The sequence below is a fragment of the Vanessa atalanta genome, chromosome Z (assembly GCF_905147765.1).
Source record: "Vanessa atalanta chromosome Z, ilVanAtal1.2, whole genome shotgun sequence".
Taxonomy (NCBI): Eukaryota; Metazoa; Arthropoda; class Insecta; order Lepidoptera; family Nymphalidae; genus Vanessa; species Vanessa atalanta.
This window is the reverse complement of record NC_061902.1, coordinates 1276780-1334338: the sequence shown is the minus strand read 5'-3', so window position 1 is coordinate 1334338 and position 57559 is coordinate 1276780. Positions and strand designations below refer to the sequence as shown.

General features: G+C 32.9%; 2 protein-coding genes across 3 annotated transcripts; both read right to left on the bottom strand.

Annotated features, from left to right (window-relative positions):
• Window positions 1-946: 946 nt before the first annotated feature.
• On the bottom strand, window positions 947-14232 carry LOC125076092 (ankyrin repeat domain-containing protein SOWAHC-like). 2 transcript variants are annotated; one of them, XM_047688042.1, is made up of 9 exons: window positions 14017-14232; window positions 8609-8698; window positions 7665-7670; window positions 6961-7033; window positions 5469-5561; window positions 4477-4566; window positions 3204-3403; window positions 2920-3033; window positions 947-2057 (listed from the first exon to the last, which is right to left on the bottom strand). In XM_047688042.1, the coding sequence occupies exons 1-9, from the start codon at window positions 14047-14049 to the stop codon at window positions 1956-1958; spliced, it is 801 nt and encodes a 266-aa protein (XP_047543998.1). In that variant the 5' UTR covers window positions 14050-14232; the 3' UTR covers window positions 947-1955. The 2 variants fall into 2 exon arrangements, with proteins under 2 accessions (XP_047543998.1, XP_047543999.1); XM_047688043.1 differs by lacking the exon at window positions 4477-4566 and having other exon boundaries at window positions 948-2057; window positions 14017-14230.
• Window positions 14233-20143: 5911 nt separating this feature from the next.
• LOC125076090 lies at window positions 20144-57023 on the bottom strand. Its single transcript, XM_047688041.1, has 6 exons — window positions 56863-57023; window positions 56058-56689; window positions 46228-46254; window positions 44816-44941; window positions 21392-21403; window positions 20144-20211 (listed from the first exon to the last, which is right to left on the bottom strand). Exons 1-6 carry the CDS (start codon window positions 56987-56989, stop codon window positions 20179-20181), a joined length of 957 nt encoding a protein of 318 aa, XP_047543997.1. The 5' UTR covers window positions 56990-57023; the 3' UTR covers window positions 20144-20178.
• Window positions 57024-57559: the final 536 nt, after the last annotated feature.

The window sequence follows — 57559 nt, the reverse complement described above, 5'->3', positions numbered from 1 at the left end:
GCCTATGACAAGCAGTGATTATGATGACGATTATTTTAGTTTTTATTACCTGGCTGCGTCACAATTAGGTTATTTGTTTGAGTTTCCAAATTATATCTTCACTTACTGGAGTGGAGATAGATAGAGGTCCAAAATTCTCTTAAAAAAAGAGGGGAGGTTTGGTCTAGCAGTGTGATATTCACAGACTTTTCTACTATGATTATACCAGATTTACTCAGAACTTTATGTAAACTTCTATCCGATAGATTTAGATTTAATTCGATCTAGTTACAACAGCAAACAGAAAGTGGTTCTTAAAGGGTATTTAAAAAATGTTACAAATTATATCTCGTTATTTACTGTCGGGTTATCAGATGTCATTAATTTAAAGTCCGAATGGAATCGATGCAATCTCTATGTTAATAAATTGCTCACCTCTTTAATTTTTTTTTTATGTAAAACTTCTATAGTCATGTCGTGGGGTAAGACAGATTTGTATGTGGTGAAGGCAAACCGCATGCTCTCTTCTCTCTTTCTGCCCTCTATCGTCGCTCTCTCTTTCCTTGTAGGTGCGTGGTTCTTCAGTTTTGCAAGACAAACAGCCGTCTGGGTAGGTTTCACCCACTCATCATATAGTCTACCGCCAACCAGTAATACTTCGTATAGTTGTTTAGGTTAGGTTAGGTTAGCTACACACATGTAGGACATATAACATCTCAGTTATTTGGGTTAGTGCCGCATTGGTTTTGTAAGAAACGGTTAAAATTGCATACGGCGCCAATGTATCCACTGACTTATCATCAGGTGGCAGAGTGGCCTGATCGTGACCTGATCTTTTAATGCCATTTATGTTTGGATAAACTCTTAGGAAATATGGTTTTAACTAGAATATAAGGATGTATGAAAATAAAACGCGTCATCACATATAACAAAAATTTTAATTTCATTAATCTAAGTCGCTAGTTAAATACAAATATAAAATTGGTCCATTGTGGAATGTATTTAACATTGTTATTATTATTTGTAAATGTAAATAGTTTACATAAGTGAATAATAAACGAGTATGTAATTAATTTCTAACCATAAACAAACACATAATAGATTTAAAATAAAAAAAAGCGCATGTAAATCAGTACAGATAGAAGTGAAACATTTGTGTTAGAAAAGTCAAAGCTTCAGTCAAACGTGACGTATAAAATTTTTGTGCAATAATATTAAATTAATTTCACTTCATCCAAAGTTAAAACTTTTGTTCAATTAAAATTGTAATAACAATATTTGAGTATCGATTAAATGGAATGTTTAATATTTTTGTTGCTAACCGTACACAGCGTAAATAGTCGAACAGGATTTTGTACTGTTTACAAACTAATAAAATAAAACAAACAGAAAATATTAATACAAGTTATCACACTTCGAGTGATTATATTCTTAACACATAAATACATTTATACGAGCAAATATATTTTTTACAGCAAATATTAAAATACATTATCATTTCAAACGTTTGAACGCACGTATTGGTACAGTTCCTTAACTTCTATAATACATCTTAACAAACAGAACTAACCATTATAACTAATATGATTTAGAGCAAAAATGCTTTGACATTCAGTAACGACATTCTTAATAAAAAACTTAACACAGGACAAAAATGGCTTTATGGCCTTCATTATAAAAAATGTAAATTCATTGTAAATCAAGTTGATTGTAAAATAGAGGAACGCATTTCATTCTTTGCTTCTTTTTATATATAAATAAACACTAATGAAAAGCTTTAATGGGAATTCAAAGAATCGTACAATATAATTGTAAAAGTGCGAAAATAATCTCTATTATAATTGTGATAAAGTCTAATATTATTTATATGCATAATATAAAAAAAATGGTATGTTCTTATAATTGGTTTAAAAACGAGACCAATATTTTTTTTATTGTAATTGTGATAAAGACTAAGAATCTTTTACAATTATAAACTAACTTTGTGATCCTCTTGGTTGCCTCCAGGCTGAATGAAAGCCAGCCGCAGAATCGGAATCTGAATCGCCTTCTTCACTAACGCCCATTTGTGCTCGTGGCTGAAAAATAAAAATATAATACTTTTACAATCGAAACAAAACAGTTACAGTAAAAGAATATGATAATAGGACCAAAGGTTTGGGGCGCATTGACGATGTAAGGGTTCATATTTCTTACAATGACAATGCTTAGGTGGTAACCAATTGACTTTAAAATTCCTAGTTTCCAGTTTGCTTACTAATTTTTTATAAAAAAAAAGCAAGAGGTGTAGCCAGATACCCGGTTGGAACAAAGTTACTTTATTTTTCCATCTCTCTCGTATTATTTCGTAAATATACCATAATAAACCTGTCACATTTTTCATAACGAAAGGCAGTAGTTTAATCGCGATGCGTCTGCAACGATGAATTTTAAGGTGGTATATTATCTTGTATAAACGTAACCTCAAATCAGAGCAGAGCAATACAAAGTATAGGAAATCAAACTCATTCCTTATTCGCTCTTTAAGCCGCAGATCTTGAAAACGAAGCACCCGATTTTAAGTGATCACCAGTGCCCAAAAATGGAAACCATTCATTACCTTTTCCAGTGCGCTACCAATAATAGGAACTAAGATGTTGTTTCCTTTGTGCCTGTTACACTGGCTCACTCACCCTCGCTCACTACTGATTGCTGACAAAATATAGAGGTAACCCATCCTGCTCAAAGTTCTACCACCATTATAATAAACTTCGGTAGTTAAAATCAAATTGACAGGCGTACATAAAAGGAGATAGAGTATTAGGTACTCTGCTCCTACAACTATTGAAGTGTATATCAAGGTATCGATACAATTTTGGTTGAGAGATATGGAACGGAGACTATAAAAGAATAAGAAATGTACGAAACTTATAGAAAGATCGTGGGTAGAACAATGATTACCTGATCTGGAGTGGATGGTGTACTTCGGCTGTGAGCTCCAACTCCTCGTCTTCCGCTAGCACCACGTCTTCTGATCTTGCTGCTCATTGGGGGAGGCATCAACTTATCGTCTTTCTGAAATATGCGAAAACACATAAGTAGATCAAATACATTTCTTCAATTTATAATACATAATAATAATCACACTTTTTTAAATTAATACAATTGCGTTGTATTGAAATTCGACCTTGAAATTTTACAATTATTAATAGAGCGTTTTGACTAATTATTCATGATTTCCATACTTGTATATTATCAGCTGATCCCCACGATTTGTGGAGTTGGTCACCATCATCAGACCGTCTATCTAGATCTCTGTCACGGGCTGATTTAGGCACATACGCGGATGACCTTGTAGCTCCAACGCCCAGAAAATTGCTGAACGCTTCCGTTGTCTTCTTTACACGTACGTTTAGAGACCCTATTCTAAGGAAGCCTTCTTTTTCTGAAAAATTAAAATCTTAATTAGTTTAAGTAATAGAAAATCAAACGACCAACGACACAAATTTAGACCCGGCAAGATACCCACTATTACCTATTTGCGTTCGTAATATGTAACATCCAAAATTATAATAATGTATTAAATATGAAAATACATTAACATCGTTTTAGTTAAAATGCTACTTGACTTAAATTAGACTAATTTAATTTTATAATAAATATGGCAGCAAAATTAATTACAAGAGGTTTATAACTAGTCAATTTTGGTTCTCAGTTATTTGGAATATCTTGACCGTCACCCACAAAAGAAAAAAGGGCCAGCGCATACTGACGAAGCGCAACGAGGACCAAAAGAGTCCCTTTATTTATTCCAATTGAACTTTTCTAATTGCTTTGCTGTAAAAAAATTTGCGCTGCGCTTCGCCATGTATGCGTCTGGCAAAATAATTACGAGAGCGAATCAAAAAGTTCTTAACGATGCTTAAATATGCCATATTCTTGATATTAGTTTTAATGAGTGTCGATTAAACTAAAATAACATAAAAACTACATTGAAAACTATAATTGGAGAAATTGTATCTCCACGATCCGCTCATCGATTAGAAGTCGCGCAATACGCAATTCGCAGAACTGGCTTCGATAACCTTGAGCAAAAATATCCTAGAAAAAATTAAAATAAAAAATTCCTAGCCTCTAGTAATTTTTCATCAAATTATGTTTAGCTGTATATAATTAAGTCAAAATAAATGATTTTATTTATTTCATAAAAATATATTAATTTCAAGAACTTTTTGAATCACCCTCGTACACCGAAGAAACACAAGAAAAATGTTACAAATACATCAGACATACAACTGATATTAATGGAATGGACACAAGAACCAAATTCACGAACAAAGAAAATTAAACGTAATAAGCGTACACATAGAGATAATTTTATTAAATCACCATTTTTATTTTGCTGAAATGACACAAACAACGTACACAGAAATGATAGTCAGGTAAAATTAGACACACGGATGAAAATAAGCCCAATTAATAATCCCTTAGGCGTAATTTGACTGAATCTGTGTATACCATTCTTAATCAGCTCAAGTTGGGTTTGTGGGACCCTTACAGTGGGCGCAGACGTAACTGTACGGCGTAAACTATTATTGGTGGTGGGTTCTGTGAAACAGGTTTCATTACATTTTGTAGAAATATCGAGTCAATGAAACGACGATTTAATTTTGATTAACAACTTATTACTTAATTTTAAGCTAAATATATTTTATAAACTTTTTTCAATAACGATATCGATCTGCTTGTATTTAATGACGCGCTGCATGGAAAAGGATTTCTTTGCTATCAATGAGGGATTTTGGAGCACTTTGTCTTTGTCCAGTGTGATTTGGTGGATATACATGAGACAGAAACACGTCGGTTTCCTTATGATGCTTTTCTTCACGATAGAGCATGATGATTCTAATTATAAATGCCAATAACATATACATAAAACATATAATACATACATGTATTATATTTCTTGGGTAATTAAGAACCTTATAAAACAAATTATATAAGAACTAAAAAGTACCTTTTAATTTTTTAACGTAACTGTAATGAGCAATGATAAATACATTAATATTATATTCACAAATATAGTCCAGTTAAAAATGTATAGGAACTAAATTGTAGAGCATAAATGAAGCAACAAAAAGGTATCTTATAATAATTCTCTTATCACGACGCACCGCCGAGTTATCGCAAAAAACAAAATTCAACACTTTTTTCAAGATGGTGCCGAACGCACACATCGGAAATCGAGGTCGACAATTTAATTTAAGCTTTTCTAAGGCCTTTCTACAACTTACACAGCCTTCTCGGTTAATTTGCATCTGGATGGATTTTGATGAATCTCTGCGATATGATATCTTCTTAAAAATATGACGAAATAGAAATATGTTCAGAGTAAAAGATTAAAACTTTACATAAAGTCTAGTCTCGTACGCTTATTTGTATGATCACATACGGGGTTGGGATTACGATATGGGGAGGGGGTCAGTTGGGTGTAATATGTAAAGACTCACTGCGATAAGACCCTGGCGACAGTGATGTGTCCATGTGCACTAAGTATTGTCGAGGTTTCTTGCCAGACCAGTCTCTCACGTTGGGATCGGCATCTGTTAATAATAAGATTCGTTTTAAGTAATTAGTCTAAAAAGTGATTAATAAAACACAAATTATATAATATCTATAAGTCTGAAAAGAACCGTGATATAAGATATCAAATAAAAGAGACCGCTAATGTTAATCATAATATCAATCATAAAAAAATTAAAAATTATAGCCGCTGAATTGGTAGAGCAGTTATTGTAGAGCCATTGGGTCACGTAGTATTATTTTATTTATAATAATTAATTATATATAATAGCCGAGATGGCCACTGGGCCATGCAGATGCACGCGTGCATCTTAACCGATGATTTCGGGTTCAAACCCAGGCAGGCACCACTGAATTTTCTAGTGCTTAATTTGTGTTTATAATTCATCTCGTGCTCGGCGGTGAAGGAAAACATCGTGAGGAAACCTGCATGTGTCTAATTTCAACGAAATTCTACCACATGTGTATTCCGCCAACCCGCATTGGTGCAGCGTGGTGGAATATGCTCCAAACCTTCTTCTCAAAGGGAGAGGAGGCCTTTAGCCCAGCAGTGGGAAAATTTACAGGCTGCTAATGGTAAAAAAAAAATAATTATATATACAGTACATATAACTACTATATTTTTTTTTATTTACATAAAAGTCACGCTTGTCATGTCAATAGTCTCCTAAATTTAAAGCTATGACGTGCAGCTATATGATTACATTATTACTAAGAGTTAACACCTCCACAACGCGTTGCATCTTCTAGTATTATATATTAGTTTATTTCATTTTAAAATTATTTTTTGGTGTAAAAAAAACGGCTCATGCTATTATTTATTGTTCATAACCAATTTGAGCGTCGTCTATCGTTTAAAAAAAGTTTACAGCGCCACCTTGGAAGGAAAGTGGAACTACGTACTTCAAGCGTGTACAACTGATTCGTTTCTGACAGTTTTTACTAGATGGCGCTGTTATAATAGTTTGTCGTAATTATTGCTAGATGTCACTATTTACTTAATATTCTTGTGAAAGAACGACTTTATTATCAACTATGAGAATATGTTGGTTTGAATGGAAGTTTTACAATGAAAATTTAAAAATAAACAATAGTGAAGACACAGCTGATTTCATATTAAAATATTCTTTCAGATAAATTGACTTGTATGAAAAATATAAAGTCATACATTACCAAATTCTATTCAATTTGGATTTTGAAATATAAAACACAAAAAATATATATGCATTATACATTTATACATTAGTCGTATATTAAATAAAATAACATTTCGCTTAAGATTGATATTACGGGCTCATTAAAGGGACTTACAAGTTTTTTTGTCCTCCTTTCGCACCGTATAAGAGAAAAATATGATACTAGTTCTCCCTAATTAGTCTAGGGCTCAGCTACAATTACAATAAAGTTAATTTATCTTACCGTATACTTCTACTAGAAGTCTGTAGACATTTTCGTGACGAAATCTCATTGCAATATGTAATGGCGTGTATCCCTGTAAATCACACAGATTTATTAATTTACATGAAATTTGAACCAATTTGTAAGAATACTTAAATCTTAACCGAATAAAACGAGTTCAATCCGGATAGACGTATGTGCTTAATTTGTGTTTATAATGAATGGCGAACTCAACGACGTAGAAACGTCTGAGGAAATTCTGAATCCTCTTGGATCTATACGTCGTATGAAAATCTGCCACATGTCCACCCTCAACTCGGATTGGAGCCTTTAAACCTTCGAGTCGAATAGGCCTAGGGATACACAAGCTTTTATCTTACGTTTTATTCGATTATCACTTTTACTCTTCAAAATCGAACACTCGCCGGATCTCCCCTAGTTTCGTAACGCTGGATTTTTAATATAATATTATGAAGCAAATATTAAATCAAACTCCCCGAATATTACGACAGCGACAGGTGTACTCGCATGTAAAAAAAAAAGTGAATTCGAAAAACGTAATATCATATCAAACTAAAATGACATAGAAACGATTTGAGCATTCCTGACGTTATTCCCAGCGACACGATTTAGTTAATTTAATAGCACATCAAAATGGCGGACGACGAGTTAAATTTACCGCGCTTTTCAGAGAATCTACACTAACGATAATAAAATCAACTTACCCCATTCTAAGACGTGACGTTGACAGCGCATGAAAAGAAAGTAATGTCTGTTTAACGATACCGTAAAAGTTGTTAAATGGTTTAGCGAGGAGTATTTGATTGAACATTAAGATTCGGGTGAAGTATTATAAATACGTGTTAACAGTGTTCGGCAGTTAGCACATGATGAAATTACGGGTGATTAAGGAGATACCTCGTCGAGATATCGTGTAGCGTCTGTTCATGGTGTTTCATTTTGGTCGGATTGTAATTGAGTATTACATGTGTTTTGATTTTGAATGAACATATTATATTTGAAAAAATAAACGACTTTTTCGTCATGTCTTTGATAAAATTGTCATTTTAGTAATTTTTAGACAATCGTCGCTGCTTCTTTAAATATTTGTTTGAAGAAAAATTGTTATAAGAGATGATACAGATGTCAAAATGAACGTATTTCTTAAAATAGTAATGTACTAATAAACACTTTATTATACATTGATACGAATATATAATCTATATAAATACATATGTAGATTAATTGCGTAATTTGTTAATTTTAAAGCTGGATTTAAATATGTATATAATCGTGTATAAAATAATAATTACTTATTTAATTAGTCGTTCTCAGTGGGTTGTATACATTATGACGACATAAACTTTACGAAAAAAAAAAGTAAATTTTGTTTTCTTTTTTTATTTTGATGGTAAATTAAAAAATATTATGCTTAATGTAAAGGATAAAAAAAAACAAACAAGCAACAATTATTATTAAAGTATTGAATAAAATATTTATATTTTATTTAGATAGAATAAAATATAAGATTAATAAAAACGCTTATATTCAAAAAAAAATTGTAATAAAAAAAGATAATAATGCTGAAAATAACTTTAAATAACCTTTGAAGGATAGAATTTCATAGTTACAAGATAACGACACAGGGAATGACAAATAAGTAACTCACCGAGCGTTCGTTGACGATGTGGCGATGGATACCCGCCAGCAGTTTCACTAAGTTCTCGTCACCGCGTTTGCACGCCCAGTGCATTGCAGTCTGAAATTATGTGATCGAGGATTAACACACACTCACACACACACACTCATCACAATACATAAATTAGTCAAAAATAACGAATCAAACAACTAAATAATAATTCAATCATTATTGACAAATACACAATCAAACTAAACGATACCATTATATTAACAACTTCATTATGGAAATTTAGAAATAATTTATAATATAATTATGAGAAGGAAAAATAAACACATATAGAGAGAATCTCATTATGATGGCGATGACGTCAACGATAAGATGAACGATGTTGGAAGATTATCTGAATACTTTATAGTAAGAATAGAAAAGAACTATACATTTAACTTAACAGCAGAATAAGCAAAATTCCAATGACAAAAGTAAATTGCTCTATTCAAATAGCATAAAAACAGTACTAAAAATCCACTTATAAGAATCACTTTTGTACAATTCGTTCGTCAATAATATATGGTGTAAACAAAATACTGAAATCGCACGGAAGCATTAAAGATTTTTTTTTATTTGCCGTGATTATATCCAAATAACAGCAAATTATCAGGATAAATATCTAAGCCTAACTTCAAAACACGAACGATTTTAGTAGGTTGGGAAACAAATGACTTGATTGCTCGCCTTTTATTTTTATATATGTAAAACACTGACGGACAATATAATGCCGAAATTATAGCTCATGATAATAGGAACGTATTAGGATGATTTGCATCCAGATTAAAGATTATATTTTGTTGAAGGTGGGTGCTATTAGCATAGTTATATGAATTAACTTGGCCATCATCTGTGGTCGTTTTAATTTTAAAATCGTCGGGACTGGGAAATTTCGGAGCGATGCCGATACTTGTTATCTTTAATGCGACCGTTTAGATTGAGACTTTCTTTCCATCGTCAGTTTTTGTTATCTATATGACGAGAGATTTAACATTATTTTAAGTAACGTCTTCTTTTGTTTTTATTACGTTACATCACATACGTCTGGTTTATATATAGACGGACATTCTCCAGCTTTAAGAAATTATTTGAAAACGTTATCGTGTGATCTGTGAAGAAACATTGTGAGAAAACCTATACGCCTCCGAATAAATTCTAAAATGTATATTCATCTGCTACCCGCGGAGAAGCAGCGGGACAGGTTAATTTAATAAAGGCCCACAAATAATTTTAGTATTCAATATAATTATTGAATGAAAGGGCACACGCTAAAGGTTCTTGTATATTACCCCCAAACCTCATGAATATTTACTCTCATTTTTATTATACGATTTTAGTCTTAATAAACCTTTAAACATTAAATGGATAAATGCAATGATGAATTTAAAGGTCCGCTAAAAAAGGTGTGATCGTTCTTTTTTGGTTTAAAAAAAAAAACAAGTTTAAAGATCGATATCTCTAAAATCTTTAAAATCTTTCCGAAGGAACTCGATTCCGTCCGGCCGCATACCGGTTTTCCAAGTAAACAGAGCGTCGCTTTATCGAGGGGTTACCAATCGTAGGTACAAGGTGTAGGCGTGATCGTAGCTGATTCAGTGGAATAGTGGCCTGTACCTAGGTTCGGCGTCGGGAGAAATATGGGACTCGAGGGAGGTGGTGTTAATTTCCAGCGGCCGGTACGATTTCGAAACGTCGACCGAAATTGGCGGTGGCATTTTCGTGTATTAGCTTTCTCTCCGATATTCTGTTGCGGGCAATTTCGGTATTGGTCGTTTTTGGTCGTCTAGTGGCACTATTTAAAATTAGAAAACCTTTCAACCGTAACATCAATGACTGCAGACATTTCATCAGTGACTGGTTCGTCTTCAAAACAACCAATAGCGGAAAATTCAACGCGGAAACTGAATAGATTGTATATGAAGTTACTCATACTTTGGGCATACTTACTTATTTACTTAATATAACTAATGCGAAACTGTGAATCTTGGTTTGTCTTTGCATAGCAATAGAAGAAAAGGATTTTTTTTTATATGGAGATAATATGCATGACGTAGATTACTTTGGAAAAATAAACTTGAGCTGTAAATATTTTTATATAACATTCAATATTGAATTAGGTTAAATTAATTTCTTAACGTTCAAAGCGACAGCAAATAATCCTTGTATTTGTTGAAGAGGGAATTAAACCTGGATCGCTTGGGGGTGTCGCTTCATTTACATTGAAATACAAGGTTACTCAGATGTACATATATATCGATATATATACAAAATATTGTGTGATGTGGAAAGCGTATCTTAGCAACGACGATTGATATCAGTTAGATATCATCTACTTATTCTATAAATGTTTAAAATATATAACGGAATAAGTTCATTGTAATTTAAAAGGAATGATAATTGAAATGCCAATCACTGAAACTGTTTAATGCAGATTTATTAAAGGAAAATTTTGTTCAATTATTTAGAATGTTTTTTTTTTTTTATTATGGACAAATCACATCTGATTGAGATGAAGCAGATTGCGTTTTTTTATATCCATAATAACATCTCATGGCCACTAATAACTTCCATATTTACAAATACAAACAAACAACATGCTTATTACAGCGCCTATGTCTTCGTCGTATGTAAGAAGTGATTAATTTTCAAGATTACATAAAATGAAAATCCAAAATTTATTTTTATTTATTTTTAAAACATTTACGTGTACTAAATAAAAGTTCTATTGTCATTTTATAGTTACGCAATTCATATTCTTATTCATGACAGAAGAGCGAAAATCACCGACGAACACAGGACTTACTGCAGTTATAAATTGGCGGTTAATACCTTTCACAACAGTAGCGATACATAAATGTAAAAGTATCCAAGTGAAATAACAAGATAACTTACAAAACTACACAAATTGCTAATTCCGCGCGGGCGGAACTTCGCAAACAGACAGATGCTTTTTATACGTCTTCAAAATTCATGTTACGTTATAAGTATTTTAATCTCCTGTAGAAATCTCTTTCCAGTCCAGCATGCTCAACTTGTTCGAAATTGAAAAGCAAATTGTTAACAGTTACCGAACCTTCTAAATATCCTTGGGAAAAGTAAGAATTAATTTGGGTAATAGGTACAGATATTTTGAAGCATATAGTTAAGACTATTAATGGCAAATCTTACAAAAAAAACAATTGAAATCAAATGTTTTCACTTAAATAATTATCTTGATTAACTTTGCACATTCATTCAGAGTCGCTTTTTAAAACGAGTTACAGTCAGTTAAAGACTTATTTTGCAATGAGTTTTGGTAAAAACTATAAAATCGAACGATAAAATATCACGAACAAGCGTGAGTACAAACATGCAGAATCGATGTTCACTATCGTGCGTACTGAGCACGGAAGTATATGATAGCCAACTTAATAACTTTATATCTGAAGATCGCTAGTGCGATTTTTTATTAATCTTAAAAAGCCATACCAACGGGGCAGTTACACAACAGATCAAACCAACACTAAACCTTCATACAGTATAATCAATCCTATAAAACGTCGACAGTGATTTTTTTAAATAAATTTCAACTATATAGCATCGCAACCCGATTATGTCAAAGGAATTAACGACATATTAAAAAAAGAAAGACATTAATGAGTTACTTTAAACAAATAAACTTTATAACGGACTATTAAAATCTATTCCGACACCTTCGAGATCACGAATCGAGATAAAATATGAGTTATAATTATTCTGGTTTCGAATTAGTTTTTTTTTTTTACAACGATGACGATGAAATATAGATGACATTCGATTTTGATGTTAATTACATACGAGTTTATGAGATAAAACAGTACCACTTTATTATTTATTCGAAGTGCTAATAAGAAATTGTCAAGGAATTTAATCCGAGACGTCTATGATTGATATTACAGATTATACATAAAATTTTGATTTATAAAAAGCTGTTTGTTTGGTTTCCTTTGATTCATTAAAATAACTTTACTTAAATTTCTTTACATTGTCACATCTTATATATATATATATATATATATATAAATAAAGCGTAAGCCCATTTTTGTCCCCGTGATTTGGGACGATAGTTGCACATACAAATCGGTTATGGACTCGTTTGGAAGACCTCAAGTCACAGATGAAAAATAAAGAGGAATCTTGATTGCAATTTCTTAAATTGTTACGATTTAACGTATTTTAAATAACGCATTTAATTAATTTAAAAAAGTTACTGGCCGGTTCTCTAAGCGGCGCTATGGCTTGCATAAAAAAAGACATGAAAACCTTACGAAGTACTACGTTGTTCTTTGTCTTGTGTTTTAATAAAAAAATATTTAATAACTTTAAACTGCCATAAGTTTCAAAATTCCTAAAGAATCTAATGAATAAACGCTAAGTTTCGCGGGCGACCTACTTATACGTGCTACTCCAGCAATACCAATAAAATTTTAAAATTTATAAATAAAGAATTCTTGGCTAATTAAGAAGCAGTCTCTAAATGGGGACCATGACCAAAAAAAGTTGCATATCGCACTCTGGGACTTGGTAAACTGACGATAAGAGTACTGGGAAACTGCTTGATTCGATGACCGATCGGAGTTGCCCTGATTATCAGACCAATAAATTCATCATTACGACGGACACTTCGGACATTTAGAAAAACGTAAATAGGATTCGTTGAACTAGCGGACACGACACGTTACTAGACGTTCTGTCACGATTTCAGTGTATTTGCGGAACGGCTATTTTTAGTACACTCATCAAATTTAGTATGTGCCAAATTATCTCGGGTGCTTGGTGTATACATTGAAAAATCACCAATAACTATAGGCGGGACCAAGAACGAATTCATAGTCGTAGCATTTGGAAAGATTAAATTAAATTACAAATTTAATTCTTTTCAACGAGTTGTACTTTCAACGACTACCATGTCCAAATAAACTTTTCTTTGAAATCCGCCATTTGTATTCGTATTATTATTAAATGTATTTTATTACATTTTAACACCACTTACCTCTATGTTATATTAGTAATTATCTAAATATATATGCTCAATTGATTTATTTTTTTATGTACGTATGTGCCGAGTGTTGCTCACAATATTATAATTGCGAGACACTTGAAAAGATAGTAAAGACGAGACAGAAACAAGAAACTTGTCTAAGTAAGAAAGAGAAAGCAAATACTTTTGTTACTATTAACACATTAAATAAACTACAAATTTTGAACACATTGTTCAAATGTTCATAAAAAAGGTTAATTTATCACAAATCACAAATGTTCATAAAAAAGGTTAATTTATTCATCTGGACAACAAATTAAATTTTTAAAAATGGAATCTTTTAGCTTTACGGTTTTACTAACTATAAAATTTAAAAAAAATGTATACTTACGTACTGTTGTGTTCGGCAACGGGCGTGCGACATGCAGAAAATAAACACAGTATTAGTTCATTAACACGGTAACTTTCATGTTTATAAAAAATATATCCACAAACGAAACAGCATTCAAAACACACAGCGTTACATGTGTTAACATAATACTATCCATTAAACTGATTTTAATCATTCCTTATCTGTGGTTACAGTGTTTTAAAACACTAGCCGTCAACCGCCACTTCGCGTGGAGTTGCCGCTTTAAATATGATTAATATGTAAACGTACTTAGGTAATTATTTAAACTAAAGTAATTATTACAAAACTTACATCCTATTTTTCTACTACAACTACTAGGGTTAATTTTGAAAGTAAAATCCAAATGAAAAGTTTCGCTTTGTATATAATAAACTATGCATATTTAAATGTATATACGCCTTGAACAGCAATTATTATATTCGCTAAAGAAGGAAGACTATCGCCATATTTAATTTTCAACCAACTTTTAAGCCAATATGGCCCAGCGGTTTGAGCCAAGATTAACAGATCAAAAGGAGATTCAAATATGCATTACCATTGCTGATATATGAGTTTGAAAAGTGAATTTTAAATTCTCTCTCTTGCACAGCGGTAAGGAAACTATCCGATGATACATGGAATTATTTCTATAGTCTATACCTTATTCTTAAGAGAAGAAAATTATTAAGAATTGGGTTTTTAAGGACTAATATTTTATAATAATATAAATATTTTAAATACATGTAATTATATTATATTACAGAGAAGGCAGCTGTTTCGTTGTCACCCATGCAATATATTTTCGGTTATCCAATGGATTTAATTATTACTTAGCATAGCAATGTGATTTGTAAATCAAGTGGTTGATACGCAGAAGAATGACGGAGCGAACCTTAAGATTAAGTCTTATACTCCGTAATTGAACACTTATACTTATAGCATCTTACTGAAACAAAGAAACACGCAACGTGTGTTACAATAAATCCTATATTTAATCAGACGGACCAACATGTGAACCTACAACTATATTTATATTTTAAACATTAGCCTAAATGACGTCAGCCTTAATGTTTATTAAAATAATAACGATAAAACCTTTTCGTATTAGAATGATCGCTTTCTAAACATTCGAAATAAAAAAGAAAACTTATATTTGTGTAACTTTGATCTTCTTTCCGAACACTATTTGGCATCTCGATATATTTATATTATGAAAATAAAATATACACACACATCATGATATAAGAAACTGACTGCTCTACGTATACCACATAGTTATCATGATATGCAAATCTGACTGTTTTGATTCTATAGGCCAATAGGTAAGTGGTCACCACCGCACATAACAATCGACGCTATAAGAAATATTAACCATTTATCACGTTAATGCGCCACCAAGCTTGGGGGCTAAGATATTATATCCCTTGTGCCGGAACAAAACTAAGTATTGCTGTTTGGCGGTAGAATATCTGATTAGTGGATAATACCTACCTGGACACGCTTGCACAAAGCCGACCTATTATATAACAATATATTATAGTAAATCTATACATATATTAAAATTGGAGCGTCTGTTTGTAATATTAAAATAAATATATTCTTTTTTTTCAATTTTTGTCTGTCTGTCTGTTTGTTCCGACTAATCTCTGGAACGGCTGAACCGATTTCGACGGGACTTTCACTGGCAGATAGCGGATGTAATAAGGAGTAACTTAGGCTACTTTTATTTTAGAATTATATATCGAATAAAAATAAAATCACGCTATAATATCTAAATAACTTAAATTCAAACAACGCACACGAAGTCGCGGGCACAGATAATTATAGAATATTAAATAATGATTAACCAATAATTTTGTGTTCTGCTTACAATAAATCTCCTTGCTTAATTCGAATAATGCAATCCAAGAAAACGATATAAAACGGTTTACATTAAAAGTCTCTTAACGTGGAAGCACCATATTAAACTTTACTAAGTTCGCTCTAAATCCTAAACACATTCGCTGTTTATCGTTAGACGTGTCAAGTATCGAACACCTGCCTACAAGTTCACCCCAATAAAGATAGGTATCATTTTCAACCTAAACTTTAACGCCTCGTATTCTAGTTTACGAAGTTTATTATTTATAATGCTTATAACCAAATGTTTGTGACATCTGCTATTAAAATATCTACCAGTTTTTAATTAGTCAAATAAGCCGAGAATAATTAATAGGGCGGATGAAATATTACTTTCACTGAATGACGTAGTTCAATCTATATATATAATCACTGTACAGTCTGTCCCAACTTTTATAATTGTAAAAATAAATTAAAAATAGAATATTTTTATTTAGGTCTATGATGTTAAGATTTCAAATTTATGAATGATGGTTCCTTTCATTGAGTGTGTTTATGCTAAGTAAGTAGTTTGACGAAAACTTGTCAAAGATGATATTAAAAACTATAAATTTAAGACACCCTTAGAAGTTCTAAAAATTCGTGTTACCCGTTTGTAATCCTTAAAATACTTCAAAACGAAAATCTTGGACAACGTTTCCGGGTCAGACGGCAGCCGAATTCACTAATTTATCGCCCGCTAACCTAATAAATTTACTGCGGGATTACTTGGCTTTTGCACAAAGCAAGCTTTATAATTTGTACGATATAAATCTTTACTTTTAAATAAAAACGCTTAGACTAATTTCAAAGAGGCCTACCATGGGATGTTTTTAACGAGATAAGAGACACCTACTCGTACTAAACCGTACCCACTATTAATAAAAATTGACATTGATGTGTGATTAGAATATAAAAATATTAAAGTATGTAAGAAGGCTTGAAGCTTTATCGACGTAGGTACTTGTGCAAGTAATGTATTTGTAGTCATTAATATTACATCTTCAAGGGAAATGATCCTATTATTGAGAGACACTTGAAAAGGTAGTAAAGACAAAACTACAGTACTCCAGATATAAGAAACTTGTCTAAGCAAGAAAGAGAGAAACACATTAAATAAACTACAAATTTTGAATAACAGAAACGGCACAAATGTACGTAAAAAGATTAATATATTTATCTTGACAACGACTACAAATCAAAAATAACATACAAAAAAATATCAAAATAAATTAAAAAAAATGGAATATTATTTACACATTTTTACTAACTATAAAATTAAAAAGATGTGAACAGTGAGCACTTATATCTTTAACGACGATTGCGTGCTCAGTTCCGGGCAAGCACTGAGACACATGTGCTTAAGTAAACCTGCATAAGTTCGATATAATTCTGACACATATGTATTTCCCGCATTGAATTTTTCAATGAAATTCAAAGGACATTAAGACATTTAGATGTGATTCTTTAAATAAATGATTATCTACATTTATTTCAATGCAGACGTAAATATAATCAAATATCTCAAAAGAATCCCTAAAAAACTACATCGAATATTACATCATTATTTTTTAAATTAACATCCAACAATAGTCAAGTGAAAACGCACTAAACTAACAGAATCACTTATATCGAACAAGTTTTTAGAGTCAATAAAACTATCCGACTTCCGTCCCACATATCACATAAAGTGTAAATTTTGTACAGGTTATTTTATTTTAGGTTCTTAAAGAGCAATGTTGTGTTCAGACAGGATGCAAGTTCAATGTTAACTCGAGTCGATGCCGGAGCGTTTTTGGAAATTCGTTAGGAATTCAGTTATGGCGACGAGTTTGCCTTTCGTGGTTCCATTGTTGGGCGGTTAATTGTTTTCGCTTAGATGGTTATTTCTGAAAAGCAATATTTGAAACGAATTTGCTTAACGATATTAGACCTAATCGTAAAACTATTAAAACTGACAGTCACACGCCGTGTCAGTAATATACATGACATTCGGACATATCATCTACATCGAGTTTTGAGTCCAAAAAACTACACATACCATTCGCCTATAATTCTAAAATCCTTATTCAACTAAATTATAAGTTATCGTGGGTAAGTGAAACATTAATAAAGAATGATAAATTACATTCACGACATTATAAAGCTGACATACAGGATATATAAAAATAATTGTATAAATATATATGTCTCTGTGTGTGTTATTTAATAATGATAATTAGTAACCAAATATGTATTTATGTAGAAATGACATTCTGCTTTTGATCTGATTATCTTACCTAAGGAGGTTCTCTTAAGCACATGTGCCTCAGGGCTTTCCCGGATCTGGACAAGTAGCCGTAGTTAAAGATCCAAGTGTTATGTACTTTAGGTAAGGTTGTTAACTGTTGATAATACAGTTTAAATGATTTAACTTATCTAGTTAAATCATTAAAACCCTCGCAACTAGGCCGCATTTTTGCCATCGGATTTGTTATACGTGTATGGATTGTTTTTAATTAGGTTTGTTTTAATTTGTGTTTTTGGTATTATTTGTTTTATTGGATGGATTGTATTAGAGGATGTAGTTAAAGTAATTTAAACAAGCACGCCATACCATACATTCAAGACTTTTTCTGCGCAATTACGCGTCAGTGTGACCAGGTGTCGCGGAGCAATTTGTTCCGGTGTGAACAACTTCCTACCACGGCATATTGATTGCATTTGCTTGTATGTCAATTAGTATAACCGGGACGATGCGTCTTCAGCGCTAATTATCATCTTGTCAGTATATAGTTATGTCAGAGTGACAGGAAATTGATATGCGTATCAGATTTGATCGCGATTAAAATGAGACGACATAAGCCCTGATCTATGAGGATAGATTCGCCGTTTCGCTTAAATGAAACTAATAGATAACTTTCTAGTACTACCTATCTTATTGATTATAATACTACTGTGTTCATTATTCAAACACAGTGACATGTTATGTGTATACAATACAATTTTCAAAAAAAATAATAATAACATATTATATCTACGATATAATTTGTAAGTTAAGTTTTGGTTCGGTTCTTAGTTAATTAATTGATGAGTAAATGATTTTAGTGTTATTTATTTACTGTATTTTTATATAAAAAAGAAGCTAACTGGTAATAAGTCCGTAGGTAATTTTAATATACGTTCCGTATAATATCGTATTATTTTTTAGGTATATAAATAAATACGTCTCATCAAGATAGCATTATCTTGATGAGACGTACTTATTTATATTTATGTATTTATTGTATATATATATCTGCATAGATATAATTTGTCGGGAGAAATTATGTCACGTGTGTAACAACCAAATCGTATTCGAGTTCCTGAAATAAGCTCCAAAGCCTCGTAAAGAAGTGGAGGCCTTTATCTAGAAGTGGTACATAAAAGATTACCATAATGTGCTGACTTTAAAGTCGACTTTAATCATGCTGGTTTGATTAAAAACTCATTGCTTAATTAAAAATATCTCTACTAGTAATTTTTAGAACACATCTATTAGTTTAAGTAATACCACTTAATGATTTTTTTACATTTATAAGCGTATCTTAATTCCAAATTAAATAATTTTACACTTGGACATTTCTTAACGATATAATACCCCGCCTAGTTGCTTCCACTGGTGACAGAAGGGATGATTAATTCTTCGGACAGATAATCGGAATAGTGATTCAACGGGGAAATGGCGCTAGTATTATTATATTATATTAATTAAATAATCAATGTAATCATTCAACGGGGAAATGGCGCTAGTATTATTATATTATATTAATTAAATAATCAATGTAATCATTTATTATAAATTAATAATATGCTAATGTCCTACGGCTGTGTTAAAGACCTTCTTCTTGTGAGGAGAACATTTAGATCTTATTGCACCACGCTGCTCCAAAAAGGGTTGTGCACGTGTGATAATTTTATCGTGCAGATTTCCTTACGAATTCGTCCTCGCGCACAAGACACGAGATGAGAATTCAGTAGTGCTAGCAGGGGTTCGATCCTGCAATCTTCCTAACCGCTGTACTATAAATATATATTATATATGTAAATACTATAAATAACACATGGTCCGTCTGAGTAAATTATTAAACTAAATTCATTGATACTATCGCCGACAAGTTCGTCGCTGTTCCGGTATGAAGGTTGTATGAGCTGGTGTAATTATACGCCCGAGTGACAAAACATCTTCGATCCCACGGCCAATACAGCTAATGCCATTAGGGTCTATGTGTGCAGACGTGACTAACGAACAGGTGATAGTTCTATCTAATTGACACAAAAAATAAAAATACTTACACCCTAGACGCCAGGATTCGACCGCATTCGATGGTGCATGAAAAAGAAAACACACAAATTACTAAGATGGTAATTTTTTATAATTTATATATACACGCACAACTTTTCCATGTATTAAAGTAAAAGTTTACATATAGTAAAAGTTTTGACGGAATACATTAGATTTTTTTGTTAAAGTTCTATGTATAATGGTTTAGAAAAAATTCCGTTTAGGAATAACAAGGAAAAAAATCTTTCCCCGTTTACTAATCCAGATGAAACGTATAACGTATACAGTAGGTATTGTACTAGAAGTAACGATACATATATACATTGAATCAGAATACACTTAAAGTATGTATAAAATATACATATAAATATACATGTCATAAAATTAGTCGCCATCATCTAGCTTATAATCCAATTAGGCTTTATTTAACGCAACTTTCACTACGAACTGTCGGGTAAATATTCCGGTTATACAATCGAGTTAATAGGTTAGAAATCTAAGGCATTAATTATGTTGAGATAAACATTACGGAGAAGCAAAAAAACTATCAGCTCAGGTTAATTTTTTTTACTTATCTACATATATTTATACTACAAATCTTGGCATAACGCAGTCTTACACACGTTGGTCTAGTGGTTAAATAAGCACATGGCCGTCGGTCCCGTGGTTCCTGTGTTCAAATCTAGAGTCAATGAAAGAGCTTGGTCACTAGAATATTTGCTACGCATTTGGCTTTGAGAAAGGTCGCAATTACCAAATTCGCCTAGCAGTACATCATCATCGTCGAACACGCTTATCTTGGCAACCATCAGCCCGATTTGTACTTTTTTGCGTTGAATAGTCCGTCTATTGATGTAGGCTTATAGCCTCGTGACTATAAACTTTACTGCGACCCTAATGAATAGAGCATTAACCGTGAACATCAACTAATATGCTAAGCTAGATTATGTGTTTTGAAGTATATATTATAAGTATATACTTTATACTGTCCACTCAATGTCTATAGTGACTGTTTGTAAAATAAAATTGGCGATTCAAACTCAAGCTCTTAATAAAATTTTAGTAGATTTAAGAATGTGGTCCATTTGTCTCTTTACGAGATACTCCAAGTTTTTATTTTTTAAAGTGATATAATTAAAAAAATAATCATACATTTACCAATCTTCCCATGTGTTTGAGTATCTAAATTCTTACCGTGAAGGGATCCTGAAACGAGAAAAAACATATAAATAAAAAATTGAAGTTTGACAAAGAAGATTTAGTCATCCGATGGATTTTAAAACTAAATATACTGCTCAGACGTACACATTTTACAATATTGATACATTGAGATATGTTTTAATATTTTAGCCTTTAAATTAATTTAGCAATTAATTTGATATTTTATAAATATTCAAAAATGTCTTGTGACGTTGACGACTATGACGTTATGTCATAATATGTAAACGACTTATACGGCTAACGGACGTTCAAGCGGTATAAAGTAACATCTTTCGCATTTTTAATATTAGTACTTGAGTTAGTTATAAATTAGGTTTAATAGTTAGTATTAATATAGGTTTGACTTTCATACACTATGTATATTACTATTTCCAGCCCTCGGATTCGCCCGCGTGTGAGCAGGTGTGAGATACGCGTATTTTTCTATACTTCTGACTAATTATAAAATTTTGCATACACGATCGATAGATACGATGTGAAAGCGTAACAAACTTATTAATTTATAATATCAGTTAGGATTAAATAATCAATATAAAAAAAACGTTACCATTTTTTTGAATCGTCAATATTTCAACATTAACACCGTTTCGGAAAACAGCCTCTAGCTAGAAGAAACGGCAAGAAACTCGCTTAGGTGCTCTTTTCAAATAAATATATTTAAAACTATAAAAAGATATGTTTATCTACGTACTAATCAAACCGATACAATTGAAATTTTAACAATACTTTTTTGATGAGCATACCGAGAGCCCATTGCCATATGAGCCATTTTATCCGAGTAACAGATATAGGAATTCAATCTTCTATCCAATTTATAAAGATGTTAAGTAATGGACATAAAAATCTATACTTTTTGCGTCTTTGTAATTAATTTAAATATTGATTGAAGAAATATCACAATTATAACTTTATGACGTCACAATGATTTATTTTTCATAAATAATTGTGTGCCTGTATAAAATCAGACAATATCGTACATTATAAATGAGGGGACGTAATTCATCCCGCTAATACTTTTATGTTTGAATAATTTAAAACATAAAAAGCTTTTTTAGTAACCAAAGCTATTTAAAACGACCTACTCGACTCGACGCTTCCAACAGAAAAAACGACCAAAGAGAACGGATAGAGAAACGCAAAAAATAATAGGGACATTAGCACTTTACCTTTCCCCTTCGAAATAAAAACAAAACCTCTATGACCATTAAACTCTGAGCATCCCCATAACGTACCGAGCTCTCACTGAATCGCGTACTAAACTGTAAAAAAAATAATTTGACAAAAAGTCAAGACTCATTCCCATGGACAGAACGTTCGACTACGTTTTAATACACCCATAATCTTCGATCGATGGAAATGAAATATGTAATGCGGCTAATAGGCTCCGACGTAGCTTCCTCAGCGGTCGAACCAATTTCGCCGATGGTAATACCTTTAATAATCCTATCATCACCGTGCCGCATGTATGCGATGTAATGACCGCTATTGACGCCAATAATGCCAGTAATGCACCTTAATTCAATAAATCTATTTGAGTTCCGGTCGTGATCGTTTTAATTTAAAAAATTAAAGATGCGAATTATGAACAATTTTCTGGTGCAATTTAAAAATGTATCGAGATTTGTAAATAGGCCGAATAACAGTCAGCATCGGAATCGTCGTCTAATCTCGTTAAGAAATTTAATTCGTACTCGAATAAATAAACGAATAGGAAATCCGAACGATTAATCTCAATCATAAAACCGCGGAACAGTAAATAATTAGTCATCGAATGTCGTTACGAGTAATGCGTGTCGCCCGTGTAAATGATACTTTCGTATGAATATGAGCGTGGTGAATGAGGATTTCTAAAATAAGAGGTAATTTATTATAGAGAGCAGTGCAGGCAGTGACGCAAACACTCGTCGACAGATATTAAGTGTTAGAACACTGCATCAAAATGAAGCGAACTCGATACACTCGGAGATATCGTCTCTTTTGCGTGTGGCGTCCATTCGAAACTAGTTCATACATCAACCCGTTGACAAATAACTTCTCATTATTCTTTCTCTCACTCTAGCTCCGTTAATATTAATACACTCGATTTTTACTGTTCCATCGATGTGTTACAGATCGACAATATATCGATTTTGATAGATCGTTCGTGCGTAAATTACAAAAAAAACGTCGTCACTTCGATGTTTTAATCTCGCATTAAAGGCTCATAATTACGTCGTGTACAGATCGGGTAGATAATTGTTTTTTTCGTGCCACGACTAAACATTGTGAATTTAATTGCGGGCCTGTTAGCGCGCACCCCGAGGACGTGTCGTTAATAGTGCGTTGTCTCTTCATTTTGTTTGAACGTTCACTGACTCTGTTATTTCGGAGCGACTAATAAATTGCGCGATGACAGGTGTCAGCTGCTCAAACGCCTCTGCACTCTTGCGTCCATGTCTCATTCCTCACGTTCTACTCCTAAATTCTCTTATTTTATCAACGCTACGTTCAATTTTCGTTTCGTTCTCTCGCAATTCTATTTGTTTGCGTTAACGTTTTAGTTGCGATCCGGTGATTCTGGTTCGCGAGTTTTCGCCTCACGATTCCTACATTACAGGTCTTCTAAAAAATAAGTCAATGGAACAAAAGTGAAGTTTATTATTTCAATATATTAATGTCGCCGCTGGCATTTTATATGTCTATCGTATGTTTACAATAAATCGATTTTTATTACTTGTTTTACATTTGAAAAATTAATGGTCTATACAATTGATTAGCAGGTGCTCGTTCGGTGTAATTTATATTACAGGCGGACGATTATTATGTTCTGTTACGCAAAGTCATGTTTCGCCAGTAGGCCTATCGTAGATCTGTGTGAAACGGCTTCGAAAAGAATTCGAGTATTTTATTGAAATTGCTGTAACACAGGAGACAAGAAATGCATTGAATAGTTTATGCGGTTATAAATAAAACGTCGGTCCGGCTAGGATCGAAAGAAGATTTATACGGCTCGAAGTCGGAAAGCGCTTGACAATTGGCTCGGCACAAGTGCTCTTTGATTGACGCTCTCGACTCAGTCCTCTGTCATTGAAGTCGTAAATATTTATGCAATTAGGTCCATCTCAAACACAACTAGTTAATTAGATGCGACATATAATTTATGCAATCCTACTTATACAGCTATAGCAAAGTAAACTTGCTCCGACATGTCAATACGTAATATTCTATACATCCAGTTCAACGACCCGTTAGATTACGATCCCAAATATAATCTTAACACGCACAAATATAAATGATATAAGCGTTTAAACATCCGACATACAAACCAATAATGAACGCATTCGATTCGATAAAGCTTAAGATAACCAATATGTTTCCTTAAAAAAGGACAAAGAGGTGCGATATAAATCAGAGATATACTTATTTCTTTTTACTATCGTTAATTACAGAAGGGTATATATAAATAAGGGACGCGCCCATTGACGCGGCTCGAGGCGATCGCTGCGGCGCGCCGTGTCGCTACAAGAAAATGCACTTATGTGCCGCTCTGTGAAAAACTGTTTTCGACCGCTGTCGTCGGTTAGTTGCGCCAAGATCTGAGCTTAGAGTCATCGCCTTGGAGGTTACGAATGTAACCGATGTACCTGATTTAATAAATACAGGTCGGAGGAACATTAACTTTTCCGGCATTAGTTGTTTATACGTCCTGACGTCAAACTGACATTTCTTTTACGTTTGTTTTAGTTTTAAGTATTGCTTTAGACGTCGGGTGACATGTGGTCCGCGGTGGTCTGAGTGAAGATGCGATAGACGACGGTTATATCTTTATTTGTCGATCGACATAAATAAGTAAACCAAAAAGTCCATTCATAAAGAAGTTAGAATGACATCGTTTTACATTGTTAACAATTTTAATAACTCTATTGATACATCTATTATATTTAAAGTCAATTGTCGATATTATTAATATCGATTGTAAACATTTTAAAGTAATAGGTAATTCATAACCCACGCTGGGCTATCACTATACTCTTATGTTTGGAACTTATTCGACCACGCTTTTCAGAAACGGGTTAGCGGATATCCAAAAAGAAATAAATTAAAAACACACAAACAAGGTAAATGATAACTTGATAACTTTGCGTGATCAAAATGGGTTTAAACTACTATTTCTGACCACTGAGCCTAAGCGGCTCACAAACAAACAAAATAAATAGCTTTACTACCAATATTAAAAAAAATATATCATTTTAACACCACTATTGTATAAATAGCTTAAATACGTCGCGTGTGAAATCAATCTTGTAGACATTCGAGATACCGTACAATTATTAAATACAACTAAAATAAAATTAATACAAGAGTTCGTATCTTCCGAATACTACGAAGGACGATCCTCATATATTCGATCAAAAATTCGACCCATAAACCCGTCAGCGGGTGCATAAAAACAAACAGAAGTCAGTTTATTAATACAAATAAATTGTCTGAGCAGGAATGAATATCGATAAATTGAAAAGGTAAAGCATATCATCGATTATAAGCAGCTGGCGGGCATTATGCAAAACGGAACAATTCAATGGCGGTAGCGGTTGTAATTGAAAACTATGCCTCGATACCTCGATTCGTCGATACCACGTCCTTCCGCGCGTTCCGACCCGTTACCCCGTTTTTTTCTCGATCTTGCCCCGTAATTGATTTTATAAATCGTTTATATTTTGGCAGTCTTTGCATTTTTTTTATAATATGTCATTTAAATCTGTAAGTTATAGTATACATCAGATATATTTATTATATCTATATAAAATATTTTTACATCAGAAATGATATATCAACTAATTTTTTATAAACATTGACTGTGAAAATGAAACTAAGAAACTTGTAATCCAAAATACTAAAGATATTAATTATTATTATCATAAACCAACAATAACCTCCTACCTGTTTGTTTAAGCTAATTTTCCATACACAATACACGGCTTGAGCCAAAGTTAGCGACTTGGTCGAAACTTGGCAATTTACATAAATCTAAAACTTCTTGACAAAGGCCTTATTAAAATCTCCGAAAGAACTTTAATTTGACTTGGCAGCATCATCGTTAATCTTCGCGGCACAACTTCTAACTTATAATACTAACAATATCACGAGTTAATATTTCGAAGATAAATCTTAAGATACGTAGAAAGAAAAATTACATGACAATTAAAAGTTAAGAAGCGTATTTCTTCAAATCAAACAATTTTTTTTTTTTTTGTTTTAAAATTACTATTCAATTACACTTAACTTTTATTGCCAGTTAAATATTCTTATTATTTTATGACAGTATACTTCGCTAAATGTGTCTGAATTACTTTGTCATAGTTATCTAATAATCAACACTTAAATTTTACGGGTCAATGGCCAATACGTTGATACAGTTTTTTAAATACCTTTGACCAGTAAATATTTAATCTGGCATCAAAGCAATCCTATTGAACTCGACTGCATTGAAACTCCATCAATGGAGAATTGATTGCGTAATGTGTAGATTGATGGATTGATGGATTGATGAATCTGATCACAAAATATCTAGATATTTCGCCGTGTACTGACGATGCGATTAAGATAATTTAATTAGGTACGTATGACTATTATAATATTTTCTTAATAATAATAGATGTTCCAAATATATTTCTACGTTTAATAAAGAGGAAAATCTATTATAAAAGTTAAAAGTAATTGTCCCAAAACTGAGCTAACGTAGGAGACTCCTTTCCGCAAATACAAGTTTAGCGCTTAAAAAAATCAGAAAATGTAGCTCAGATATGAACTCGTGATCTTCGATTGAAATACGTGTTCTAACAACTGAACCATCCCCGCTCCTTTACCGGTACATATTTATATTTATTTTTGAATTTATTATAAAAACGTTAAAGTAACTTCGTTTGTAATTAATGCAAATTAACCACGTATCGAAATAGATGAGACAATTGTTCGCCTGTTTACCCCATCTGTAGTTAATTTTATGTAATCAATTGATTGTCGCACTTAACCCGTCCCACAGTGGTTGAACGTAAATCTTTCTAAAGGGGCGTGTTCAAGACTAGATAAAACCGCTGCGGTGTTTAATAAGGACGCGTTTTATTTTGAGAAAAGGAAATTGCTATATATTTTTTTGTTATATTGTTTACGAATATATTTGAACGCATATATCATAAATACTCATCTATTTAACCGCGAATTGCACTAAAGTTTATTAAATTATAAATAAAATGTTTTTTCTAAAGCTTATGATACATGATTCATTTCGATGCTGCATTATATAAGTTTCTGAGTAATGGGGTGAAAATAACTTAAGCTAATAGCAGGAAACAAATACATATTTCATTTAATAACAATCTAATTTTGTTATTATAAATGTTAATATTTTTATTTGCCACACAAACAGCGTTTCCGTTGCGGTAATAATTACTTTTGTGTACATAACATAATCTTTTATTGGACGGACGGTCCGTTTCGCAAATAAAAGTCCGATTCGAGTTTTCGTGATAGCGGTTATCTTTCATCTCGCTTGTCTTTGCATTTGCTTAAACAAATAGAGGCCTCGTCGGGTAGGCAGGTCCTAATTAAAAACTATATTCAGCCGTCGTATATTACACAGATGGTGGCCTCGAGCCCTTACTCACTCAGCCCGGCCACCTCCCAGTCGTTTAAGTGTTTATAGCTTCACTGTGCTACAGTTCCTTAGAAGCATTTTACGCGACCGCATAATGAATCAACCGCCTTTTTTATTTTCATAGATTGCCATCCGAATTCGTTATAATTAATATGTAAAACGCGTTACAAAAAAATACGCTATTTTTATTCATCATAGAAGCTAAACTTTCTCCGCACCGAACTTAATATAACACAAGTCATTAAAACACTCGACGTACTAACGAGATAACAGGCCCGTGATATTTCATTCATAATCAGAAGCCAATTAAAGAACAAATTACAAATAGAATCAAACAACACAAAAATAATTACAAACAATATCGAATTGAATGTCCGATCGGTGGGTAATTAGAAACAATTGGAGATGCTGAAATATTGATGGGAGATGGCATCCGACTCTTGTTTATACTGCCCGGCCCACCTCGTACTAAAAATGCGATCATATCTTTTATAATATAATGGGTTTCCGTGGCGGCACCTCCGCCGATAATTGTATAGAATATTGACGTTGGGCCCTGTCTTTGCCTGACAAATTATGAACAATATTATCTATATTAAAAATTGCAAATCAATTTAGTAATTTGGTTTAGTCGATTTGATTATAAATAGTTCGATGTCTCCTTATCATTATTATAAATAACACCTATTATAAAACTAAAAGAATAGAGTGCGAATCAGATTAAGTTTCCATTGCTAAGATATATATCGCGAGCTGAATTTTGAAAATCAAATAAAAGGACAATATTGTATGACAGTCACGAACACGAAGTAAGGACAATTGATTTGTATCAAACTTATAGAGTACGAAAGAGGATAAGTTTATATTTTTTTTCTGTACAAACAAAAACATCGATAACAATTTAATTATTAGTATCTATAGATGTAAGGATAAAACTCATATTGAATCGGGCCGTGGTACCCGCCCGGCTTGATAAAGCTTAAATCAACACTCGAAGGAATTACAGCCGAGACACACTTCATCACGGATGCGACTAGTGATTAACTATCGCCGCCCTCTGGATCCGCTCGACGGGACCAGCTCGACACACCCAGCCATTCTCCGATTGTAACGACACGAAATGTTGGAACCCCGATTTAATTACGCCGTGCGAATTTTCGATTCATGTTTATCAACGTTATTTTATTCGAGAGATTTTATATTTTTTTTAAGTACGTTTGAAATTTAAACAAATATGTTCCGTATTCGCCCATTATAATAATTAAATACTTTATACGATCACTTTTGATAATTATTCATTAAGAGTATGATACAGGTCGTATCGTCGTATAAAATCAACATGGCGGTCAATTGCTATAGTTATATTTTTAAATTTATATTTCTCTACTAGCTGTGCCCGCGACTTCGTGCGCGTTGTTTGAATTTAAGTTATTTGGATATTGTAGCGTGATTTTATTTTTATTCTATATATAATTCTAAAAAAGTAAAAACTAAAAAAGTAGCCAAGTTACTACTTATTACATCCGCTATCTGCCAGTGAAAGTCCCGTCTATTTACCGTGTATACATACATATGCATTTAGTAAAAATGGGTTATTTTAATATTACAAACAGACACTCCAACTTTATTATATGTATAGAAGATAGGCGAACGGGTAAGAGGGATTGATGGTAAGTTTTAATTTTTATATTCGCCAACTAAAAAACCACCAACTTATCTCCTAAGATTTCCGTTATGTCTATACACTGGCTCACTCGCCTTCAATGCGGAACACAACAAAGCTAATCATTGCTCGACGGTATACAGTGAGTGCCTACAATTTAAAAGGGCTTGAACAACCAACCACTATATTTATACCACCATCGAAAGTACCATCAAAAGACATTTAATTTATTTTATTTTTTAATTCAAACAATATAGTAAAGGCAATAAATAATGTTGTTTAAGTACTTACTTATTTCCGTAAATACAAAGAAATAAAAATTAAGACAATTTTTTTGTCTCAATATTGAAGGGTTTTTTTTTTAAAACAATTCTCTTTGCATATACTCATAGCGGCATCGTCGAGAAAATATAGTGTATTGTACTATAATGATATTATTTTCATAGTGATTTAATAATATAACCGAACACTACTGAGTTTGGAGAATCGAACGTACGACTAGTGTGATAATATGTGTAAAAGCGTGACGCCTGAAGAGTCAGAGCAATTGTCTAGTTCATTAAGAGTATCGGTTCAATTACTGACACAATCGACATGATGTATCGGGTCAATTATTTGATAGACAGAGACAAGCACTTGACACATATGACTATTTAGCGTTTTCAAATCAAACTGTCAAAAATTAGTTTTTTTTTTTTTATTATATCGTTAGTCGGTTGAGCGAATGAGCATCCTAGTGACAGTGGACACCAGCGCTAAATATTAATTATTCCTAACATCACAATGCGCCACCAACCTTGAAACGTAAGATGTTATGTTTCTTGTGCCTGTAGTTGGTACACGCACCCTTCAAACCGGAACCCAACAATACTGAGTACTACTGTTTGGCGGTAGAATATCAGATGAGTGGGTGGTACCTAGACAGACGGGCTCGCACAAAGCCCTACCACCAAGAGAAAGTCCGTATTCCTAACATATAATAGTTAACAAAAATAACAGCCTGTTAAAGTATCTTCTTTTGACGAGGTTTGGGGGTTGTTCCACCACGCTATCCCGATGCGGCTTGATGGCTACACATATAAACAATTTTCATCCTACACACGGCTTCCCACGATGTTTTCCTTCACCTCTAAATAAATTAAAATACAAATTAAACACATGATGATGATGATGGAAATGTAAGCTCGGATTTGAATCTGCGATCTTCGGTTGAGGACGACGGTATTCTAGCCTTGGTCGTCTCGATATTAACAAAATATTATATAAAAATAAGAAAGAAAACATGTACAATAAAAATTAGACATTGTTTTCAACTCATCCTCCGATCGAAAACTTCGATACTGGAACACCTCGAAGATCCGATCCATTGTTACTGATGAATTGACGAGACGACATTTGAATTGATATTTGTCAAGAATTGACAGACGCGTGTCAAATAATATGACAAAGAATATAACATATGTAGAAGTACCGTTTAACGGTTGAAATTATTAAACATTAATGCCTAATTTAATTCAATATTTATTTGTTAGATGTTCAGTTTTCGAATAAGTAATGAATGTGTCAGGTAAGAATATTAATTAATTGTTTTATTTATTTTTGAATTATTTCAATTTATTATATAAGAACATTGGTCGTGGTAATGTGTTAACATGGCTACACTCTCTTATACAAAACGGTAATAACCAATATATTTGTAGCGATAATTTTTATATAATTTATAAACTATGGATAATAAATTAGTATGGACATTGGCGCCGTAAGAAAAATTAACAATTCCTCGCATCGCCAATGCGCCACCAACATTGGGAACTAAGATTGTATTCCCCTTGTGCCTGTTATATTGACTCAAGAACCCTTCAAACAGGAACACAATAATACTAAGTATTCCTGTTGGACGGTATAACATCTGATGACTTTGTGATACCTACCCATACAATTTTACACAAAATCCTACCATAGTTTGGACATCAGTATGGACAGAATAAATTACTTCGACATAGAGAAAAAAATATTTTATATCGAAAATGATAAAACTTAGAGGATTCTACATTAAAGAGATCCTGATTTTAAAACCGTAATACAATTCGACGAAGACATGCCTATTGGTATTCTGACAAACTTTCGGACAAGACAATTCGTTTTAAAATTTGATTAATTAAAAGTTCCTGCAAAAATAAAGATCTTAAAGCAAGGGTTGCGGATTTCTTTTGTATCTTATAAAGCGAAGTTTTTCACTGAAACAATGCTCCAAATCCGCGGTGAAGTTTCGCGATAACGTACACGCCGCAGGCGCGGAGATCATCAACGATACCTCTTATAAACTTTAATCTTTTCAGTAAATAGATGAAGGGGTATAACCCTGAAACACTGGAAAAGTATTCGAAAATAACCGCGATGATTTACTCTTAGAAGATCTGATTTCTTTTCAATGTACAAACGATTCAAAGGGTACGAAGTTATAACAGTATCATTGGTTTGAGTTTATTTTGAAATGGTAAAAATTTTATTTTCTTAATTATTGGAATATGTTCTTGTGTGGATGATAATTATTATAACGTCATATGATATCTCATTGAATCGAAATTTATGACGAATTTTCGTTAAAAAATGAGACATACTGTTAGGAGCTGTGTATGCCGAGTGTGCAATATATAAAAACTATATTGTTATAATAACTGTATAGAAAAATTAAGTTTCCGACAAAGTTTTATACATATGATAATGACAAGACTATATTTTAAATCCGAATATTCTAACATGTTTTTTCATAATGGCAGTACATACAAATAATATTTTTAAATCTGACCGCCACTCGTGTCTAGCTTACAACATCGGACTTCAATTTCATACGCCATTCAGTCCGACAAATGGTAATTGTTTTCTAACAAGACATTGACCGTAGCATCCCTAAGTGTGGAAGTTAAAAGCAGTGTTGACGCTGTCTTGCCTAAAAACGTAAAGCGGTCCTGTGGCTAAATATTTCCGGTCAGATCGGTTTATAAGAATGAGGGAATATAGAGTGCGTTTCGTATTATTATTCTTCGCTATTATATTTTAGGAACTGAGGAATTTCCTTTTAGAACATCTGTAGTGGCAGAAATCGTTCAAGAAGATAACAACATCGTTTTGAAGACATGTCGTCACCTCCAAGCACTCTCATTACTTATACTCATTAAAAGCAATATATATTTGTCTTTAAAAAAAAATGCAGAGGTTATTCTCATTATTGGCTAAATTTATAATTTGAAAAGGTACGTATATATGGTAATTTATCTTATAGGCATTTACGCTCCGAATTGTAAAAAGCTACTGATTTCTGGTATAGTTGAAATATGTTTAATAATTATTATTAAAGATCAAAGGTGTAAGTCATCGAACACAGATAAAATTATTAAAAAAGAATACTGGCCTTTTAATTATCGTACAAGAACTCTTTTATTTTAAATTATTAAAAAAAAAGTGTTCTATAATTATTAATACTACTTGACTTCCGTATTGAAAATAACTTACCCAAAAACGACTCTTTTTTTTTATAACCGACACCGTTTAAAATTCGAACATGTTTCGAAATTAATTTCAAAATGTAAGAGAACGTGTTCGTTATAAAATAATATTGGAACTAAAATAGCTACAGCAATCTTCTGAGCCGGAACCTCGAGAGATTATCCGCCGTCGGATGTAACAATGGGTTTACATGGCAAAACAATGGACTGTCTTGTTTGAAAATTATTAAAATTTAATTCGATACAAATATAGTGATTTAATTAACGGCATACCGAATATTACCTTAAGACTGTTTCGTCGTTTGAACATATAATTATTGTATTTCTTTTGTAATACGTTTTAAGTTAAACATGTATTTATATTTAAGTAAAACGAATACCAGTAAAGTAAAGAGACTTTTGCGTATTTCGTGATCGTGATTTCTAGTTATAATAATAAATATTTATAATACCGTGTCTGAATTATAAACGCAGCTAATACGTAACATTTATTTTTTACATTAGCAACCTGTAAATTAAATAACCTCTCCCTTTGAGGAGAAGGTTTGGAGCATATTCCACCACGCTGCTGCAATGCGGGTTGGTGGAATACACATGTGGCAGAATTTTGTTGAAATTAGACAAATGCAGGTTGTGTTCAGGCATGTTTTCCTTCACCGCCGAGCACGAGATGAATTATAAACACAAATTAAGCACATGAAAATTCAGTGGTTTGCACCCGAAATCATCGGTTAAGATGCACGCGTTCTAACCACTGGGCCATCTCGGCTGACTTATATAATACGTAACACACACATGTAAATAAGCTTTAATATCAATAATTCAACACAAACGAACCTGCTTTATATAACAAATATGTTATGAGTGAAACAAAAAAAACGAGTGCAACTCAACAACACAAATGCGTAATAAATTAGTTTTACGTATTAATATGTTACAATATAACTCGACATAATATTTTCATCTGTACACGCTAACGTATAATATAACCACATATATAATGATGAATATTTCGATTAACGCGGCAACCGTTGTATTTATCGCTATGTGATAGCGAAAATCTTATCGAAGAGATAATCAGAGACTTAGATATCTCACGCGTATATTTACTCATATAACATACAATATACGAGCCGTTAACACTTATATACGATACACTAAGTACATGTACTTAATGCAGAAACGCTGTCTATAGAGCTGTATATCCACATTCGTACACTTGGAACATTGAATAACAGAAATGGCATCGAACTTTACCGTAACTGTCTTCATTGTTGAAAGGCTGATTAGTTAATGGACCGCAGGATGGTCGAGCGTCAATCAATAGTAATATTCAGCGGTACCTACCGCTTATTAGTACCTAGTAGTTAGTGGGTGGAGCCTACACACACAAACACCACTAATAAAAAAAATATATTGTAGTTGAGTTGACCAGAAGTTACACATCTTCTTCTATCCTAGGATGGTAAAGTGGTCGCTAATATGTTATTATATTTAAAAATATATATAATATATATATGTGTGTGTGTGTTCTTAAACTTCGCGTTTATTCACAAGATTTTTTAGGAATGTCGGAACGTATGACAGGTTTTGTTTTGATTTTATCTCATTGTAAACTGAAAGTCACTCATACTATATCTTTTTCTTTCTCTTTCTTTTCTTTCCTTATACAGCCGTAGTACCGCTCTCTAGCCGGCCAGTAACTATTTTCCGCTCTCTAAAATCAATTCTTTGTTAAATTATAATAGTAAACTTCAATCAAGAATCCTCTTTATTTTTCTGCACATCTAGACTCGAGCTGGTCAAAATGAGACCAAAACCGATTTTTTATGTGCAACTACCGTCCCGTAATCACTGGGACAAAAATTACGCTATTTATAAGATTTGTTTGCCAGATGCAAACATCCGTATGCTCTCAGATACCAATTCAACGATACCGTGTTCCGTGTCCGTGGCGTAATGAGGCCGCCGTACCGCGAATTCGGTACCGCCGTGGGCAAATTCCCGATGCTCGCACCTACCGCTGCAAGCGGCCTTTGCCAATTAGCCTTAAAATAATGTACTTGTTTTATATTTCCACCGGAGTGCGGCGTGTTCATCCCCGTACGCCCGGGGAGGTCATGCCGCTGCCCTCTCGTTTAAACACAGAAGTACCACGAGTACGTAATATAATTACAAAGGGACACGCTTGAACTTCGGTTACCGGTGGGCAACGTTTTGTGTGTAAAATGATCCCCATAATAATCTAGTGGAAGCGCGTTCATTAGTGTGTAGTATTGTCCCGGGTCGCGGCTATTGTTTGCTTAACGATGTCGGGACTTTAATTTACATTGTTATTAACTTATTGTATAAACATCTTAGCTAATTTAAGTGGCTTGTTTATCGAGAAACTTTGATATTCTCTTTATATTATACGATGTTAAATATGATTACGAGTTATCATACGAAAATAGTCAAACGTTTTTATCGTTCGATAAATTTCCAAAATCATAAAACACTCTTAATGATTATCAAACGGCAAACACGACGCGACGTTGCACACTTTTAATACGCATTAAGCGACTCCAGCCTATTTAAACTACAAATAACACAACCGCTCTGAAGATTTAAGTAAGCCTGAATAAATAATCAATTTAGCCCGGCCCGCGTGGCTTCTGATAGATAGCCACAATAGCGAGCGGATGATATATACGGCGTGCCGCGACGATAAATATTCCGAGACAAATGCTTAGAGCGTCTCCGGAGAGTTGCGGTGACACTAAATTTAAAAGCTTCAATTGTACAGAAATAACCGAAACACGGTTAAGATCTTTCGAAAACAAATCGTGTATCGGGCGTTCGACGACAATCGTGATTGACTGCGCAAGTGAACGTCACTAATATAAACAAATTAATAGGGTGCCAGTCTACCCGCGGTGGCGGATATAATTTAGACCGCTTTGACGTACGAGTACGGCGAATGAGCGACAGCATCGCGTCCGTACGCGCTCTCCTCTACAGGCTTTAAGAAAAAATAATTATTTGACGAGCTAGCTGTAAATCAGAGCCGCCTTACGCTCAGTTTCGACTTTATAACATACGTATCCTGTCCCGCCGTGGTGTCACGATTATTATGAAGGAAATATAACTCTTGCGTGATAATTTTTATGAATCCGACTCATATTTTATTATACTAGATAGTTTTATTGTTTTATGAAATCGAATAACGTTTTGTGTTATTTTTATGCAACCGACTTTTAGCCTCCATTATCTACGCCCATTAACATGTTACATGTGTTTAGGGGCGCCTTATCAGAACGGGGGCAATTTTAAGAATGAGTGTGCCTATAAATAAAGGAGTCTTTACATTAATTATGAGCTTAATTATGTTTGAATCCCTTTGATTTACAAGCCGCTCATTGCCGCCGCAAACGAATTGTAGTGGCTTAACCGAGTCTCGCGCTGCCTACGCTTCGTGGTTATAATTATTTTTGTCTTGACTGTACCGAACAACGGATATAGACAGAGATGAAAGTGAATTCAGACGTGACGACGCCTGTACCATTTGCAAGGATTAGCTCAGAGCGTTCAAAAAAACACGTGTCGTATAGTGCTCTCAGTAGCTCGCGTACACGTGCACAACATTTTAAATGGCAATATAAATATATTCCATTTTTAAATTACTAACATACCCCATTCGCATGGTAAATTCGAAATGACAGATGTTTCATACGAAATTATTTTCTAATTCGTGAAATATTTAGATATATTTCAATAACATGATAATGTTTTACGAATTCCAGACGGTAAAATATATGGGAAACATATCCAAAACGCGGGCTGTTCGCGGATTGCCCGGGGCGGGCGCGTGTACGCCGCAAGTGCCACGTACAAATATGATACACCCTCGTGTACCACATTGCAATATAAAATTCACTTTGGATCTATAATTTTCACTATTTTATTTTGAAAATAAAAAGTAATTCTTTACGATAGAAAAATAAAATTATGCACAAGAACGAACGAAATTTCGTTTCCGCGAAAAATATTTCAGAAATTTTGGACATGTCATACGGATTGATATATAAATATATCTAGAAAAAGAAAAAACCTAATTTTACATTATAGTTCAATTAGTATTTAACTAAATCCAAGAAAAGTTTAGGACTTTATTTATTATGAGCAACAGCTATTGGTCAGAAGCTTGTTAACCAAAATTTTATCTATTGACGCCAAGCCAAGCCCATTCACCATCTACGAAATAGACCGTTGGTAGCAACACGCCATCGATCATGGAGAGATGGGCGCAATCCTGAATGCGCTAAGGACAATCGGGCGGCCGGCCTAGCTGTGCCAGTATTTAGAAACAATAGCTGCGCACTGCAATTAGTTTATCGGATAGATGCTGGTCGAATGTGTCGTAAATCTACCCTCGCCACCAGGCGCTGTACGGGACGCCGTATGGAACCCGCTCGGTTAATTAATGTGCCGCGGTGAACTGGGGATTCGGTAGTCCCCAGCCGGCTTGCGTAAATTTTGCACCCATCTCCCTGATGTACGATAGCTCGATTCTGCCAAATTAAAACTCGACGCCTAAACACGCTGTCGGAGTATTTCGGGTCGGGTTAATTGGGTATCCTTTACGATTTCTGCCACTTTATGTAAATGTGTTTGTAAAATTGAAATTCAGTACTGTTTACTATATTTTTGAATCTAGTTTTTTTGTTCAACCTATAAATGATAACATTGGTCTCGTGCCATCGTAAATTGGAAATCATCTGATATAAATAAAAATAAGTATTTCGACATAATTAAAAGATTAGTGAATTCTAGAAAAATCGAATTATCTCTTAGTAATTATATCGCAGAAATGGTATGTATCAGCTAGATACAGCTCCGTAAACTGTAATATCTATGCACCAACCTCAATATCAAATATGTAAATGAATATCACTGTTACTAACATGACAACGCTCAGCCGCTATTTAAATTATCATAAGATTGTAATCAGTTGAAGTATTCAATGAAGATTCAATAAATATTGCAAAATATCCTTGTTATAAAACGTCATAATATTTAATAAGTAAATATATATTAAAATCTTAAGTCGTCCGGAAGTTTATTGCATAATAAGTTTTATGGTCAGTTATTATGACCCAAATTCGAGCTGGGTTGAGGTTAGCATGTATTAGTCGACGGTAGTTTGTCATGCGATCACAAATCGTTTGAGTGACGGCTCGTCCGCCCTCATTATCCCTTTCTTCGTGTATATAAAGCAGCTTGCTTTCATGTTTTGCAATAACAAACCCAGCTTTATATCAATATCTACTTGGTGTAAATTTTCCTTAGCTGTTTCTTTATACAATTGCATATTTAATACTATTTATGCTAATTTTTAATTGAATAAAATTTTCTAGGTATATGTTCATTAAGCTAATAATAAATCAATATTGACATCGATTAAATTAACCTTGTGTTATAAACGAATGCGGTAAACGATACTAATAATTTAAAACGCGTTAAGGTTAAAAAAGATGTTTCTAGAATTTTAACGGCCAATGCTAATTTGCACGAAACACAAATCCAAAGTCGACTCGAACTGTATTTATCCCCCATTCCGAAGTGACAAGCAAGCACCGAAGGCCGGAGTTACACCCACATGAAAATCCTTTCGGAAAGAACATAAATCGGACACAACAAGCGTACTCCTTTTTTTATCCTGGAAAAAAATCGTTGGAAATTCAAACATTTAGAACAGGTTTCTTGCCACCTTTAACTGCATAAAATCTTATGGACATTATAAAATGATGAGAACGCTTCGAAAGAATCGTTCAGTTCAAAACTTTGACAGTCATGTTTTCGAACGCATCTAAGCTTGTTCCGAAGCTGTGAGGTTATCAAGATGCACTCTCCTAATTCTCGTGTCAAAGCGCGCTAAAAGTACTGACATTTGTTGTTTAGTTACAATTATTACAATGAAATATACATACTTAATACATATTCTTAATTTAAATAGTATCATTATAAAATTATTATTAAAACGCCACAAATATATCGCCCAACGAATCATCTCTCAAGTAGAAAAAATGAATAAATCGGAGTCACGACAAAAAAAAAGAAACGAAGGAAATAACGAATCGTATTCAGAACGGAACCTCAAAACAAATACAAGGGTCGATGACTATTAAACGGTCATAATAAAAGCAACAATAGCTTCAAATAAATAAGTTTCAATCGGCCACTGCCAACACCTCGACGTTGGCGCCAGAAACTAAATTACGAAGGCAATGAGAACGCTAACCTGTCTATTTTCAAATTTGATTGTAGCTAACATAACACACCCATGAACTCTTTAATAAAACGTCGGTATAAAAACAAAACTCGGCATATATGATTAGGTCGATACACGGGTAAGGTAGAGCCACTAAACAAACAACTATTACAATATTGCATCGTCACCGTGTTGGAAATCACTTATTGTGGCAATGACTTGCACTCACGCGCAAGTGCCTTATGCTACGCGCCTAGATCGCGTCCGAGACCCCCCGTTTAAACGGATACGTAATCTAGTTTCATTGTTTTACAATTTGTTTTATTTTATTCTTATTCTTGTCAATGTTTAAGTGATAGCCACTTTGTTTTATAAACAAAACAAAAATATTAATTTGGTGTCAAATGTTTCTTAGTGTCGTTTTTCGTTAAAAGCAGATTGGTTTGTATAAAACTGCTAATTATAATATAAGCTTAGTCTATCTATCTGTTTGAATTCAATAAATAATATATTTTGTTGAACCCATATAGCAGTTAAATGAAATTAAATCAGTGATCGCTTAAATAGCTACGAAATACAATTCCCAACTTCTTAATAGCGTATTTTTTTCGGGCTGTGTCAAACACATAAACATCGAGAGCCGAGTCAAATGAGGCGCGTAAATCTCATGTTGCATCGACTTGGCGCCGGCAATATTCGAAGAGTTAGCACAGCCATTGTAAACGACAAAAAATCTACAACAATACAACAAAGTTCGGGTCGTGCTCGACTACCCGGGGTAACAGGCGAGCGGAACAAAAGGGCTCAGCTTCGGAATCAGATTTTAAATGGCTGTTTTTATACATTTTCATGGAACTTTGACGAGAGATCTATGGTGTTATAAAGATTCATATTTACGTCATTGATTATTCAAATATAACTTTCTAATCATTAAATAATAAATCTAAACGACCTCTTTATTATCTAATGATGGTAAACACAGATAAAATAATAAATCTTCCAGGCAATGTTTATAGTAAATAATACTATAATATTAAAAACGATAATTACGTTGAAACGGTCTTTTGCTGACATAAAACGAGTACGGTAATTGGTCATTTTAGTATTAAAATATATAAATCATTAAGGAAAATGACTGTCTTAATTAGAGCAAAAGATGTCAGCGGTGTGGATGTGTGCAGCGTGCAGAAATAAATCACAGCATAAACTGCTTACCGCGACGAAACTCCCACAGTCGACTGGGCGTTAATAGCGCGTGCAGCCGAAATATTAGACGAGTGTTTGAAAATAATTTTTTACTTTGAAATCGTATCCCGGCGTCTAAGCGAGGCCACGTGTGTAAAAATGGCCAAAATGTTATTCATATTAACACGAACTTTGGTTGAGACTAATTGGATTGTAATATAACGGAGGTTTAATGCCGGCTAGACTTCGCTGTGGGCTAGCGTTCGAATATATTTCTTTTTACATTCCTGCTTTAAAATTACAAATAATCCATTCTCTTCTCTTCGCATTTCATACCAATCCATATGTTTTATATACTAAGTCTGTGAGTTTATTTAATTGGAGGGTTTCAACATTTGAAATCTCTACATATTAATTTGTATATATATATATATATCGAAGCGACATTGTAGTGAGAGCGGTTACTATGTGTACTACATATAGAGAATATGTTTGGAAATATACCATTACTGTTAATCGAAATCTTAATATAGATATCAAATTGTTGTAATTTCTTATAATGCCTGTGCCAAATATAAAATAATTCTAATATAAATGAATAAAGAAACTAAACAATGTTCTATCGTTTGTTAATTTAGAAGCTCTGTTACGGTTAGCACATAAATATTAGTTTTAATTGTAAATGTTCTAATTAATTCAAATTTTCACTGATTACCGAGTGTCTGGACACATTCGCAACATAAATTTTCATTGTTATTGTACTTTTAAGAATTAATTTTTAATGATTACTACGTTCGCGATAATTGAATTTTTTAACTTATATGCGATTTCATGATCAGTACACTGATAGGGTTGTCACTGGTGATAGCGACGATATTATTAAATGATATTAATTTCAACAATATATAACTGAAATTTTACAAATAGAGATCACATATAAAATATAATATTTTTATAGTCTAAAGCTGATGATACGATATAACAAATTTAACGTCATACATGACAATCCAACGGATTATTATTATTTATGATTTATTTAGGAAATAAACAAGTCGTCAATACGATTTCAGATTCTAAATTATATTCGCAATATTTAGTCGTATAACAATGACATGAATTTTAAATTTAGAATACGAATACCTAAATGGGGAAATATTCTAGAACAATCTTCTTTATTGTTCTAAAAACACAGAAGTATATCTTCTGTTATACAACTGAAGTGCGATCAATAAAATTCAAATCAATTTATAAGCACTTACAACTTATTAATAAAAATATATGGTAATGGTAATGGTAGCCCTAGTCTAACCCTAAACGGACAGTCGTAAATCACAAATAATAACAAGAGGCTCTCAAACGGTTTATTGACTAAACAAACCTTCATCAACACAATTACATGGCCGTTAAGGAATAATTAAATAAACCCGATTCATCCTTTAAAACATCGACAAATCAAATACGATTTTTTTTTTTACGAATTGCCGTCTATAAAAACGACCATGGTCATTACCACTGAGTCAGACGCAGCAAAAAGATTTTATCTTTGATCGTGTTATCTTATTTGTAATATGAGAGTATTTTGTTTCAAGGGTAAGGTTGAAAGAATCGCAAAATATCCTTATCTAGAATAGATTCATTTCACATTCCTGAACATTTTCCTATTTTACCTGTTACAGATATTTTTTTTTTTTTTTTTTTGTCACAACACCACGGTTGCGCGATCGTTAAACAAGACGTGCTGTTGAAATATATGTTCATTTACTAAAATGTTTTTAGTGAAAGAAGAAAATGATAATTTTTATTATTAACGACATCGTGAAGCGAAATTTACGCTTTTAGTCCAAATGTAAAATTTGTTACGAACGTACATACGTTGTCAATTAATATGATGTTGGTAATGAAAGAGTGTACAATAAATATTTATAAATATTTTGCCGCTACGACGTATATTGCCGAGAAGTAGCGGCTTTGTTTGTCAACACCAAAATCATTTTTCATAAAGCTATTTTTTTTATGTCATTTTCATTTTATACGAATTCATTTTTATCAACATATGTCGTATATATTCAATAATATGACGCAAGCCAAAGGATTATAGACAGTTTTAAATATTAAATTCGAATAGCAAAGCATTGGATAAAAATGATAATCGATCAATTCGAAAAGTCGAACATCGATAATTTAAAGAATTCCAAAGACTCGGAAACGGAGCTGGGCGTCCCCGCGGGCGGTCTTTAGTCAATTAATAAATATCAGAGCTCTTTAGATAGGAAGCAACGATGACATATTTAAGTGTCTCATTTCTAAGAGATACAAGCGGATCATATAATAAAAAATGTAGTAAGGACACGCACACAAAGACATTTCCACAAATCGATAATTCTATCATCGAGTAGGGCAAATACGAAAATAATCATCAAAGTGTTTTTTATTGGAGAGACGACAAATGTCAACCATCGTGCCTTAGTAGCAAACACGTGTTACATACTGTCTGACAATATTTACTGTTGCTTTATTAGTCGGATAAGAGAAAATGAAAACAACCGCACGAAATTTCAAAGCAGATGTTATAACCAATAGACTCGGCGACGGACTAATTGGAGACAAATTTGAAATAATACGGTGGATAATAATTAACTGGTCTTAGTTGCTCTAACATAAAGGTGAAGCTGGAACAAATGTTTTATATACAATAAAGCAAAAATACCTACTTTTCGACAAAGAAACTGTATTAGTTACGACATTTTTTTAAGTAAACACAGTGTTCTATCATACAATTTAAATTTACAAGTCGGTACCACTTTACTTTGCTCTATCCGACGAATCGTATTACTTTGAGTTTAATGACTCTTAAAATACTAGTTATATAATAAATCGTATTAAGTCAGACGGCTATTACATATTACTAGAGCTATTTACGGTGAATTATATTTATTTGCAGATACTAAAACATTTATAAAAAAAAAACTAAAACCAAGATAAGAAATCGCAGGAAGACGTTTTTATAAATCAACTTCACTCAAATAGCGAGTGCGCTAAGAGACAATCTCGGATCACTCTCATTAACTTTACTTAACAACAATTCACATATCCTCAAGGATGCCTATAAAATTTAAATCCAATTGCTCCGGGACTTGATTTACAACGAATCAATAAAAGAGAACGCTATCATTACAGATTTTATTGCGTATACAATAAAAGTAATGCACTCGAACCCTGGCCTAAATGCTCAAATGAAGACCTTAAGCAAACGTAAATTATAATGGATAATGGATGTATCTGATAAACAGTCATAAATACTGTTCTATTTAATAAAGAACTTAATAGTGATACTTAGTAATTTAAACGTACTTAAATCGCTGATATACTTGATGGATCGAATGAAGAACAAACAGAACGAAACTCTATTAACAATAACGAAGATAATAAATGAGGAAGTAACAATAAATAATTTCGAGAAAACTTGACTCCTGTGGTTATAGTTAAAACAAATGTAAATCGGGCCATCGATCAGCAAGGAATTAGCGATACTCAAGTTATATGACATCTATATATCAAGTGCGCGTAAGCATAAACAATAGTTGAAAAAAAGGGACTTGAGATATGGCTCGTAAAATAAAACAAGGGACGTCCGGAGATACGTCAAGATAGCATGCGGGGGGCGCGGGCCGGCGCCGAGACCTTCCCAATTAGACGCACACCTTTTGGACACATGCTCTGGTTCGGCGCTAACTAACGCCTAACAACTCAGGATGAGACCACTACATCCGTTAACGTTTATCACCTTTTTTCTGGAAATCTCTCCCGTTCTTTTTTTTTTGTTTGTTTGCGCTGCATTGACGCAAATTTTAAGTGGTTACTTGTTGATGTTTAATTTTTGGATACATATAAGTGACAGTTATGAATTCCTATTTTAATAAAAGATACCTCAATTTGGTATAATTGCTCAGTAAAGGATTGTAAAACGTCTATGTTTAAATTAGTTTGGATATAATTGATTACTACACTTATTTAAAATCATAAACAACTATTTGACGTAACTGGATAGTACAATTTAAAACAAATGGAGAAATTTAATAAAACACTCCCAAAAAGCGGATGTCATCGAATGAATGGAGTAAATTCTAGTGGTCTGGTAATATAAAGCTAACAAGCTTACCTTAGTACGAACAAGTTTAGAGTTTTCTTTGCACATTTTGGCGAGGGTGTGGTACTCGCCCCTCGCTGCGCAAAGTATCCACTGCTTCTGCTTCGAATCTAATGGTCCCGTTTCTTTGTGTTCCAGCTGTAACAAATAGATAGTCACATAGATTTCATCCTAAAAAATTTATCATATTTCATTATCCGAAATTTTTTTTGAGATTGAATATATCTATGATATTAAAAACGAATTCGGTAGATAATTTTTGAATACCCTAATTATATATGTTTTATATCTACGATACATACGTACAGTCCGACATATGCATGACATATATTATAATATAATAAATAAAAACAAAATTTTCTTTAAAGTTTCGCGTTGAAAGATTTCTTTTAATCTTTAAACCCAAATATTAATTTCGAAACACAATTTTTAGCTTCTACTCTAAAAAAGCGTATTTCAGGATGCCAAATTTATTTCGTAAACATTTTCAAGTGTTAATATTCAATCTTCTTATATAGCGTGAGTGAATGTTATTAATTCTGTTTGTTTGTTTGTTCTGTTAGTGAAATGAAAGAACATTTTTACACGAATGTTACACTAATGTTCGCTATTTATTTTAACGCTAAAGAAATATGCTTTAAACAATCTTTTCTTTTTGTAATTATTAGGTTAACAGAGAAAATTAAGTTATTAATATAACTTTTAAGCGATATTGTTTTGTTTTTGGTAAGCTAAAATTATTACACGTGGTGACATGTTCATATGACAAGTATTCAGTGTTGGACTGGATGGAGAATATTTTAACTACAGACGATATTTCTGGCGCTTTGAATGTATGTTTATTAAAAGGGACTGTCCTGGCTGACTATCAACGCAGTGCCTAAACTATAGTAGAGAATTGATTTTTGGAGAATTAAAAAAGGTTTTAGCTAAATTTTGAATTTGAATGGATGGTGCACTCGCATCTTCAACTTTAACGAGCCGCTCGGTTTTTGTTAATAATATTTAAGCGGGCTTCGAAATAGGCCACTTCATGGTCACTTGTTACCACAGCTTGGAGATATTAGCACAGTAAAAAATGGTAACCCTACACATTGCCAATACTTCACCAACCTTGGGAACTAAGAAGCTCTCTCAGACTTCAAACCACAACACATCAATAGTATTGCTGTTTGGCGGTAGAATATATTATATATTCTGGGTGGTATCAATCTAGACGGGCTTGTACAAAGCCCTAACACTAAGTTAAGAGTTATTTAGTAGAACAGAAAATTAACATGGTCATATAAATTTGAGGGAATGGAAAAGCGTGTCGCCCTTGGAAAGTGGAATGAAAAAACGCTTATATTAGTGTTTCATTGTATTTCCGCGCTAAGTCGCGACTTTATTTTATTACTAGATAAATATATTCGTTATGTACTTACCGATACTCTATCTTCTTCGTCGACACTCTGAAAATAATAAAACTGATTACTAGGGACATAATAACATAAATTATTAAGAAATAACAACGCTCAAGAATTTCTTAACGCGTAATGTATTTACTATTACGCGTATATTTACTGATATATAATTCTCTTATATATTTAAAAGTCTTTAAATATTGCACAATACTAAACATTTAAACTTTTTACATATTATTTTCACAAAACTCAAAGACAATCAAATAAATGAAATAAACTCACTGCGCTGAAAACAAAAGATTAGGATTATAAATAAAGACGATATTTACATACATAATAAATATCTTAAAGACACATATAAATTAATCGGAACCTAATATTTCAAAATTAATAAATGAGTACTTATATTGTGAAAATAATATTTTGAATTAATGGTCAATAAATTCGAATTCTCCCGTCTTCAGGCTTGCGTTGCGATTGAAGCAGAGGACGTATAGTCATAAGGACCTTAACTTGAGAAATTTGACTATAGATTGTATTGTTAATGCTTTAAAGTACAAATTTAAACGTTTGTTGATTGATATAGCTACATTTGGTTATGCGAGTCCGGGCGTGCGTTGCTCAGCATGACCACTTTACCACCTGTCGTTACATATTTATGTCTACACTATTGCCCTCACTGTTAGGGACTTCAATATTGACAAGATAACATCCTTAATGTGATGTGTTTGATTTAATAAGAAGATTAAGTTTGTACGTTGCCGGTTTTTTGGGTTCTGCGATAACGACAATTAACGACGGAGTAATACTGTCAATTCCCTTTGAGACTACTATCAATAATGATTCCTTAAGACTTTTTAAATTTGTGATACAATTGTTTATACAATTTACAATAAAAAATAATAAAATTGATTACGTTAGCCGCAACATAATTAATCAGGTATTCTAGTATAAAATTTTCACAAGGACTAGAATAGTTTTCATCGTATTGGTCTTACTTGAGAAATTTTATGCGCGTGCGTAAACTGAGATTGCTTCAATAAATGGTTACAAGACTGATTTGTAGCACCTACATAACAGCTCACTACGTACCGTGCTATCATACAACAAATCTAGCCGATTAACGAATAAATCAGGATTATACAACGTTGCAATTAAATGCTACTATTAATTTATCTACGATAAATTACACACAAAAACCTGTAAATTAGATTAGAATTTACACAGTATAATGTAAAATTACTCGAAATAAGCAATAAATCTACATAACAAAAAAATTCATACATAAACATATCAAACAATTACATTTCATTGAATTAATTGAAAAATATTCAAGAATAATGATCGACATCATTTTATAAGGTGGGAATTAGAGTTGAATTGTAAATATAGAACAACATACATAATGTAAATGACAAAGTGTGGTGACTTAAAATTTACGAGAGAAAGAAACTCGAATGTATTGAAAGGAGTCAAGAGACGCCAGTGCGTCGCCGTAGGGACCCGGCGTGCGTGCCTCGCCGCAGGACGCCGGCCGCATCAGGGTGTGCGAAGCCACATTATGGTGGCGACGGCACGGTACGATCGATACACATCATGCCATCCAGCGTTGCTCATTATAATAGCTGACTTGTCGCCGCTGGAAATTTGTTTATCGGGATTTATTGGCAATACGTTACCAAAATTTTATGTGATTGTGATAGACTTCGTGAAGTGTTTGTAATTGAATATCCACAGGCCAAGTACTACTTATTAACATTTAATTGCCTGGTAAAAGAAAACTATTAAGTTAACATATTTACAACTTACAGATTTTGTTGAAAATATTTTCTGCATTAGAAAGATTAATTTAAGGAATACTTTTAAAGGGATTTTATCATTTAAATACGATGCTGACACTTACGATGCTGACGTCTGACGTCGACGACGTACAAGAACAAGATAAGCTAAAACAACATTCATACGACCAATCACGAAACTATAAAAAGTAAGGGCTCATAAGATTGATTTTGTTGAACATGTCTCATTATAGATAAAAAGAGTCCAAATCCTCGCAAAGATAAGCACATGAAAAGGTTTGCAAACCGCAAAAAATACTTCGTTTTGAAAAAAAAAAAAAAAAATTCCAATTTCTTGTGCGTTACTTGGCATCAATCATCGTACAAGTATGGCGAAACATTTTTTCGTTTCACCCGATGCGAAAAGATCGATGTTGGAATTCAATTGTATTTCACGCCAAGCGTATTACATCTTTTATCTTTCAATAGCAGCTAATTCGCCCGTTCCTATTTCCATCGCATCGACAAGGCTCGTTGATTGTGGCATCCGCGTTGTTGATGGCTGCAAGTGATTCTCAGAGCCGAATAGCAGAGAGAGAACAATGAAATCGGTCATATTTTCCTGCCAGCTCGCAGCGGACCGTGAGCGCTTATCTCTCGCATCGTGCATAACAACTACCATGAGTTTGTTCAAAACGATGACGGCGTTACTTAAAACGATGCTTATTTTCGCCAACCTCTTAATGCCTTTAATTATATAGTTTACTAATTAATTTAAGAATAGACCAATATAATAATCAATAAGAATAAATAAATAAAACCTCCAATAAGTTTTACTTAATCTTTTAATTTCGTTTATTTCTTTCTTAATTTTTTAATCTGTTACAATTTTGACAACATATTAAAATGTATGCCCACAAGTAAGTCATTGCTACAAAGAAACAGATTATGTTAAATAAAATCAATATGATAATTAAATCCGATTGAAATTAAGTCATTGTAAGTCGTTTTTTGTTGTCATCAAGCTTGTTCGGATTCCTCAAAAAGAGGATAAAATTTGCAAACATTAAATCGTATTAACTGACTCAAAATTAAACATGAGACGTGATGACGGTGGCAATAAAAAGGTCCACTAAGTGCTAAGACACTAAAAACAAATTGAATTTCACGTTTAGCACTCACTTAGCAGAAGCTTTAAAACCGTAAGATTAAACTAGCTACTTTTAAAATAACTATCAAAGTTTTCGATTAGATAGTCAATGCTGAAGAATATATCTAGACTACTAGTAGTAGTAAATTTGTCTATTTTAAGTGATGTCAATGCGATCGCTTCCTTGATAATCGTCAAATGGGATTGTAATTTAAGAAAACGTGGAGATTAAAATTGTTGATTTCCATACAGGACAAAAACATTTACTTGTCTACATCATATCTCATTCGTGAAAAAGTATAACTTCTGATTTTTTTGTCGGTTCTTCTCGATAGAATTTACATTCCGAACCGACGGAACCCTTACATTTATATTAATTCTTTATGACGACAATTCAAAAGTTCTTATAACAGACTACTCGAATAAAGAATATTTTGACTTTATATCGCGGTTTTTCGGAAAAAACTGTAAGGAGAGCTTTTTGTTGGCCCACCTGGGTGGGTATTAACTACTCATCAGTTAATCTATCGGCGAACAGCGGTACTCTGAATTGCTGTGTTTCGGTTTGAATGATGATGGAACTGGAGTAATTACAAGTACAAAGGACATAACATCTCAGTTCATCATGGTTAACGGTGCATTGACAAAACGGAATACGGATCCAGAACGGTTAATATTTTTTGCAATGTCTATGTAAACTTGGGACCATTTACCATCAGGTGGCTAATTGGCCCTTCTGTATATCTATTTTAAATTAAAAAAAAATAGCATTAGCTTTTCCTAACGTACAAAAAGCCCTAAACACCCATGTGGTCAATGTGCATGACCTTTTCGAAACACTAATGGGCCACGTGCGTGAGGAGTCACACGACAATAACTGTGTTCAGACAATTTACCAGTCACGAGCCGCTATTCAATACACTATGCATCATGAATAATGATTGTAATATTGACTTTAAACAGTGTAATATTGATAGCGCAATATTCATTTGGGACGTTACTCCGGTCATGCAATTTCATTAAACTAAATTGTAATCCCTAGCTATCAGTGTCCAAATCAAATCAAAGTACATTGACAAACACAGGAGACTATCAACTGCAATTAGAAAAACTAGTATAAATATTAATTCATTGTAATTTAATTACCCTTTAAGCGACAATGTAGTTGATATTTTACTTGACCCTCATTCAAAGGAAGCGGATAAAAACTTAAAGTTGAACTCTCAGATCTTAAAGTATCCTTTTATAGCAGAGTGAAAAAAGACTGCACTTTCATAAAATCTTTGTGGATTAATTTTTCTAGAGTATTCCAATTGAAGAGCGGAAGCGACCGTCGACGGTCTATTTCAGTTTTGATTTATGTGTCAGGATCTCGCTCGGCCGGGTGGCAATGTGGCATATTAGTGAGAAACGGATTGTTTATAATTTATTAGCTTCCGCGTCAAACGTAAGTGAATATCGATATACCGAAACTCGTGTCGATCTTGTTTGAACGTTTGTAAGTGCTGTACTAATTGTTAGAAAGCCTGATTATTATTAACGTTGATTTATTATCGGATGACAGATATACTGATTAAATATTGCTACTGGAATAGTATATATTTTACATACGGTGTAAAGTTTAAAATAGTTTAGTTTTAACATCGCTATGTTGACGCAAACAAAAATGTGTTTTTACAACGGGTTAATGCATGCCCTCATCCTCTTAATAGGCTACACCGTGGCGTACGTTGTATAAAGCAATTGTAAAGTCCATTAGGTGCTGGAGGCGTACGCGACGCGGCCTAATATTTGTCATTAGGAGCTTTTGTTGTTTGCTTTGTAAGCTACCCTCACAGGGGGTGTTCCACTCGTACGAGCCAAAATTATTTATTATATAAAATTTTTGTTTTCGCAATGAACATCCCTCTTCGGTTATTTTTAAATGTGCCCTTTGGGTGTAGTCATGTATTATTTAGCGCTCTATGGGCTAGCTTAATGTTTATGATATTGTAAAGCCACAATTTGTCATGTTTTTAATAGAATATCGTATAAACAAGATAATGTTCTCGTTTCCGGAGTGCCTTTCGAATATCGTTCGAGGCGTGTATTTAGCAATTTAGTTCACCTTTCCGATATCCCGGCGCGATCACGAAAAATGAACTGTCGATAATAATCAAATTCACGTCATTTTGACCGCCAAAGGGTCATGACGAAGGTTTTACAATTCAATTAGCTGCGCCAGGTGTCGACGGAGAGGCAACGTTAACCACAACGCAACATTTTATTATTCAAAAGAGTTTTATTAGAACAGATAACGATATTCATAGTTTTATTTTAATAATTTACAGTTGCCCTTTGCAGTTGCTCAAAGCCTGAATATTATTTAATATTTATAAGGGGCCATCTTGATAATGGAATGTTTATAGATGACTAATAGTGAAACAACAGTGTCATCGAATACAAATTATGATGTAGTTTACAATAATAATGGAATTATCCGCGTAATTATAGATTATACGCGACTCGAAACACAAGTTAATTTTAAAATAACTGAACGCGTTAAATTATAAATGCTTGAAATAAATAGTGAACGAAACGAGAATACGGATCGATACATTTAAATAATGAGCACCAATTATACAACGACAGTAATATACGTAAATATACGTAAGTCTTAAGGCAACTAATCAAGTATTTAATAAAAAAAAAAAACAATATTCCCTTCGAAATAGCACGCTAACTTTGTTCGAAACAATTCTACTCATCGGATCGACGAACAAGTTACGACGTTGAATCATAAAACAGACAAAGTTTATCGCGAACAGTGTCACTTATCACGTCGTTATGCCTTAAATTATTCGACCACAGCCGGCTAACAGGTGTTCTGACCCTCGACTGAAGTCCCCAAAATATCTATAATTACCTCACTCGGGTAATAATTAGGTAAGTAAATAGTATAGTATAAGTAACAAGGTGCCCAATTTAACTGACGATTAGTGACTTTGAATTGGAAACATCTTGACTTCTGGATCACGGAAGGGTTTTGATTCTTGACTAAAGACGTTAGTAGACAATCATATCGTTATTTTATACTAGTTGTCGCCCGGGGCTCCGCTCGTATTTTAGAGTATCGGTTGTCAGATAGGCATAAGCTCAAGCTTGCTTCATACCAAAGTTCATCAGATTCGGTTCAGTGACCGTGAGCAACAGTCAGACAGACACACAAAGAGACAGAGCTGCTTTCGTATTTATAAAATTAGTATAAATTATTATGTTGTTTTATCGATTGCATGTGCGACTATGTACTTCGTTTGAAGTAAAACTAACTACAGATTTTAATTTATTCTTCTGAGTAAAAACTAAATTCCGAACCGGTATTAGCATTCAATTTATATACATATGTAAGTGGACGAAATACTTAAGCTTATAAGTCTTATATATAATTAAGTATATTTTGATTTTTTTTAGCGATTAAAGTAATCGAATTGATCAATTTAAAACCGGTACTTATTATGATATTTAATTTCATATAATTATAAGATACACGATAAATAATACATATATTGTATATTTCATTAATTATAAATTAATATTAAACAAATTTATAAACATGTTACTTTGTTACTAATATAAATATCTCAAGAAGAGTAAAGAAATATGAAGAATCCCGTGATTTCTGTAACACCGAATTCAATTTATGATGTAAAAATGAACTCTATGTACATTCAATGAGAATTCATTTTTCTAGACGTGCAAGAATACTTAGAAACTATGTAGCAGTATATTAAAAGATGAAGCTTTTACGGGTCGCTCAGCACATGTTACATCGAATTTGACGTTTATTGAAAGAATTTATAAATTGAGAAAAGCAATCATTAAATGATTTAATGTTTCTTAATACTACACACGGAATAAGAGAGCGGTGGCGAAGAGGGAGCATTCCTACACAAGTGAGCGTCATGACTATCGGCATTTGTTTCGGTCTGTCATCAAAGTACACTAATATACGTTACCCATAAAACAGAGTCATGAATAATATTTAGCAATTACTAATATTCCTATTTGCGTCTACAATTAAATGCAATTATGATTAGAACGAGGACAACAATATCCCTGATATTTATATATCGCATGGCGGCATAAGATAGTAATGTGTATGTATTTTATGGTATGTTTCAAAGAGAGTAATACGAACATATCGAATCAAATAATATGATAACCATTGAATATTTAAAAAATAAGCTCATTATACTTAATAAGACATCATAAAATGTATTTTATTATTAATATTTTTTAGTTATTCGTATGAATGGCAACTCAACATACATAACAGCTCGAGATATGACATGACATTAGAATTAGAATTCATTAAACGAGCAACGTTGGAAGTCCTGGCTAGAGATTGGCGTTGAAGGAAAATAGACTCGGATAAAACTTGGTAGAGTTTTATCATGTGTTTCCAACATAAAATAAAATAAAGTCCTCCCGCCACGTATGCGACAAACTCAAAACTAAACAAACGGATTTTTATACCGCTTTCACTAATGAATTCAAGCGGAAGGCTAAAGCAAATAATTAATTCTATTATAATTTGTGTAGATTGAAAATTATATTGATTGTAAAGTTGTCGGGATAGACGACCTTCGTGGTCGAGTAGTGTGTACACCGGTTTTCATGGGTACGCCACTCCGAGGTCCCGGGTTCGATTCCCGGCCGAATCGATGTAGAAAAAGTTGATTAGTTTTCTACGTTGTCTTGGGTCTGGGTGTTTGTGGTACCGTCGTTACTTCTGATTTCCATAACACAAGTGCTTTAGCTACTTACATTGGGATCAGAGTAATGTATGTGATGTTGTCCAATATTTATTATTTATTTATTTTAAAATATGTATACCCCAATTCTAGCCGTGCGAAGTCGGGTTTGGTAGCTCTTGTGGAATAAAATCAAAACCTACTCAAGAAAGGTGGCCGTTAGTCACTCTTAGGCTGCTTTAACAACAGCTCTAAAATATAATTTCTTGTTTCTAAATGTAAGTGTATTCAATATATCATTAGCGATTGAAGAAATGAAATTTATAAAATAAAAATTAAAAATCACAATATTTTATTCCAAGCTGTCTTTAAAGAGGATCCATTTAAATACTTCTTTAGCATAGCAACGAATGCATCCGTCCATTACCTAATTCCGTGAAATGATTATATAATTAGTTCATGGAATATCTACCTACTTATGAACATGTTTGTATTTTTTTTAAACTAGTAATTATTAACTTAATAGAATTACATTTTTTGTTTCACTTTTACTATTTTACTAAGTTTAATAAGAATAATATAATAAATATAGATATAACTAAATACAAGAACATAACAACGATAAGAATTGTAGTACTCGTATTTGTTAAATCCCATTCCCAAGTTAATATGATGTAATTATATTTTTGTTCGGTAAAATCTACGTACATTTCTTCTTTAATCAAAAATGGTATTAAGTGTGTGAATAAGGAATGTTTTGTTTGTAAATTTGAAATATGACTTATTAAATCTATGATGAGTGTGAAGGGTTGAAAAGTAATATGACAATATGCTGACTGGATTTATAATCCCTTATCCGAATCTCAATTCGAAATATGCCTTAGCAGATTATTTACTAATATTTATCTATAATAATTTTTGTTTTAATATATTCGTGCATTATGAATTTTAAATATATGTATGTGTGTGTATATCCAATATCAATTTTAGCTTTAATTAAATTTGTAAACAAAAGTCTACAGAAAATATCTAGTGTAATCAAAGATGTATGATGATTCCTATTAGCTTTTTTTTTATGTCACAAGGTGGCAAACGAACAGGAGGCTCACCTGATGGAAAGTGACTACCACCACCCATGAGTGACTACCACCGCCCATAGCTCAGCTATATTGAACAATTCATAAAGTTCTTGATTAATATGTCATAATTTATAGTACAATACTATTTCATTTAACTACTTAGATCCACTTAGAGTTTACTTTTAAAGATAGACAATGGCTCCGTCGGTGTTAAAAACACCAAATTCAGAAATTTGTAATGACTTTCTTATGTAATAAGATCTCGACCAACGATATTGTTTTACTCAGATGTCAAATGTTGTTATTTTAAATTTTTTTATTCACAAAGGATTCTGCAAATTTGAAATGTCAAAGATATGACACATCTAAGATGTTATTTATCTAGTTTTTGTCATTATTAAAACTCAAATGAGTTTATATTTATATTCTTAAGACTTCACGCTTCATCTATGAACAATAATATGCATTGCTGGCAATAAACCATCTGATGTATGAGCGGTACCTACTCAGCGGGGCTTGTACAATGCCATACAACTAAGTAAAATAACATTACACAATTATTAAAATTAAAATGAAAAAAAGTTATTGCCTTTTTTTAATTTTAATATATTTTAATGAACCATTGAGCATTGTTGAAAGCAATTAATTTTTCATCATGTCCGTGATATAAATATCGAATGATGAAATTTATTCAATTCAGAGATGTAAAATATTTCATTATATATTTTTGTAACTATATCCATATCTATAATTTAAGATAATCTTTTCATATAAGAAAACTAATAATAAACACGAACATTACATACTTCATTATAAAGATTTCTCACTATGAAACTCCCCACCGTCCATAGACAATGTCAGCACCATAAGTAATATTAACCATTCCATTCACTGCCAATGCCACCAACCTTGGGAACTAAGATGTTATGTCCCTTTTGCGTGTACAAACCGGAGCACAACAATATTGGGTACTGCAGTTTAGCCGTAGGATATCGGATGAGTGGATGGTACCAACAAAGATGGGCTAGCACAAAGCCCTACCACCAAGTATACAATATATGCATAACTAACAATATCTGTTATATGAAATAAGTACTAAGAATCAACTTACCGAGTTATTAAAGCTGAGTTTTTGAGACTTGATCACATCACTCTCCGATGCCATTCTGTTAAACATTTGCTTCCGCTCCTTAACTGATATTTTTTGTTCACTCTCAACGAGCATGCTCTCACTGCGGGATGAGGTCAATGTTGATGTCTCACTAATATCTGAGGTGTCCTCATTCGGAATAGACATTCTTGTATCTGAATTCAAACTTGGTATACTTGACCTCTTCTCTGTGATCATTCTTTCAGTAGACTTTCTTCTCGGATGTACTTTTGGGGGAATCTCGTCAGTCAATGTGAGACTTTCTTTGCTCTCATTAAGTGGTAGATCTATTGGAGGTTTCTGTGTATGAATTGTTGATGTATCTTGTATGATGTTTGCAAGAATACTAAAGTCTTGATTGAGTTGTAGAGGTGGCGGTGGTCGATATGGCGGTTGGCTATTATTATCTTCTAGTTCTACACTTTCGTTTGAAGCTGCAGCTGGTGGCTCGGATGTTTTATTTTCAATTTCATCATTTTCCTTTGCACTATTAGTCATATATTTCTTTTTCAATATCAACCATTTCTCATTATTTTGATTCTTGATAATAGCCAGTGCGTTGACATGTTTTTTGAATGTATTTCTGGCTTCATCTACAAATTTATTTAGAATCGAATGTTAAATCAAGGTTTAGAAGAATTTACTTAACAAATACGTTTTTGTTAACCTTGGTAAGATATACTGTATCTCTATTACAATAAGTATGAAATTTGCATAACCTAATTAAAAGTTCAACGTACAGTGTTATCAAATTATTTTCACTCACCTCGCATGTCAGGATTCATTAAAAATACTTTGAAATGCTTAACTAATTCATGATTTGTGACTTTGCCGTTGTGAGCTAACATAAACTTCAGTATTTCGTCAAAACTTAATTCAGCCGGAGGCGACATTATATCAATTTACATGAATCACAGTAAAAGGTATCAAAACTTTATGAGCAAAACTGTAAACGTCAAAACAATGTAGGAGTTTCGTAAACTAGCTGCGTTTCGTTTAACGTTTGACGCGTTGCGAGGAAGCAGATTATCGAAATTAGAATTACCATGTATAAGTATTAAAATCGAGAATAAAGTAAACCGCAAACACTTTTATTAATAGACATATTAAATCAAAGTCATAACATTATTAAACACAAATAAAATATTTAAATAATTAAGTTAAACTTGAAAAGTTATTGTTGTAATGGAACGCATTTGGATTAACGGTGCAAGTTGCAGAGTAGAATATTAATAAATATTTTAAAAAAACTTGTAACGATTATTACGATATTTTGTATATTATATATACCATTATTTTATTATATAATTTATTTTTTATTTTAAATAATTGCGAATTATTACAAAATTATCTACTTTGAATTACTTTATAAACTTAAATATGTACCTACATAAAAAAAAAACAAAATATCTGTACGTGTGAAAAAAATTAACGCTATTGTATCTGAAACGCATATTTCGAGA

What these genes read in the sequence shown, in the direction of transcription:
- LOC125076092 (XM_047688042.1), bottom strand. Translation starts at nt 14,049, where the DNA reads ATGTCGCACGCCCGTTGCCGAACACAACAGTAC. An exon ending in ACTTGAGCTGATTAAGAATG is followed by an intron (nt 3,404 to 4,476) that starts GTATACACAGAT and finishes TTAATTTTTCAG; the next exon opens with AAAAAGAAGGCTTCCTTAGA. An exon ending in CACCATCCACTCCAGATCAG is followed by an intron (nt 2,058 to 2,919) that starts GTAATCATTGTT and finishes TTTATTTTTCAG; the next exon opens with CCACGAGCACAAATGGGCGT.
- LOC125076090 (XM_047688041.1), bottom strand. Translation starts at nt 56,989, where the DNA reads ATGTCGCCTCCGGCTGAATTAAGTTTTGACGAAATACTGAAGTTTATG. An exon ending in AACTCAGCTTTAATAACTCG is followed by an intron (nt 46,255 to 56,057) that starts GTAAGTTGATTC and finishes TATTATTTTCAG; the next exon opens with AGTGTCGACGAAGAAGATAG. An exon ending in ACGAAGAAGATAGAGTATCG is followed by an intron (nt 44,942 to 46,227) that starts GTAAGTACATAA and finishes TATTTGTTACAG; the next exon opens with CTGGAACACAAAGAAACGGG.